Consider the following 66,463-nt stretch of genomic DNA (forward strand, 5'->3'; position numbering starts at 1 on the left):
GAGAGTTTTCTCAGATGTTTTGGCCTTATTTAGCAGCGATTCTGCTATTTTTAGAAATTTATGGAGTAGTCGATGGATTGCAATTGTTATTTTCATTGATCGAATGAAGGGTGGCTTGGGAGGGGTAATTGCGGGATGGGATTTGAATCTCGGGGGAATGTGCAATAAAACATAAGGAAAGGTGTTGATTACTTTGAATTATACTATTGACAATCTGCATAACCTGGGTACGAGCAATGAAATTTATCCGGAGAATCTATTGTCAGTGTCAATTGTATGAGAGCGAAACGGTACCATCTAGGAGCATCATTATGCCGGGGTGGGGTTATAATGATTCGTCTGCTCAGGAGGAGCAGACTCTCGAGATTTTTGGCAGTACATCATGTGAAACAAATTGTTAATCAGCCTGAGGAGGTCAGTCTATACTCCTCTGTATACAGTAAACAAATTGGCAAATGGAACAGATTTTAAGAACATAAAAATAATTAAGTACATAGAAATGTAATCTGAGAATTTAATATTAAATTGACAATGTAAATAAATCTTATGTACAGATTTCAAGATTAAATAATAATAAAAAAAATCTGAAGCATCTGGTAAATTATGTGATTAAGTAAAATTTGACAGAAACCCCTCGACTTATCAATTCTTCAAAATAAATAATTTTCAAGATTTTAATAGTATGAAACTGATTGTCATTCAGGGTCATTCGAATATTCTTAATTCCTTGAGGTTGATCGTCATTAAAAGTTCAACTAAGCACACACCGAACAATTGTCCAGAATTGTTGACATCACACGACTGTTGTTCTCCCGCATATTCAAATTTACTTGTGATATTAGTGAATTACTCGAGCAGAGATATAGGATGTGGCAGACAATTGACGGTCTACGCACGTGCTTTGGCTAGTTACTCAAAACGTTATTGACGTTCAAGTTTTTTTTATGACTATTATAAGAATTCTAAAACCGGCTCTTCAAACGGTTTGTTATTTTGCGCGCATCTACCAGGACTACAATTCAACTTAATGGCAGCTCAATCACGTCAGAAAAGTCGACTTTTCATTATTCCGTCATTACAATGACATCATTACAATCCTGTTTAATTTCATTTGCAAGTAATCTATAAATAACAGAATATTATAATTTTAAAAACATTGCACAGTTGAATTCGTATGTAATGTTGAAAGTAAAAAAGTATTATGTTCTTGGTGGTACCAAAAATAAGGAGACGTAATCTCATGATCAAATAAGGGATTTTGACCCTTCTGAGCCGGTAAGCCCTTCGTAATCTTTAACACCCCAGGGACAACAAAGAAAGTCCCCTACGTTATCCCTCCTTGTAACATCAAATAGAAATCTTATCATAAATTAATGCTGTGACAGCACCAGGATTTTTCACCGCTGGAGAATTGCGATTTTCCCAGTACTAATACTAGAATTTTCGTGGAAAATTTATCATCATGTGCTATTTCGATAAAACTTGAATGGAGGCATTAAAAATTATTTTTCAAAAGACACGACTTTTGTCCATTAAAGAAGATAGTGTGAAGAGGCCATGGCCGCTTAACAATTGTTACGTCGTACCCAGCGTAAATTCTAGTATATTTGTTATCGGTAAAACATCATAAAATCGTAATACAGTTCAGAAACGTCTTAATATTTAAATCTTTTAGTGCACATCCTGATAGAATCGCTAGTAAACTGTGACATTGGTATAAAAATGACGCTAAATCAAAATGAATATTCTGAGAAAAGTATAAAATTTATAATTCTTTATAAAAGCAGCTTCCTTACACGATTCTCCATAGCTCATTACGAGAATTCATTTAATTAGTATTTTCCTGTGTGGAAGTATTAAAGTTATACAGTTTAATCGATAGTGTTATAACACGTCTTTTTGAAATTCACAAAACAAGAAAAACCCGGAAAATTGCATGAGGAAAGTCCGCCGGGATAATTTGTGAGATCAAATGATGCTCGGACCGAAATGAGGAAAAGTTGACGCATAATAAAAAGTGCCGTCGGAGGGATCGAATGGCCGATGCTTATAACGTCTGGTACCGATACGTTTGTTGTCAGATCACAAACGCTATCGGAGTTCACGGCGACCGCCTCACATTTTGAAAGTATTAAGTTTCATTGATTTTGTTCAACAATGGTAGCATTATGATTCATTTTGACAATTTACTGCGTTTTTTGCATTGCCACCGGTCTGGGAAATCAAACGATCGATGATTTTTGTCGTGTGACAAGTGGTTTAAGTGTAATATTAGTTCATTGAAATTTCTATCTGAATTTTCCTAAGTTCCCGGTCATTATTTCGAAAAATCGTTCAGGATGACTTGCGACGAAGTGTGCGATGGTAGGTGGAGAGATTATAATTATGATAAAGTGAAGTGGAGTTTAAAAATGTGTCATCATGATTATTTTTTTCTTAGACGCACTGGCGAAGGAACGATCCATCGACACTGCGATTGAACTAGCAGGTTCGTGATTACAATTAATCGCAAGAAAATTCGGAAAACGCATGTCCCGAACTTTTCTGATTTTTTATTAAATTTCATTTTACACCGAGAGAAAAATTATTAAAAAATTACGTGCCTGTTCCATAGTCTCTCCGTTAAAACTGTATTCAGTAAAAATGACGGAGCGTTCGACACTTTTTCTGGAAAGTTGTAGACTTTTTCTGGAAAGTTCACCGAAAAAGTGGGACATTGAAGAAAATTGACTAATTAATAAAGGCGATCAATGATCTCTGGAAATTTGATGGTTGACCTTGGTTTTCAGGAACTGGAAAATTCACAAAAAAAGTCATAATCATCGGTGCATTGATGGTGCTGAATGCATCATTCGTGACAACGAGTATAAGTCTGATATTCCCTGCAGCTTCTTGTGACTTCAATTTGAGTACTCTGGATCAGGGAGTTATAACTGCAACCCCCCTTTTAGGTTCGATAAATATTCAATCTATTCCTCATCACACGTGTGTTTGCCTTTGATAAGTATTTTAAGCTTTACCAGCTGAATAGACACGAAAGAAATTCTCGCGCTCGCATCGATAGTTGTCGTTTACTTAAGATAATGTGGAATGATGTTATTCATGGATATATTGTATTCCCCTTTAGGGATGATTTTTGGTTCCTATTTCTACGGTTGCCTGGCCGATTTGAGTGGACGAAAAAGGGCCCTATTAGTAACTTTATTCTCCCAAGGATTATTTGAAGCTCTGTCTGCTGTAGTTTCAAACTACTGGGGATTCTTGTTCTTCAAATTTCTCACCGGATTCTCGTACGTTGAAGAATATTTTAACCCCTTCAAGCCAATAATTAATTATTTTTTTATAATATTATTTGTAATATTGTAATCTTCATTTGAACAGACTAATTGCTCAGAATGGAGTGGGGTATCCGTATGTCGGCGAATGTCTACCACCGAAACTCCGACGACAAGTGCTTTGCGCACTGGAAATCGCGTGGATAATTGGAATGATAATTTTGCCAGGTAAATGCCCTCATACAGAGAGGATTATTAAATGATAATTAGCCGAAATCCTTGATAATACAAAATATCATTCAGGAAAAAATTAGACAAAGCGAAATGTCATTCAGGAAAAAATTTCCCGAGTGTTACAGAATTTTTAGAGAATCGAAAAGAAAAAAATTCTTGAAATATTTTTTTACAGGTTTTGCTTGGGCAATCATTCCACTAGAATTCACTTATACAACTGATTATTTCTTCTTCCACTCGTGGAACCTCTTCGTACTCCTGTATTCACTTCTCGCACCGGCACTGGCACTATGGCTCTTGACGTTTCCTGAAACTCCAAAGTATCTTGCCGATTGTGGAGAAGATGCAAAACTCGCTGAGGCGCTTGGAGTTATGCATTCAGAAAATACGGGCCGACCATTCAAGGAATATCTTGTAAGTACATTCACAACCTGAAGAATCGCAAGTCCTAAAATGTGAAAAAATAAATAAATAAAAGCAATAACGAAAAAAAAAATTTGAAACCTTTTAGGAGGCCTTAACGAAGCACGACCTACGGGATCTTCGCACTCGCCTGGAATCTCCGAGCAGCCGAAAGCATGAGCTTTCAAAATCTGAGAGAACCGGAAAAATGTGCATGGAAATTGTGGCCAATACAGTAAAACTGCTGAGGCCTCCATTCCTCAAGCAAACTGCCCTAATTTGTGCACTTCAATTCTGCATCGGCTCAACGTATTTTTCCTTTGCCCTGTGGTTTGCAGAATTAATCCGACGATTGGAGAACTTTGAGGCCACGTTTCCAGGGGAACCCTCGTGGATCTGCAGTGTTGTTCCTAAAGATGTTCCTACAAATATAACGGTGAGCAATTTTCGCAAATTATCAAAAATCTTTTCTCTCCAAAATATTGGACGATATTTAATTTTTGCCTATTTTGCAGATTGAAACAGGGAAATGTTTACCAGAAATTCCCACGAATGTTTACATGCATACGCTAATCATCAGTCTAGCATGTTTACCTTCGAATATTCTAGTCCCACTTTGTATAGAAAAACTTGGCTATAAATTTTTCATAGGTATGTGACATTTAATTCTATTTCATCTATGCAATACTTGTCTATCTGGCCTGAGAATTTCGAAAAGTGAAATTTTCCGACTGTTATGAGAAAAAATTTCCACTAAAATAGACTAATTACTAAACTATAATGACGATCAATATTTAAAGCTGCAATTTCATCTTCCAGTGACATATAATGCCGGAGCATTCTTCATAACAGCTGGATTATTTTTCGTACAATCATCGATTCAAAATCTAATTCTATCAGCGTTTTATGAAGCTTTCACATCAGTTGGTTTAGCTCTAGTACTAGTAGTCATTACAGAATTATATCCCACGCAAATTAGGTAAGTTACTGAGCCATAATACTGTATTCAATTTTTTTAATTTGACTAAATGATGTAAATCGGATGAATTTCATGGTCATAGAGCAACAGCATCAGCATTTGGTATGTTGCTGGGAAGAATAGGTGGAGTCTTTGGGAATCTGCTGATTGGATATCTGATCGACAAATACTGTGGCTCCTTCATCGTCATAACCATGGGTCAACTCTTAGGTAATTCCACCCACAAAAAATTAATTAACTCGGATCGAACCCTGAATTGAATACTCAGTAATTTAATTAAATTCATTTCAGTTTGTGTAATCATCGGTTTTATCCTGCCAGTGAAGAGAGGAGAGAAGAAGACAGTGACTGAATTTTGCGAATCACCAGTGTATAGGATAGATGTCACACACCTCTAGAAGAAAAAAGTTTTTCACGTAGTTATTACCAATATAAAATGTCAAAATAGTTTCCACGACGCATTTACCATCGAACTAAAAAGTACAGGCCCTCGACAGGGCGGGATTTTTTATTTTTTATTTTTTATCTCAGGACATGGAGGGAGAGGAAGAGAGATATTTTAATTTTCTATTTAATATAATTTATATTAAACAATTATTTTATCTAATTAAAGAATTTCCCACACCTCAGTACTGTCGTCTAGTCAAAGATAAAAGGAAAGCAGTCACGGATTTTTATCACTTGAAAAATAAATTTAATACGAATGGCCATTATCCTGAGATATCAATCATAATACAAGATTCCCAATGCATCAAGAGACCGTGCTAAATTTCCTTTGTCCCGAAAGCCCTCAGTGTATTCCCAGGATACTCCTGCGAATACCTTCGTCTCTTGAGACATCCGATCCCACGAAAAAAATTCAAGATTATAAACAAGAATTATTTTACAATTAAACGAGATGCGCCGGACGACGATAAATAACACGGGCGTGTTTATATACGTGACGTAGGGAAACCCTGGGGTCATCGCGAGAGCAACCCGACACCGGGCTGCTGGTCATTCATAAAATCCTGCGGTTGCATCGATCAACTCGCTGCGTTATCCCCCCGCTATACCTCTGCAATGTAAGAATAAATAAATAAATGAATCAATGAATGAACAGGGGAATTTAGCTGATGAATATGTCAGAGAGGGAGACAATATCGTTTATTTCCATCATGCGCCTACAACTGCAAATGATTTTTCAGACAGGTAAACTTTCAGCGGAATGAGGCACGATATTTTGTTATCAATCAATTTTTTTTATTAAATCTTCACCTTAAGGGTGAAGAATAAAGAACACTCCACCCTTTTCGACAAAATTCTCGTTCATCTCATGATTTTGGTAAATTTACGATGCAGTTGACGTGAAAAAATATTAAATTTCAGTGTTTTGTTATTACATAATCATTCTGAACATGTTACAGCGTTTTTTTTAAATAAAGAAAAATCAAAAACTATCGAAAAAAACCCATTTTATGTTTTACACAGACTTCGCGTCACTAAAACGCCCCTTTTCCTCGCATTGTGATGATACGTCAACTTTTTTCGAATTTTCCTTCGGCTCTCCTGCATCGCAATTTTTAAAAAATCGCAAAAAGTGCGGCGAAGTTCACACACCAAAGCCAGCAGAGTGTTAACACTCCGTTGGTAATAAAATAATCAGTCCATAATTTTCCCTAGAATGTTGCCATTGTTCGAGAAAATGCGCGAAAAAAAAAGGAACTTAGTCCAGCACTACCGATAAAAAAAAAACTTCTGTACCATAATTTCTTATTGAGTTAGCGTATCGGCTCTCCCCATGTTGATTTTCCTTATTTTCCATTCATTATGTATACAAGCTGCACATAAAACTCAACCGCAGAACGTCGTGAGTAAATGCCGCGCCATTAGAAGCTGCAAAGAAATATTTCTACCAGCTGTACCGAGCATTACATCCATGTACATCTCCTCAAGTACCGCATGTGATCTCAGGTATTTTCCATCACTCCCACCATTACAAGCTTATTCTCTTCCATTCAAAATTCTGCACTAGTTGCCTGTGAAAGGATAAACCACACAGTACTCTGAAACATGGCTAGTTTGGAGGTGAAATTCTACCCAGGTAACTTGGAGAACAGTGTATTTCAATCTTGATGATGCCCATTGAGCCTTAGCATACGTGTTTGCGCGGTGATCACAGATATTGCCATCGAATCGGCAGCTATTAGACCGTGGATTTACCATGGAGATTGCTGTCTGAAGCGCAAGGGGTACCAGGTCTAATGCTGCCGCTTGAAAAAGAAGATGAGCATATCGTAGGTGTGATCAGAAGGCGTCGGGGAATGCATTTGATTTTCAAGTCAAAAGCCACGGGGAAAGAGGAGACATCCCATTACCCTGACTCAGTCATCTCCTGGGTGCGTGAGAAATGCTCTCTCACATCGACATCAGGAACGCAAGTTAATGAAATGGAAATTTTGAATTTTATTAATTGTATGCAAATGCCTTAAAATTTAAAAATACTTAATAACAAAAATGATTGAACTTTTGATGGAATTGAGTGCACCCTAACTTGGAACTAAAATCCATTTGTTAATAACTAATGCGTTACGCTAGTGTAGTGTCTGGCGATTTAGTTTGATATTTTATTGAGGACCTAACGAACTTGGAAAATTAAGCGAAACGTTTCAAATTGAAGGGTAAATTGCTATTGTATATTGATTCGTTCCAAAAGATTTCATGGACTTCTCCGTTCGGTTATAAACCTGGGAATGAACGACGGAATTGAAGTATTTAATGTTTTTTTGTTCTGGATAAAATCAGATGTCGGAAGAGAATCGCCTGATATCCCACAAAAGAGGCTAATTATATTTAGAAAGGAACGCGGCTCGTTTACTCCGGACAAACTGGTGCGATGAGGATGAGATGGAACAACTGCTGTCGTGGATAGGAAGCAGGGGAAAAATCGAAAGATAATTGAGAAAAAAAATTAGCTATCGGGGGACAAAGGCCGCACCTCATGGGCATCGTGAGGATGGCGCTGAATCACGGAATAATACCGTGAATGAGCTGGAGAAGATACGCGTGACGAGCCACCGGGTGTTGAGACACCTCAGGACAATGCAGTTTTGTCTCATTCAGTCTTGTATCCCAATGGGGTCTGTTAGCTACGGTTGAGTACAAGAGTGGAAAAAAAATCAGCTGAATTTTCAAGAGCGTCGAACACGTTCGTAGGTTTTTTTCGATAATTTTTGCAGAATTTTTCACCCTGTGCCTCTGGAGAATTTCAGCAGGCACTTCCACAGTGAGAGATATCAACTCTCCAGTGCAGCGTGAGGATGAAAACAGCGAGAGAAAGCATTGATGATATGATGTATAAGGATGATCATAAAGTAACAAGATCAGAATGTCTTGGAAATGAGGAGGTGAGAGGGGACTACCGTTAATTTGAGGGATATATACGATGGTAGTAGTTGCTCTGGGGATAATGACAGGGGGCCAGTGAGGCATAATTTCACGCCACTGAAATTTAGAGTCTTCGCACGGCATTAGAGTCTGAAAAGTGGATGAAGCCTTACTTTATTTTTGCAGAGGGATGCTCCCTCATTAGCGAAATAAGATATCACCATTTATCATGGGAATCAAGCAGAATTTTCCATGAAAATTATTATTTACCAGTTGTGAAATTTCATCAGTAACTCGATCGATTAATTCTCGAATTTGATTGACGGTAATTGAGAAATATTGAGGTATTTAATTACAAAAACCGTTCTCATTTCTCAGAATTTTTTTTCTGATCTCGCTTCACTGTCTCCCGTGAATGGGTAACGCTCGTTTCAGAATCGGTGAAACAACTTTGCTCCAGGAGCAGACGTTGTATACGTGCCTGCCTGACTAATTTTCATTTTTTTTTCTACAAAATACCCAATGGAACGTTATATTAATTAATCAAACATTGGTGGACCACCAGTGGTCAGTGTTCCTGTCGCACAATTTTGAGATAATATACATACAGTATGTATATGTATTGGAGAACCCATTGTCGAGTGATTTTTGCACATCCCCAAAACCGGACACGACCGTTGCGTCCGATTGAGTATCAAACAAAAACCGGATGGAACGCAACGCTCCGGTTGTAAACGACTTTTTGCGGATGAGGTTCTGGTAGTCCACCGACTTCTCGCACGTTTGAATATTCAACAGTCTGGTGTGCTCGTAAAGGGATCAGCATCAATACAACCCGACAATTAATATTGATTTTATGAAGGCCCCTCTCCAAAGTCTCTCCTCGTTTTTTCATCGATCATTGGGAGGATTATTACAGGACCGTTGCCCTTGATCGAAGACGATACCACCGGCGCCCCTTCATTACCTGAAATAATTTTAATTATTTATTTAGTTTGTACATTTTTTTTGTAATGTTTCAAAATAATTGTGTGATAATTTCGTACTTTATTCGGCAACGAAGCGCTGAAAAATTCGCAATCTGTCTCGTATTTTTCTCGTTGAAATAAAATTGCGAAGACCTCGAACAGAATTGCTATCCAAGATTACTTGATTCCTCTGATAGTTTATACCCAACGTCTCTTCCCCCACAGAGATAACGATTCACATTGAGGTAAAATTTCACCTAATGAGTATTTGTAAAGCTATCGAGCCCTGTATCCCATCATAAGGGATCCATGCATAATTCCAGCAGTGATATTTCATACCATTTATTCCCCCAGTGGAATTAACATTTATTGCCACAGGCAAAAAAAAAACAAAGGAAAGAGCAAATTGAGACTGGCAGTAATTTTGAAAAACTATGAAGAGGAGAAAAAAAACTGAAAAAAGGACAAAGAAGATGGGGGAAACCAGATGCCGCGGACTCGGCGGGACGCCAGGCGCCCTGGGAGAGTGAAGACGTTCGAGTAATTGGCCCTGTGCGCCCAGATTCGATTTCGACTCACGGTATTTCACATGGCACAAGAAGGGAACGCACGAGTAGCTGGGGATTTGCCAAGAGGCCCACGAAAACCCGAAAACAAGAGAAAGGGAGAATAAAATGGACGGTCTTTCGAATTGCGCGAGAAACCAAACCCACAGAGACCTCCTGATCTTTTCGCCTCACCTTCTCCTTTCATTTGCGTTCTATAACCATTTTGGGGATCGAGAAGTCGATCTCTGTCTTGTGGATGGGGCTGTTACCTGGACTTTCTCGAGGCTGTTGTGTGTGGCGGCAACAGGGCTACTGATTACAGACTCTGAAGCTGGAAGCACATCCAACTCCAGTCTCTTTTACCACATCTCAAAACGACGCCGTCTTAATAAGCCGAATTCAGATATACCGTTTTCTTTTGTGATTTTGACACTCAGTTTGGAAGAAAAAAAAAAAACGTGAACGAGAGAGTGCAGAAGTGCAGACCACTTTTGCAAAGAAATATTCCTCGAGGATTCGCATGCAAGGAATGATTATTCTCACAATATCAAAGGAAAAAAAATTATTCTGTTTAGCATTAACGATTTTCGATACTCTAATTGTCATTGAAGGGGAAATTTTGTTGAAGCATGAGAATTACGCTGAGAAAAAAAATTATTTTTATTTATTTTATCGATATCGCATGTCTCCACTCGAGTCGTTACTCAACAGCCTTCATAAGGTTTGAATTATGTCAATTATATCGGTCTAAAACATGATCATGTTATTAGTTAGGGAAAAATCTATTTCCAATTTAAAAATACAAAAAAAGGGATCGCTTATCAATCGAGACGAGCCCATTTTTATGGCCTAAAATATTCTTCTCTTGGTCGATGATATTTCATTAAAAAAATCACTGAATTCCTATTAATTCAACATATCGCTATATCAAGATGTAAATAATAACTTAATTGCATCAATGACGGAGCAATTGAAGCGTGAATATGCCGTCGGGTGAGCTAAATTGCAAGGGACCTAATTTCCTTTACAAATAATCCGTAATTAACGTTACTACCTGCTAATTGAGTAGAATCTACAACGTGAATAGAAATGTCACAATAAAATACTGTTATTTGCTCGTTATTCAGTGAAAACTGTTCATTGAATACATTACATAAAGCTGGGTGATATCATGTGAGTCCCGAGTCGCTTTATTTATGTACATACGGTGCCGGCCAGCCACTTCCACTTGCCCTGAGAAAGGAATGCTCTCTGATAATAATAACGAATTAACTCGACGAGAACACTCTTGAGTTCTTCAATAAAATACAGGTGTCCGCTAATAAAACTTTCCTTGCCTTTTATCCTGTTTACTGGCGATTAATGTTGGTCTGCACCACTTCAATACACCTCGCTTATAAACAAAATACGATCTATGTGTACATAGACAGTAAATTCTTATTTTAAATCTGAGAACCGGATAATTTTTTCCTAATTTTTTTTTTGTCTGTGAAAACTTGCGGCACCTTCACTCAAATTTTTCCAGTTCCTTTCGTAATCGGTGAGTACAGTAAATTAATGACAATCATTTTCAATTAAATTGACTAGAAATATAATTTGATGATAGTCAGGAGTCATGAGTCTGCAATAAACGAGTGCAGTTTGCGCGTGAAATCCTCACTTGAAGGAAATTATCAGTTTTCCCCTTAGGAGCTGAGCTTAACGAACTCAAATAACAAGAATACACTTCACAAGCTCAAATTTTGTGATGCCTGGAGTCCAGATGCGTCGTCTCGAATACCCCGAGTCTGTTCTATAATTTTATAGCATTCACTTTTATCCGGCCCCTAATTAATGGCCCATAAATTACGGGCGACGAGTCGTTAATGGCATGTACAAACTCGCAGGACGGTCTGCGCGTGCGCTCAAGTACGCGCAGCTTATTCTCTTCTTTTAAACCCTTTTCTTCATTCTTTTCATTTACTTTTTATTTCTTATATGCATCCGCGGCATTGTAAGACTGGCGATGTTGGAGCTCGGAAAACGTGTGTGCGATACAATCTTTTTGTATGATCTGACTTTACCGCTCTAAAGGCTCTTGTTTTCGTTTTTTTTTGTACTGAGAGTTTTTTAATTTGGAATTATTTTGCTGAACAGAAATTTTGACATTTTAATCTCTAATGGACCGCAGTAAACATTACAATGAGCCATCTGACTTAACCCATAGATTCAAAATATATCCTAAACATTTTAGAATTTTGTTTCCATTTCTTCGTCAAACTACTGCGGAATCGAGAAAAATTTCGGACGAAATATCTCCCGGACTTGAATTAGTTTATTCTTAATCAATTTTTATTATTACAATAAAAATATTGTCGTTTAAATTCCCATCAAAAACACGAAACCACTACACTGCCGAAACAAGGTTTAATTATTTTTTTTTATTCTATGTAAATGATTATATACCCTATATGTAGAGTATTACAATGCAGTGAAACATTGTCAGTCACGCACGTTCATACATTCACATATTGTACATATTCTCTCACTGCGAAGTTTTTTTCCGTCTGTTGATCCACTTACATTAAACACAATTGATTTTAACGCCACTTCGATGGAATTTAGGAGTACTCACATGTATATAAAGTTGAATCTGAAACAAAAATTAGAAAATATGATTAATTGAAAGAACCCCACAAAGACAATAAATATTATTACGCTATAGATGATTGTTACGGTTGAAGGTATAAAAATAATAATAATAATAGCAATGGTAATAATCGTGACAATAATGTTGTTTAATAATAAAAAATTTTTATATAAATAGCTTTATTGTATCTTACCGGCATAGGGACTGAGGCAACGACGATATTATTGGTCCATATCCTTGTGAACAGTCATATAATTCAAAAAGTGGCGCCGCCACTAGCTTGTAATTCTTAGGAACTGCAAAAAATGCTGCAAAAAGAGAATGATTATTACATTTTCATTAGTACTTAACAGACAATGAGACAATCACTATTTATTTCAAAGTTATTGATTGTATTTTTACGAGAGCAATTACCTTTCTCCTGCAACTGAACTAGGAATAATCTTTTGTGCTCCTTTGGTTTTGTGATGTGGGGTGGAACGTAGGGATATTGGGGTGGTTCAAAATTCGGTCTCCACCAATTACCAATTGTGTCCTCAATAACCCATTCTTGTTTTACACCATCTTGACGCCCCAAAGCTTCAGTTAAAAGTCGTTTTAAGCCTTCCACCTCATCTTCGCTCGTGTTCAACTCACCTCCAGGTCTGTAATTTTTCAGTGATTTATTTTTCAAAGAAATATAACTCTTCCAGGATTTGTTGATATACTTTCTCTTGATATGCCCAAAAAAATAAATTTCCCTGAGTGTATCAGGAAAGGGAGAATAGCACTCACAATTTGAAAAATGTCGTGCCCAGTTGAAGCAAAAGAACATGAGGTAATCCATGCTCGTGGACGAGTAGTACACCTTCTACACTGCGCCGCATGCCGATTTTATCGAATTCATCTCTCATTCGTTGGAACCTGGCCGGAACTGATGGATCTTTTTCAAAGAGCGGTTCCTTTGTTCCGAATATATAATTCGTCAGTGGGTATCTGCAAAGACCGTGAAAAATATCATCATTATGGTTCAATAAATAAGCAGCCATTTCATCCTTCAATTTACATTTTCATATGACCTAGCAATTGAAAAAATTGTCAAATATGTGATTGTGTCATTGAAGCATTTGTTTTTTCACAATTGAATTTGTGCATTAGTTGGATTCCCAGTCGATCCTGATGAAGTTTTGATTTTGACAATTACGATGCTCTACGAGATGAGGATGCCGTACATAACCTTCAATGAACACCAATAACCAATCATTACTCATAAATTTCTTATTTTCTGAAGGAATACCATATACTATGATTACCATAATCATCTTCTAGAGCAATATCATTGTCACAAGAGGAATCTACTGAGGATTACCTTGAATGCTTCTATTTTAACAGTACGATGTTCACAAAATGAGTTATTTTCTGAAATAAATGGATATTCGACAAAAATCATTTCATTTCCCAGTGTCATTAGAAATTCGACTATAGTTTGACAAATATTGATCCCTGGGGTGAAACAAATGGTGGATAATAACAATAAACTGACTGGGGTGAGCCTAAGGTGTTATCACCAACCTGCTGAGCATCGAATGAAATTTAAATAAGACAAATGAATAAATCAATATTCGAAATTTTCAATTTTGAAGAAATAGGAGTTGAATTACTCACAGGTTCACTGTTCTATTGATGGTGACGGATGGATTGACCACTGGTTTCCCTTCGAAGGAGCTATTACTTGCTCGCCTGGGCCAGCCACTACCTTTTACCTGAGTCGTTGTCATCGCCATTTTTTTTCCAGTATTTATATCAATGATTTGCGTAAAAATATTATTTAAAAATCCAATACCTTCAAAAAAACACTCGACGTTGTGCAAAATAATCGCACCGAAGCACAACTAGCGTCTGCCTACGAAAAAAATTGTTTAGCGAGGACACTCTCCTGCTCGCAGCTGCCGCGACAGTGGCGCCCCCACTATTATGTTGAGCGAGGCTAATTTGAATTTCGTTTTGTTAATTTTTATTTTCTATTCCTTGAAATGAGTTCAATCAAATAATCTCTGAATTTCTATTTTAAAAATAAAATGGAGAAGATGAGTGACGAACAGGGCTCGAGGTCTTTAATTTAATTTTGTCATTGTCACCTTGACGTCAAAATTAAAATCACATTAATCGCAAATCATATTAAATTTAGTAAGTAATCGGACCCTGTCATTTCACAAATCTGAATTTTTTTATTGTAAATAAATAAAATCGTTCGAGAAGGAAAGATGAAACTCTACTGTACCGACTCTAACGCATCATTTTTATTCACTGGTGGCTCTGCTAGTGTACCATAGTCATTGCCCACATCCCCTATGTATTCCGTTTCTAATAACCGCTTTGTGTAAACAAAAGTCCTGGGAAATCTCTTAAAAAATTTTTTTTTATTAAAAAAAACGACTGTGACTTTTTTTTGTTCTGTTCTTCCTTTAAAAAAAATAACTGGTGTCAGTGTGCAGTTGGATAAAACTTCACGGCGAATCCGCATGAAAAATGTAATTGTTGTTTAACCGCTAGGAAAAACTGTCTAGCAACCGACAAAAACAATATATATTTTCCTCAGTCATATGGATATCTGAAAATCATCGTGATTTATTCAATAAAACAAGAAAATAACAAAAAATACGAAAGTGTAGTTCGTTGTGATCGGTCGCCATTTAAAAACTGCGCGACAAACCGTAACCGGGGTTCTCACAGCCAATGGCAAGGATTCTCTCCCCCTCCTGTGTACTCCCTCCTTTGGCAAAGCAATCACTTCGCCATTACGCCATTTTCGTGAGGCTCGTCGTCGGGGTGTCGTCAATTTTACATCTGCTAAAATACAGAGGTCTTTCATACTTGGACGTAATTATTTTATCGAATATTTCACTCGATTTTCACGTGGAAATAAAAAAAACTATGCTACAGAGATATTTTTCTCGTTTGACTGTGTGAGAAGAGGAGGGAAGTTTCGTTTCATTTATTTCATTCTTCACAAGCCGTTCATTGGGAGTTCAAGGGCTTCACTCCACTTGGTGCGCTTTTCGGTGACTGGTAAGTTGATAATTTATTACTTAAAGAGATGAAAATAATATACAAATTGTATTGAATCAACTCATTTAAGACTTAATTGCAATGGATTCCATATAATAGTGTAGTATTTTTCATGATCAATGTATTATTTTTGGAGATCACTGAACGATAACATCAAATAGACAAAAATTGTGTGTTGCAGGGTTATAGGCTGAATCGCGTTGTTTAGGTGCCTCTGACCCCGATCAAGAACAACAACGTTTTGAAAGCGAATTAAAAAGGAAAAAATAAAAATTTTGCAAAATATATATGTAATCATATATAGATATATGCCAGGTATTTTGACGCGATCCTATGAACAATGTCCGTGTGATTTTACAATGGAACAACAGCTTTTTCAACGTCGCCTTTCTGCCTGGATTAATCATCAAAGCAACGGATCTTCGATAAATTGAATATATCGTCGATTATCTTCTTGCATTAACGCACATTTTAGAACATCACGCTCGAAGACTGGAAATCCTTTGTCGAGTTCCTGCTAAGGTAATTCTATTCATAAAATTAGTAATGTTTGCGAGGGATAGTAATTTTACATATTTCACTGATGAGTCTAACGTTTACCGATGGGAGACGCTCTCTTAGTCTTAAAGACTTGGGTTAAACTATGGGGACTTTTCTAATGGGTTTTTAATGAGAATCTTACCTGATTGAAATCAGACCTTTCATACACCAGAAGGTAAGTAGCTTATCCCAAGATTGGCCACTGACCATAGTCGAATTTCCCCAGTATTAGACATCAAAAGGGAAGAATTGAATTTTATTGGAAGGTACTGCGTTCATTAATCCTCCCCCCTGCCCCTTTAATCTGGAAATGGAAATAATGCTTTCAGGCTATGTTCACTCCCAACGTTCACGAGCACTGACCAAGACTCGGTCTATATATATTTGAAAATAAATTGAGATACATCAAATGTTAGTTGTACTTGTTCGGTTACACTAGTCCAAAGTATACCCATTATAAGTATTTCCATCGTAGAGGTAAGTTCACGCTGCTGTGGAAATGAAAATCCAGAGAAGCACGATACTAAGCGTTAAAATAGTAAAATTAATATAGATACTCCACTTGACTTGTTGCAAAATATCAACAAAACTCTCCCATCAATCCTGATAAATCACTCCGGTAGTCATGCTGTCCCTGTTAGCAGTCAAACTGGACAGCAGTTCCTCACTGATGAATGCATCTCATCGTATCCACACGTGGCAACTGTTTTTTTGATGATTTCGATTTTTTTTTTGAGACCAAACAAAATTGATTGATCGTATTAATGAAGCGGCTATATTAACGGAACTTTTTCATAATTTCTGCGATCTCGTTTACTCTCCCTTCTCTTTGATAAATCGTGCGATAATTGACATTAATTGTTGAAACTCCCTGAAAACAATTCTTAAGCCTCCGATTGTGAAGGAGATTGCTGAGGAGGCTGTCAGTGTTTTAACTCTGAATGAATTGATATTGTATGCAGTTGGAATTGAGTTTCGTCATCGTGCCGAAGCAGACTTAGTTTTTCTACTGCTGGCTTTTCATTGCTCATCCTGCATCAATTTATTTGAGAGCCGCACGGCTGCACTGATGTATTCTCCTCGTCTATCAGCGTTGGGTCAACATCTGGTGTCTGTGGTCGATTTTACTAGACACCAGAAGGATGGAAAATAATTTATTTGTGCGCTATTGTTTAGACGTTGGTGCACCAGACAATGGTCGAGCCGAGGGCTGTCGTTTTTCGGTGTATAGTCACGTGATAAAATGATGAAGTGGTTTGTCCATTTTCAGAATTTATTGGGATCGTTTTTCATTGGGATTTGGCGAATTTCCAATGGGTGACTGAATGCACGTCGAGGAATTCTTCGGGCGCGGATTCAGGAGATTTTTGCACAGATAACAGGGACCGGGTTTCCTTTAACTTACAACAATTTCACCTAAAATTTTCAACATAACTTGCGTCCCAACACTTGATGACGATGATTCAATGCCAATATCATAGTTTGTTTAACACTTTGATCTTAAACTCGATGCTACATGCCAATATCCATCCAACAGTTCATGGAGAACTGCAAAAAATCTTTAATCTATTTCTAAATATCACATATCACATGTTTTGCTTACAAATAATTAATTAATTCTATGCAGTTCAAACGTCGGTTTTTAGTATAAAAATTCTAATTGATCAACATTGAAAATATTTTTGGAGGACATTTTTGTTGGAAACTGGAACGTGGTCCTTGTTGGAATCAGAATCACCTTGGGTTTTCTTAATGGGCTTTATAGTTACTTTAAAATAAGATGAGAATTTTTTTTCAATTATTTGAGCATGGTTATTTAAGGATTCTGGAGTGGAGCTTTTAGCATAAGCAGTGGAACCATAATTAATTCCGGAAAAATCGAGTGTATTTGTACACGACTTCTTAAGACATTTTTAATTACCCATGAATTATCCTAGGCGAGCTTCAAAGGCTGTTTCAACTACGGAAATTTGCTTTGAGCGCCCGATGATGGTTACGATGTCGTAAATTAATCACAAAGAGTATTCAAATCTTACGTCACTTTTCTGGACATTAGTTCCCCTCCCTAGAAACCGACATAAGCGCGGACCTGGTCTCTTTGCATATTATGTTGCAAAATTCCCAAATTTTAAAAAATATTTATTCCAGAAGCCGAAAATACGAAATATTATGGCATATTTTTTTATAACAGCACAAGCATTCTCTCTAATTAGTTCACGTATTTGGATGCCCTTTAATTACAGTCTTCATTTTCCAATTTTAATTACAATTTTTCAATACTAATTTTTTTAACTGGTTTATCACAAAATTATATATTAATCAAAACAGTAGTGAGACGATGAATAATTTTTGACTTTTGACCTGCTACTGATGCATTTTTTTTTTCATGACTATACGAAATTGAGTTTCCTTTCCACTTTACGCATTCTGCCCATCTGCTTCTTATCGCCTGCCTCGCAGAACACGAAACGGAAGTGAAATTTTATTGTTGAATATTAAATGAACGTGACAACAGAGTGTAAAACAGATGGAAATAAGTGTAAGGAAGTTTCCAAAGAGAAACATTTTTCCAAAATGCATTAGACTCCGACGTTTTTCTGCCAAATCATCTTTTAAACGGATGTTGCCCGAGGCCTCCCTCCACCGTCTGCAGACTTTGAAAATTCATCTTCATACACTCGGCAGTTTATTCTTGATGAATTTTTGGGGATTTTTATTTTTTATTTTGTATCGTTCACGAGTTCATTAAAAAATCATAGCCTTCACCTAGATAATAAATAAATAAAACTAATTGGAATGTCATAGTGGAGAGTGATCGTCTGACAAAATGAAAAGTCAATGATAACGACTTTTTGATAGATTGACAGATGTTCAATGTCATTCCAATTACCTTATATGTTTATAATAATTGTTAAAACTTAAATGTTGACAAATTTTAATCGTCAGCATAGTTGAATGAATAAACGGAATTCCTGATAAAATATCAAATGAAGGAATGGCAGCTTCCACACGTTCCAGAATATTAGACCCAGAAAGGGATAGAATTCAAATAAATTATTCAGACACCAAAGAAGATTTATTAAACAACAAAATTGCTTAAATTTAATCACCCATAAGAAAACAGACCCTGATTCACGGGAGGATTCCTTTGGTATCTGTGATTTATTTTATACTAAGTTTATCTATATAGTTTTCAAGGCTGGTGACATTTGACCTCGTTACAATCTCGTAATTCATTCAGGAAACGAGACGTTCTAATGATCCCTGCTTTCCGAGTCGATTGCTGCAATCAAGGACAATGTACCAAACGTATTGATGTGCTCGAATATTCGCAAATATTCATTCTCCTCCCTAGTATTAAGACCCCTCTAATTAAGTTTCGAAAGCTACAAAACAATCAAAATCAATATCCACTATTTCTACTAAGAAAAATTAAAAATCCCAAGCATATTAACAACTGTTATTACCTCCCTTCGGTTACAGATTATACCCAATTTCTCCTACACTATTCCAAAATGAGTGTAATAATCAGACTTCAAAACTTGGCATGGTCAGCAAATGCCCTTGACATCCGTCAGTTCTTCCGTGGGCTGAGCATTCCCGAGGGTGGTGTCCACATAGTCGGCGGCGAGTTGGGCGATGCTTTCATAGCTTTCAGGTAAACAATTCATCTTGCTGCAGATATCGCTCCCTAGTCGTTCAATATTCTCAGAAAACTTATTATCACTCTTCGTTGGTTTTTTCCCCCACTCAACTCTTCCCCTCTCTTTTCTTTCTTATCAAAAGCAAACAAAAAAAAAAACATGAAATTATTGGCCCACAGCACCGATGAGGATGCCCGTCAGGCAATGATGAACGACGGTGGAAAAATCAAAGAGATGAAGATTAAACTTTTGCTAAGTTCTCGTACCGAGATGCAGAAGGTGATCGAAGCGGCGCGTCAGCAGACATTATCTCTCCAATCATTTATGCAAACACCAGTGCCAGCAGTGCCCCAACAATCCAGTGTTACTCTTGCTAATTCCCAGCAGCTCCAGCAGAAGCCATCGCTGGCGGTTGAAACGAAACGCGACAAAGAACGCGAAAATGAGAGTGAGTCGAACAAAGATCGTAAAGATCGTAGAGATCGATCGAGATCGCGGGACAGATCACGATCTCGTGATCGTGATCGTGACAGAGACAGGCGTGATCGTGGTAGAGACAGACGTAGACGAGACAGAAGTCGATCGCGTGATCGTCGCGATCGTGGCAGACGACGTAGAGATCCATCTCGTTCGCGAGATCGTACACGTTCACGGGATAGAGACAACAAGCGTAGTTCACACAGCGATAGACGCAAAGATAATCAGGACGATGATAATGGGGAGGTGGTTATTGTTGGATCATTTCCCAAGGATAAACAGAGTGGGAGCAAAGGCTCGGGGAAAAAGGGAAATACATCTGGGGGAAATGCTATGGAGAATGGCATTTGGGAGGTCCCTCCCCAGAGTCAAATGCCTTTGATTTTAGCACCGGGTATACTCGGTGCAGGTATTGCTGCAATTCCAGAGACAGATAGATCTATGAATTTTCCAGCAGTTGGACCAGCGTCACTCATTCAATCTAATCAATTTCAAGCACTCAATGGTATTAATGGGAGTGGGCTCCAATCATCTGCGATTAATTCACTGGCTCTTAATTCATTGCCGCCGTCCCTGGGACTATCCAGTATTAATTCGTTGAAACGTGACAATCAGTGGCCGAATGATCGACCACCACGTTTGAGTGACATAAGATTTCCCATGAGATCCGCACCCTTTGATAATTTTTCAAACTTTGGGAATAACAATTTCCGAGGCAATTCGAGGGGGAATTCACATTTGTTGAGTAAAATGCAGGAGTTGGATGGCAGGAGAAATCCTCATGCCTTTCAGACAAGTTCATCACCTTACGATAATTTTTCTGGAAACTCTGACAGACAAAAGTCGAGAAATGGTGGTAACGGGGGGAGATTCGATAAATCAATCGGTCACTGTATAGAAGTTCGTAATATGCCATTGAATACCACTTACGGAGATGTTAGACATGCATTTCAGGGTATCTACATTCGCAAAGATGGTTTAAAGCTCATCAATGATACTCAAGGTAATCGAGTAGGAATAGCTTACATCAGATTTCTCAAACCCGAGGGTAAAGAGCTAGCTCTCAGTGTTCCACGATTTATCCGTGGATCGGAAGTCGAGGTGTGTTCACTCGATGAAAGTCTCTTCGATAAGGCCGTCGATTCCTACGTTCCAGAGCGTGAAAAAAGCGAGGAGAATACCGAGAGCAGTTGCAATGATTCACGAAACTCCTGTATTTTACTTGCCGATCTTCCCTCATTTACCAAAGACGCCGACATTGCCAAGGAATTTGAAGAATGTAAAATAAACGATCTATTCGTAACGTCGAAGAAAGACTCGAGTGGTACAGCCCAGTACATGGCATATGTACAATTCTCGAGAGGTGAGGATGCTAAAGCTGCGTTAGCAAGCCCATTGAAAATAGGACAAAAATCTATCACAGCGATGTCGATAAGCGATGATAAATATGCTCAAGCCAAACGCACCCACGAACAGGAAACACTTGGTGAAGCCAGTACACCCGATTGCATTATCATGAGGGGATTACCTTTCCAGGTGATTGAACGCGATATTCAAGACTTTTTTTCAGATATTGGAATTGTACCACGTAGAATTCATATGATGTTGAACAATCATGGCGCACCAGCGGGCGAGTGTTTTTGTGAATTTGAGAGTGCAGAGGAGGCAGTTAGGGCGACTGGTAAGAGTGGATTACCAATGGGAAAAAATTTCCCCACCATTGAGCTCGTTGCGAGAAATAAAATGCTGGATATGTTGGCGAATGTCGACACACAATTTGGGGATACACAGCAGCCGTTTCCCTTGCCCCTTCAGGATCGTCCGAGATTTTCGCCGATGGGAAATCATCCACCCAGGTTTGGAAACGGAGGATTTGGCCTACCCAGGGGACCACCTGGTATCATGTCACTTCCCAGACACATGCCCATGAACAGACCAGGCCCATGTCCACCTGGCTCATCACTGGATTACGTCGAGGGCTTTGGAAAACCTGGTTGCGTTCTCTCCCTCGAGAATGTACCCTTCAAGGCTGATATCAACGAGATCATTGAGTTCTTCAGGGACTTCGATGTCAAGAGGGAAAATGTCATTAGACGATACAATGACAAGGGAATGCCCACTGGCGATGCCAGAGTGGCTTTTTCATCATCTGGTGAGGCACAACGAGCCTTGAGGGAGCTCAGACACTGCAAAGTGAGGGATAGGACAATCTACATGAAACTGGCGTGAGGGGATTCAATCGACGATCTGTGAAACAACAAATTCATTTGCAATACTATATTATACTGAAATAGTGTGTATAAATTCATCTTGATAATTACGGACTGGGTGAGGGTGTCCCATTATCTGCGACGAAGGTCTTTTGATATTTGATTTATAATCAGTCAGTGTTGACGTACTGACATAACTGAAAGAACTGGTAATTAGGGTAGCACGTTTCAACAGATTGAGGTGATTGCGTCGGTAGCTTCTAGAGTTCTTTACATTGGCAGTGTAATTAAATATTTGTATATAGAGTTTAGATGCCAATGGGGAAATGAACTACTATTTGTTTCATTTCTTTTAATTTGTTTTATGATGATGGTCCAATTTGAGAGAGTGACATCGGTACGAAAGGGTTTCAATTTCAATCACAGCTCGTGTCATTATTAGTCATATCTGGTAGATATATGGAATTATACGAATGAAATGATGGCGGAGGGATAGATAATAGGGCGACGTATTAAATAATCAACTAGTTTATCTTGATTAATTTTTCCATTGTGTAACATTTATTTCTGCATCATTTTTTTTCGATATATATGTATTATACTTAGGCATAAGTATTTGTGAATTATTGAACAAGCGCGACTCGCAGGTAGAATTAAGTTATTCATTAATTGTAAAGAAATATGGTAATTTAATAATTGACTTATTTTGTTATTTTCTACACCTGTTATTATAGTAACAGAAAGTTACCCCTTTAATTGAGCGAGAATATAACGAAAAAGCTATCACTATGACTTGTAATCGATCGTTTGGCTGAGAGAGTAGATGCAATAGATGAATGTATCTGGACTAATGCAAGAACGCCTTGGTTACTTGAATAAAGTTTATATTTGAGAGATTAATCGTTGACTTCAATAGCCGGAGCCTCGGCTCGGTTCCACCCGTACCCTCAGTAAACAAATAAATCATTTGGAGTTTATTTCGCCCTTTGGTATTGTCCAAAGCTCGAGGTTAACGACTTTTGGGAAATTGGAGCAGTAACGCACACATTTCACTTTCAAGGAATGTGAAGCTCCCAAAACAAGCACGAACCGATGCCAAAATTTATTGCAATATTTATCGTTACTCAGGGCTATTTAGGTATGTCAGATTCGTACGATGAACCAGACATTGCCGGGAGTCGAATAAAAAAATATTGCGATAGAACATCGTGCGGGGTTCAACAACATTTAACATTTTTATCTCGAAATAGTGTTCGCCTATCTAATATAGATTTCGTAAAGGCTGCAGCCGGAGATGCTGGACACGCGTTCTAATTTCTCAACAATTTTCATTTTTTTTTTAATAATCAGAATGCGCTCCAACGGAAATGTCAGTATATTTTATAGTTTAGTGCAGACCAGAGTGTAGATTCTGTCATTTTCAATGACCAAACTTATAAGTTGAATATTTGGTGTCAGTAAAATTACGTTTTACACGTTTTTTTATATTTGTTGTTTATCGATAAAGATTGTCCTAGGGATTGGAACCAGTGAATCGAGACCTCGTTATTGACGAGTTTAACATGCAGTGCCCTATATTTATTTTGATATGACGAGATTCAATCCTTATCAATGGGCATTTTCTTCACTTCTAATCATTGTTACGTAATTTGTTTTACTATGGGACACATAGAAAATGCTTTCTTTGTCTATTGACCATTCAGCAAATTATTCATACCATAATTACTGTAATATACTACGGAAGCTTGTCTTACCCACTATCACTCGATTACAGGAATATATCTCGACGATTATACTCTACAGGGATAGAGGACCTCATTGATTCCCCACACAAAGATCTGAACAATTTCATTTGCTTTCATTTTCGATAGACTCTTGTTGGTTTTATTTTTTTCCTCTTAACTCTTAATCTTGTGACTCGATGGCGTAAGACTGAAGCTATTGATAAAAGGAAATATCTGCATCTTTATTCCCCACATCTCAGACCCTCGTCTACTACTATATAGTCTTCATAAATAAATGATAAATTTATTGACGAAGATTACTAATTAAATTGAAACGAAGAAAAAAAAAATTAATCAATGATACAGATGAGAGAAGGAGAGGTCAGAGGCATTGACTCATTGGTTATTTTTGGAGCATTGGACTTTTGCGAAGCCGAGAAGGAATCCCTTTGGGTGGTCGAGACTGTACACAAATATGTTTAACGACGAATCCGGGATGGAGGTGGACGTCGCGTCCCCGCCGCCCTCCTCTGATCAACCGTGTTCAATGCCTGGAACCAGCTGGAACGACCTGAGAGGAAAAAAAAGGTTGATTACGAAATTCAGGGTCTTTGTTGATGCAGGCACATGTGTCCATGTTTTAACACACATAACTAACTGTGAGAATGCCTTTTGTAACTGAAATTACCCGTCTGTCTATGGCCCAATGGCGCCAGTACTTTTCAACTATTCGTTTTACATTCATTCGGTTTTATGGGTTTTCTCAATTGATCGAATTACCACATTCATATTCATGGGGAGTCGTCTCATTCTCATAGATCCGAGTTAAATATTATTTCACTTCAAATGGTGCAGGAGTCTTATGGGGGACTAAATTCAGAGGAGAAGGAATTCTGAGAGGAACAGTAATTTTTCAATAAAATTTTCCGTCTGTTCTTGCATTATTAAAATGTAAATTCGAACTTGAAAAATTTAAAGATAAAATCCTTGCCAATGAGGCTCGAACAAAAGGTCTAATACTCAAAAACAAAATTGGAAAAGCCTTTCACTGGCAAAAAAATCGCTGAAGTCCTCGGAGAGGCCCAATATCTTACACAAGATCTAGGAGATGTAACTAGAGTATTTACTAGACGAATTAAAATGTACAATGATGTGTAACTAGTCGCCTGAGGCGAAAAGAGACCGAAGAGGATAGACTCGGTAAAAAAAATCAGGATAAAGAGGCAAGAAGGCGACTCCAAGGCGCGCATTCTCCATCAGGATCTCCTCCGGCTATTTTTGCTGGGCTTTCTACGGAGAATGGATAGGGGCGTGAAGTAGGAAATGCAACAACGAGTGGATTAGTGTCATTATGTGGCAGCAAATTGGATATATATATTTTTTTCACCCCTTTTTGTTGTTTATCAGGATTCAAATAGTTCAGCAAACACAGTCCTTCATCTTGATTCACTATAGCATGACATACTTTCATCTCACTCATGACCGTAGCACGAGACCATGAGTTCTTCATCGGCTCTCATTCTCTGAGCACCACTCCCGCTTCCAATGCTGGTCGTCTCCTTTTATTTGATTTTGTCTCACTTGTTGAAGCTGCACGCACTCATACCAGTCCACTGAGAACCCATTGGCTCAGTCGCTGAAGGTACCCCTGGCCAGTTAACTCGTACACCCGCGCTCCGCTTGAACTCGGCTCGCTGAGATCATCAAATATTTTAGACTAAACTGTATGACCTTTTGTGGGGTTCAGAACAAGATAAAAAAGCGAATGTCAGGAGTCGTGGTGTTAATGGATTAGACAGAGGGCAATTAATCGAACATGAGAATCTCCAGAGGATTACTCCTGTTGGCGGCTTTGGTTCCTGCATTGTCTTCGCCTCAGGGAAGACCCGATAACATCTCCAAAGACTGTCCCAGAAAATGCTGGTGTTATCAAACTGCTGTACGATGCATGTTCCAGGGGATCACCAGAGTACCGAGGGTGTCAGGAAATTCTACCATTTTGTAAGTAAAATGATGAATTTCTTTTGTTGTTGTCGAGTCAGGTTCACGTTGACTTTTACCACTGGCCCATTCTCCGTGAATATCTGGAGATCTAGGAGGGGTAGCCTTTGGAATTCGAATCATATCATTAGATTTTTATTGAACATTTTGCTTTAGAAGAAATATGTTTCCACGTGTTTATGTTTTAACATGTTTTATCAATTTTTTCCTTCATGATTGTCAAGAATTTTCCCCATGATAAATTAAGTAAACTAGGTAGAAATGATAATACCCGTGTAGAAGGACCATTCACTGTGACCCGACCCCCAACATTTATCTTTTGACACGGTTCCGCACTAACCCGATCGCCCACTATAATTTCCCGTAAGTAGCATGCAGTGAATCCTCTTCAAAACGTTCTATCAACGTTTTATCATCCTGACGGGAAAAACGCACCAATCAATTGAATTATTATTATACGACTAATTAGATGTTATTAGTCATTCTTTTAATGCGAACGAATGGAACTCTTTTTTACAAGTCGAGAAATCACTATAAATATGTACATTTCATTTACGCTTATTCTTTTTCGTAAACTATTTGAAACTCACACGGTAATTTGAAACTCACGTGGAATTTGAAAAGTTAAATAACAGAATGGCTCTGGTCATTCACACCCTCTCACTCGAGTTTACATTTCCCGAGACTATTTTAGTAAATTATTTACGCCTCTTCTTCTTCGCTGAAGAGTCGTAGTTTTCTCAGCCACGAGTCTCATCATCGGAGAAAAATTATTAAATTGTTCACCCACTCATAATGAATGAAAATTGTCTCATTACTACGCAACACAAAACGCAATTTATCATTCGGATTGATTTTTAATGAATTTTAATTTAACAAAATTAGGCAAAACTAAGCCTGAGTGTCAAATAAAAATCGAATTCAGTGTTTGAATTTTTTCTCACGATAATAATTCCTTTCCAGAGACCTGAGATTCAACGATATCATTGATATACCACCTGGTACATTCCATGGACTAAAAAATCTCGATACAATTCTATTGAATGATAACAAAGTCCGGCATTTAAAGGCGAATGCCTTCGTTGGCCTCTCGAACTTGACTATTCTATACTTGTACAAGAATCGAATAACTTCAGTAGCTGTTGGAGCATTTGCACACTTGCCAAACTTGAGACAGCTCTATCTCCATGAGAATCGTCTGACGGAGATCGAACCGCGAACGTTCAGCGATCTACCAAAGTTGGAGAGACTATTTTTGCAGAACAACAGACTCCACAGAATACCGGCGGATGCCTTTGAAAATGTTGGGCCAATGACGCGCCTGAGATTGGACAGCAATGCACTGGTATGTGACTGTGATCTTCTTTGGCTTGTTGAACGACTTCGCCAAGGGCCATCGGAGACGAGTGCAGTTTGTCAAGCTCCAGTGGAGATGGAAGGTCGATCACTCACCTCTATGTCCACTGAGGATTTCCATTGCCGTATGTTTCATTTGTTTTCATGCATATGATCGAGTAATTAGCAATAGTAGACTCGCTGGGTCAATTAAAGTTCCGAAATTATGAATTAATCTAGTCCATTTTTCTAGCAAATTATTAATAAAATTATTTCGCAGTGACAAATTGTCCTCCTGGCCCAACGATTGTAGCTCGCGAATAATATAAAAATTATCGACTAGGATTTTTCATTCCACCAAGACGAACTAATTCCACCCCTCACACATTTCTATTTTACATTCATCAGATGTTCCAAAGATAATGGAAGGCCCAGAAGACATCCACTTGGCAATCGGTGAAACAGCTTCCTTCACCTGCAAAGTAGTTGGCGATCCAAAACCAAAAATAAAATGGATGCGCAATTCCGACGAAGTAAATCCAGATGGCTCACGCTACATCATAAAAGAGGACGGTACTCTGGTTATTTCGGATATTTCTGAGAACGATGTTGGAGAGTACGAGTGCATTGCTGAGAGCAAAATGGGTTCAACAGTATCCCGAAAGGCCCGAGCGATCATCACCGCAACTCCCTCAATCCGTTTCACAGAAATTCCCAACTCCCAGTCAGTGACCGCCGGTGAGGACATCGTATTCACATGCAGGGCCGAGGCTCGTCCCTTTCCGCTGATCGAGTGGTGGAGAAATGGTCAGCGAATCCGAGGAGACGATAGGATGTTCCTGGAGGACGAAGGTACAACCTTGCGAATCATCTCCACAACCATCAGTGACTCCGCTCGTTATATCTGCCAAGCAAGGAATATTCAGGGCTTCGCCGAGGTCAGCGCAGACCTGAAAGTCGTCTCCAGAGATACCAGCCCTCCGAGATTGATTTACGAGCCACCAGAGGACTTGGAAACAGAGGTAGCCGCCACCGTTGAGCTTCCCTGTCGCGCAGAAGGTGAACCAAAGCCCGTGATCCATTGGAAAAAAGACGGAAGTGCTTTGGAACCCAACCCCAGGTACAGAATCTCACGTGGAGGGAGTTTGTACATCCAAAACGTTACAGCGAGTGATTCCGGAAGGTACGAATGCAACGCTGCCAATAACAACGGTCGAGCCACTGCCCAAAGTCTGTTAAAAATCAAGCAAAGCCTGGTGACGTCAAGCAGCATCGTTCAGCGAGCTTTTCAGGACGCAACAGACAGTATTGACAGAGCTGTAAATCAAACACTAGCAAGACTATTTGGGGTCGGCGGTGCACCTCCGACCGGCCACACCGATCCCTTCAGAATCGCCAGGTTTCCGAATAAAATCGCCAGGGCCAATGCCAGACCTGCCGAGATTTTCGAACGAACTCTAGTCAATATTCGACGATTTGTTAATCGAGGGATGAAGGCCAACGTTTCAGGGCCATTCAATTATAGCGATATTTTGACGCACGAACAAGTCAGGGAGATTGAAAAGCTGTCGGACTGCACTGGCCACAGGCAGAAACCAAAATGTAATAATTTGTGCTTTCACAGTAAATATAGAACAGCCGACGGCACTTGTAATAATTTGAAACACACAACCTGGGGATCCTCTTACACGGGATTTCGGAGGATTCTTCAACCGATTTATGAGAATGGCTTTTCTCAGCCGATTGGGTGGGACAAAACAAAGCTATACTTTGGATTCCTAAAGCCCCCAGCGAGATTAATATCCACAAAAATTATTTCAACTAATAAAATCACTTCGGACGACAAATTAACTCACATGTTGATGCAGTGGGGTCAGTTTTTGGATCATGACCTTGATCACGCTCTCCCCGCAGTCTCCAGTGAATCCTGGGACGGGATTGACTGCAAAAAGTCATGTGAAAATGCAGCTCCATGTTTTCCAATGGAAGTACCTCCTGGAGACCCCAGAATTACCAACAGACGTTGCATTGACTTTGTGAGATCTAGTGCTGTTTGTGGGTCGGGAATGACAAGTATTCTCTGGGGGCACGGAATGACCCCGAGGGAACAGATGAATCAGTTGACAAGTTTTATCGATGCTTCTCAGGTCTATGGATACGATGATAACGTGGCCAGGGATCTTAGGGACCTCCAGAATGATCGGGGATTGTTGAGAGAAGGGGCTGCAGTTCCAGGACGAAAAGCAATGTTACCCTATATGTCTGGACAGTTTGTGGACTGTCGAAGAAATCCTCAGGAAAGCTCTATCAACTGCTTTGTCACTGGAGACTTTCGTGCTAATGAACAGGTGGGACTGCTGGCAATGCACACAATTTGGCTGAGGGAGCACAATCGTATTGTCAGGAGTTTAGGAGAGTTCAATCCTCATTGGTCTGGAGAAAAGTTGTATCAGGAAGCCAGGAAAATTGTTGGAGCTGAAATGCAACACATCACATATCAGCAATGGATGCCCATGGTTTTTGGAAAAACTCTCGAGGAGTTGATTGGAGCTTACACTGGTTATGATCCCGATTTGGATCCCCGAATTTCAAACGTCTTTGCAACTGCTGCTTTGCGATTCGGACATTCGCTCATTCAACCGCGTTTGGAGAGATTGAACGAGACATTTGGAAGCATTCCTCAGGGACCTCTCAGTCTACGTGACGCTTTCTTCTCCCCTTGGAGACTTGTTGATGAAGGTGGTGTTGATCCTCTCCTTCGTGGAATGTTCGCTACTGCTGCGAAACTCAAATTACCAGAGCAGAATCTCAACTCTGAGCTCACTGAGGAGCTCTTCAGAACAGCTCATGCAGTTGCTCTGGATTTAGCAGCCATGAACATTCAGAGGGCTAGGGAGCACGGAATCCCAGGGTATCTGGAGTGGAGAAAGTACTGCGGTATGTCGAGTGTTGATGACTTTGAAGATCTCGCTGGGGAAATTAGTAATTCACGAGTGAGAAGAAAATTGAAGGAGCTCTATGGACATCCTGGAAATATGGACGTTTGGGTCGGTGGAATTTTGGAGGATCAACTGCCCAACGCCAAAGTTGGTCCATTGTTCAACTGCCTGCTGTTGGAACAGTTTCGCAGGTCTAGAGATGCGGACAGATTTTGGTACGAGAATCCCTCAGTCTTCAAACCAGAACAACTGCAACAGCTTAAACAGATCAGTCTAGCCAGAATCCTTTGCGACAACGGCGATAACATCACTAGAGTCCAACGGGATGTCTTCCAACTCCCTGAGGGGGACAATAGTCTCATCAGTTGCGATGAAATTCCATCGATTGATCTCCGATTCTGGTCCGACTGCTGTGAAAACTGTGAAGGTCCTTCTGACAATGGCATTCCAAGGTTTAGAAGGGAAGCGGAGAAGTATATGGAGCATATGAACACGAGAAACATGAGAGATCTTGAACGACAAGTCCAGGATCTTCAACGGGAATCCCAAAAGCTTAAAGATCAAGCCAAGGAAATGGCACTGCGTTTCCAAATTTTGCAAGCCCAATTAAGCTCCAAAATTATTTCGAATTTTTAAGAATTTTAATACTGATGGCTTGCATTAAAACACCTGTGCATTTTATATTCTAATTTTTACATAAATTTTTGTACATAAACTTTTATTTTCTTCCGTAATAATTCGCACCTGTATCGTTAATGTATATACTAAAAATAATTCAAGTTTATTAATTAGCGATGTGTTGATAGTCTAGCATTAATTGTCATGGTATCTTGTTTGAAAATACTTTTCAATAATTCCTAAACATTGATAATCACCGGACAGGTAAGTGAAAGATCAGTGAAAGTTTTGGAAGATAAAAAAGAACGCGCGTGGTCCATTGACAGCGTACAACCAGAACTTTTATTAATGTCAATGGAGCGTTAGTTATTCTGTAGACCCATTTGTGGATTTTTTTTCTCGGTATTTTAACATTATTTAGTTGAAAAAAATGCAGAACTTCAAAGAAAATGCAGACAATATTTTAAAAATAGTAAAAATATTTTAAAAGTTGATTTTATCAACTAAACATCCTTCTTCATATCTTCGTATCTTCATTCCAATTAGCAAGCACGTAACCAGAATAGATTTTTATTCATAAAAACGAACATACATCAACATCCTTACCTTTATTCTAATGTCAATAAGTGCTCAGAATCATTACAATCCAACGGGAAAACCTTTGGAGTCAAGGAGATGCTCACGAGGATTTTCGAGGTAAGTCGGACCGTCACCTACGCGAGTATAAATTATGTATTTTAATTGACCTGGCTGACTTTTCTCTCTATTAATTTTCAAAATGAGTTCGTTCGAGGGAGGAAGACTTTGCGGTGGATTTCCCCTTTTATACTCGCTATTTTTCGTAGATTCCGTTGGAAAATAATAATCCAATAGTCCTAATACTTCGGGAACGTTCTTTTCTGGTAAATAGAGAACAGTGTTCGGGCCGGCATCGTTTGTATATCCCACCTGCAACATGATCGAATTTTCTCAATTATTACACGAAAGTAAATATGAAGTACCCGATAAAACGAGTCAACAACGGAGTCTCATTTTTTTTGTTCGAAGCTAATTATGTTCTCATATCACTTCAGTAGAAAAATTATATTCCATACCTTCATACTGTTAGATGCCTCATTGTAAGCATGGATGAGGTCAATTACACTGAACGAAACGTTGTTGAGGTAGAAACAGGGGGGAGATGTGTCTAGACAAATGGCGTGCATCTGGTTGGAGTCCTTTATCATCAACTCCGCAAATTTTTCAAAGTTTTTACTCAATATTGCTCGCTGCATTTCTTCTACTCGTTTAGGAACACAGTGCTCAGCTCGATATTTGAGAAGTTCTGATGTCAAAACAGCGTTTTTCATGCCGATAGCACTCGATGTTTTTTTTCTTTCATCGTTCACCTAAATGAGGAGAAGAATATTTTTTCATTCATTTCATTTTTTCATGAAAAATTAATATGAATCTGTCACTGGAATCACCGCTGGCGATATCATCTCTAGGATAATTATTGAAGCTAACGAACACCTACTGGAACGAACGTGACAGAAAAATATTAAATTTTTACGTACAACTAGAATCAAAATTCTCATTTCCAGCCAATGAGACGGAGGGGCAATTTGCTTGGCGATGCTGTCACTTCCGTTGGGGTCAATGCCTGCATACCAACGTACAAAACCACCGTACACACTCCTGCATGCCGACCCGGATCCAGACCGAGCAATTGTACTAATGTCTCCTTCAACTTTGTACAATTTGGCAAGTGCAGCACTTAAGCATGCATAACCAGCAGCACTCGATGCCAGACCCGCTGCTGTTGGAAAATTATTCTTCGAACATATGTGGAGCTTCCAGTTCTCGGTCTCAGGCGATAGTTGAGAGCGTTTTCTAACTACAAAAGTGATGTAATTCATTTAGAGCTTTGATGAAATACAAGACATTGAATAGTCTTATATCTGTCGTACTTTCTCGTAAACAATTCTGCAGTCGGGGATTATTGATTGACTCCTCCCTTCCATTGAGCCAAATTCGATCTGCATCGAAGTCCGGGCTCGCCATTACGGAGGTCTTTGCACATAACTGGAATATATATTTTTTTAATTTGTATTGTTAAAAAAAAATACTGCGAACAATGAAAATTTGTAGGGATATGTAATAGAACCGAGCGATCAAGATACAGGAGGTCAGGTTCACAATAAAATAGGCCGAGTCTCATTAACATTTTACTGAAAGAAATGAATCCATTCAAGAGAGGTTTCCTGATAAATTCTTTTCAACTTCTCTACTCCGGGAATGGTATTTCTAAAATTATTTGGTACTGACCTCATGAGTGTCCAATGACGCACTGATGGAGTCATTGACAGGAAGAATGAGCTCGTCATCGCGCTTTCCCCCTGCAAATTAAATGCAATTTACTATAAGCAAAACATCGATGAGGACAAATTAAAAAAAATTATGAATATGAATTATGAAATATGAATTATTCATCAAGTAAATACAGTTATTTGAACTGAATAACACAGTTCTTGGAGTCAAGGTATAGGTATTCTCCATGAGAAAAGAAAAATTCTATTTTTTAAATCTAATGTAATCTCCAGTCCCTAATTTTTCTATCATGAATCCATTGAACGATATTTTCTATTTTCAAAGGAATCCATAGAGTTTTGAGGGAAAACATTGTTTAATTAATCAAGAAAATATTAAATTCTCTTCTGGTCACCATAAAAAAATCTAGAGAAAGAGCGTTTATACAGAACCAACATCTCTTATGAAATTTATATTCATTTGAAAATTAGCATCTGAATGATAATTGCTTCAACTAAAATTCTTTTGACAGATTAAATCTCTTCTGTCAGTCGTGCATTGGTGCGCGCGCATGCCATCTTTCATCATTCAAATTTTAGGGAAAAACAATTATTTATTTATAATTTAAAAACCGGAAAAGGTCGAAGGATCAATAATCAACAATACAAAAATGTAGGGCACGACTGGGCCTCGAATCCACTCAAAAATTAGTCAATGAATAGTTAAGAAAATAAACCAAAGTTTACATACAGTATTTGATGACAGCGATATTAACAGGCGCAATGCACGTAACAATATTCATTATTAAAATCTCGAATTAAATACACAAAAACGTGAGAAAAACCACTAACGCTCAGCAACGAGTGCCCGATAGTCTTTACGGATCATGATAACTAACGGTTTCGAAAAAATCCTACCTTCCACGTCGCCATTGCTTTCACCGGGTTACGAACAGCTGATTGGCGAAGTCGCCCTCCACCCCCCCTGGTGTAGATTCGTGAAATGTTGCGCTGCGTTACCGACGCCCTGTAACTGCAGCTCGGCTGATAAATTCGCATGTGACTTACCGACAAGTGATTACTTGATAGAATTAGTTCCTTGTTTTTTGCAAGATGAACTAATTAACTCACGAATTAGCTCAATGAACTAATTAACTCATGAATTAGCTCAATGAACTGATACAAGGAACGATGAATATACGAATAGACTCAATACCTATTTGGTGTTGTCATAAACAATGGAGATGATTTTATTGTCACTGATCAGAAATACGAATATTTTAGCTGTTTTTCATGTGAATTGTCCCACTTATTGTTATAAACAATCAACTTATTCAATTCAATGGCTCCCATGATGGCCAGACATCTTTCTGAGGGGAACTAACCAAGTTGTTCAGAAAAAGTCCCACGGAGAACGTTCCAGAAGCGTCTGGAACGATCTAAAAGGTCTAAATCATTCCAGAACCTTCCTTGAGATCAATGGAACAATATTATCATCACTGCGTCCAAAAATATCTCCCCCGAAGAACATTCTGGTAAATTTGAATTACACATAAATTGCGATGATGAGCACAAAACGTAAGCAAATAAACCTCATCTAGAACATTCTGTGGAACCATAACATTGAGGGGACTAATTGAAAATCTCCAACAATATTCTCTTAAAAATCCTCCAAAAATACTTCTGAATGTATTATTTTAAATTTAAATATTAATTTATTTCAAATACATTCCAATGTCAAATTAACATTAAAAGTAATCTAGAGAAATGCAATTTTACTGGTGCCAACAATTATAATTCTATGTCATAACATATATATTAAGAGAGGATGGAGGGAAGGAAAAGAAAATGTAAAAACCCGCGAGGATATACACATGAACAATTAAATAAAATAATATATTAATTTCTTTCTAGAACGCTCTGGATCCATCGTCGCCTTCTCCTCCGAAATTCAACCGATCGAACGTTCTACACACTCGTCCCGTTCTAGAATGTCTTGGAACTCCGCCACAACGTGAATTAAAATACCCCACAACATTATGGTTTTAATTAAATAAATGTCAAAGAACTATTTTTTCATTCCCAAAAGGATGATTAGCATTTTTGTCAAAAAAATAATAAGGAAAGTCATTAAAAAACAAAAATTGCACCGCCCGGAATTTTCTCGATTGTTGTGGAGTCGTCCGGAATGCCCTCGCGTAGTGGGGAGAGTCGAGTGGGGAGTATATAAGCCGGCCGCCGTCCCTACCCAGGCACCAGTTATTGAACAAAAGTCAAACGAGTTACACGAGTGAGAGGAGTTAAAAAACAAACAACACAATGCCAGCAATCGGTATTGATTTGGGTACCACATATTCCTGTGTGGGTGTGTGGCAACAAGGAAAAGTGGAGATAATCGCCAACGACCAGGGCAACAGGACAACACCATCATATGTTGCCTTCACTGACACCGAGAGGTTGATCGGCGATGCAGCCAAAAACCAAGTGGCGATGAATCCAGCCAACACTGTGTTCGACGCTAAGAGGTTAATTGGCCGAAAATTCGACGACCCCAAGATCCAGGCAGACATCAAACACTGGCCATTCAATGTCATCAGTGATGGAGGAAAGCCAAAGATTGAGGTTGAGTTCCGTGGTGAGAGGAAGAGGTTCAATCCCGAGGAGATCAGTTCCATGGTCTTGACAAAGATGAAGGAGACAGCTGAGGCATATCTCGGTGACAAGGTACGTGATGCAGTCATCACAGTTCCAGCATATTTCAACGACTCACAGCGTCAGGCCACCAAGGATGCTGGTGCTATTGCTGGACTCAACGTACTCAGGATCATCAATGAACCTACAGCAGCGGCACTCGCCTACGGTTTGGATAAGAACTTGAAAGGTGAAAAGAATGTCCTCATATTTGATCTCGGTGGTGGTACCTTCGATGTCTCCATCCTAACCATCGACGAGGGTTCACTATTCGAAGTCAAGTCAACGGCCGGTGACACACACCTGGGTGGCGAAGATTTCGACTCACGCCTTGTGGATCACCTGTGCAAGGAGTTCGAGAGGAAATACAGAAAGAATCTCAAGACCAACCCGAGAGCATTGAGGAGACTACGAACAGCAGCTGAACGAGCCAAACGTACATTGTCATCGAGTACAGAGGCTACAATCGAGATTGATGCGCTCTTCGAGGGTATCGACTTTTACACCAAAATCTCGAGGGCCAGGTTCGAGGAGCTGTGTGCTGATCTCTTCAGGTCTACACTTGAGCCAGTGGAGAAGGCACTTGCTGATGCCAAAATGGATAAATCATCGATCCACGATGTTGTTCTCGTTGGGGGCTCCACCAGGATCCCCAAGGTTCAGTCAATGCTGCAGAACTTCTTCTGTGGTAAGCAGCTGAATCTCTCCATCAATCCTGACGAGGCAGTGGCTTATGGTGCAGCAGTGCAAGCAGCTATTCTAACCGGCGAAGGGGGTAAGAGCTCGACTCTTCAGGATGTACTTCTTGTCGATGTCGCACCCTTGTCACTGGGTATCGAGACAGCAGGGGGTATGATGACCAACATTATCGAGCGCAATGCTCGCATCCCGTGCAAGCAGTCTCAGACGTTCACCACGTACGCTGACAATCAACCTGGTGTTACCATTCAGGTCTACGAGGGTGAACGTGCCATGACCAAGGATAACAACTTGCTTGGTCGATTCGAGCTCAGTGGTATTGCTCCAGCACCGAGAGGTGTACCCAAGATCGATGTCACCTTTGACCTCGATGCCAACGGTATTCTTCATGTCACAGCCAAGGACACAGCCAGCGGTCGCAGCAATGATGTCCGAATTACCAACGACAAGGGCAGACTCTCACGAGAGGAAATCGATCGCATGCTGGCTGAGGCTGACAGATATCGTGATCAAGATCAACAACAAAGGGATAAGATAGCGGCTCGCAATCAACTCGAGTCCTATGTTTTCTCGGTTAAACAGGCCGTCGAGGACAGCGGAGCACGTCTGAGCCAGGACGATAAAGACAACGTCAAGAGACTCTGCGATGATACCATCCAGTGGCTGGATAACAACACCCTGGCTGAGAAAGAGGAGTACGGTCACAAACTGGAGGAGATCCAGAAGCAGTGTTCACCCATCATGATGAAGATTCATCAAGGTGCAGGTGGACAATCAATGCCTCAGGATTGTGGAAGCCAGTTTAGACAGGGAGATAACAACTACTCTGGACCTACTGTTGAAGAAGTCGATTGAAAGCTGGACTTTCTGAGGATTTCATTGATTGAATTGCAACGTTGGAGACTGAGACCTACACATATACCTGACAGATTTATTTATTTTCATTCCATTGCTGTATGAACTGGTAGATTTTCATCACTAAACGAATCAGATGATCCATTTTTTTTGAGTATTTTTTTTGCAGTTGAGTAAAAGCTGTTTCATTCGTCGAGCCATTGAAAATTGAAATTTGGTTATTACAGAGTACAATTTTTGTGACGCGAGGTGTGAAAATTTTAGTTGACTATAATGAAAATTATTGTAAAAAGGTGGATTATCTGGTGATTTTCCCCTTGTGATAGATGAAAATAAACTCGTTATTTTTTTTTTATAACAAAAAATTGTCTTCTCATTTTACCTCAAACCCTCCCAATCCTCCTGACTCCAAGAGAAAAAAAATATATAATAGATTGGAAAAAGGATTAACAATTTTACAAACAAGAAAAATGGGGGAAAGAAGTTAAGAAATATTGGATAGAAAAATATGTAAGAAATATTTGCATTAAAAAAAAGAGAAATTGAATCAATATTTTTCTTCTCTTTACGAAAATCAAATGAATAAATTTATTCACTCCACACCAGAGTTCATCGACGTCGTGTGCGAAGTAAGAACAGCCACACCGATTCGACTCCTCGAATACACACATTCGAGATCCGCTAGTTACGTATAGCGTATGTACATCTATGTCAGTGTAAAAGGTGTGTTATTTGTGTGTTTCGTCATCGTGGTTGTCAAAACGTCTGTTAAAGAATTTAATTTATAGAGATAATCAATCGTTAAACAAAATGTTAGGGCACCCTCCGGCGTGTGTTATTGATGTAGGAACAGGGTAAGTTTGTTTTTATTACGTTTAATCGATTAATTTCATGGCAATGAGATGGTGGGCTTGAAAAGTGAGGCTAGGAAGTGACTAACACCCCTGCAGCGATAAGTAAAAGCCGATTCGTTACTATTCGGTTGCAAGGAATCCTGCAAAATAGCCAATTATCCGACTGTGTGAACAAATGATGGAAAATCTTTCAGGTATACAAAATTAGGATTCGCTGGTAATCGTGATCCACAGTTGACCATTCCATCGGCGATAGCCATCAAGGAAACCGCCAAAGTCGGTGATAACTCGGCCAGGCGTGTGACCAAGGGCGTGGAGGATCTCGATTTTTATATCGGATATGAAGCATTTAATTCACCTGGTTATTCCATCAAAGTGAGTGGAAGTACCTCTTAATGATCATATTGTAATTATGAATATTTCCAATTTTGTTCTGCTTGATCTTTGCGAATGAAAGACTGGAAAGTTTCGTCGTCTTGTGATAGCCAAACTTCCGGAAAAGTTAAATAATTATCAGACATTGAAGTAATTTCAGTTCGTTCAGCTCTTCTCCATAGTTTTATTATGAATTTGTACTGATAATGGAAGTGATAATTGCAACCGAGAAATTTTCGTGCAGGAAAAGAGATTACGAAATGAAATTTTGCAACAGCTCATTTTGCTGATAATGCCACAATCGATAAGGCTTTTCGCAGCCTCGCGATGACGAACGATAATGATAAGCTAGGGATCTAATAAATATACTCTATGTCAAAAGCTTTGGAGAATATTTTTTAACAATAGATGGGTTTGTTCGTATTCATTTTGGTGTAATCGATTTTTGTAAAATTTAATTTCAATGAGGCTAATTCAAACTTCATGATCGAAAATGCCTGATCATAGTGAACATGTGGTCTGTACGAAACTGTAAAAGATGTCTGAAGATCATTGATTGATTTGCTTAAAGAAAATTTTACTGGAATTTATTATTGACGATGTAACAATTTCTCCAGTATCCTGTTAGACATGGACTCGTTGAAGACTGGGACTTGATGGAGAGATTTCTTCAGCAATGCATTTTCAAGTATCTAAAAGCAGAGCCTGAAGACCATCATTTTCTCCTCACAGAGCCTCCCCTGAACACACCAGAGAATCGAGAATACCTCGCCGAAATAATGTTCGAGTCCTTCAACGTTCCGGGACTGTACATCGCTGTCCAGGCTGTCCTGGCACTGGCTGCCTCCTGGACAGCTAAAACCGTAGAGAATCGAGTGCTGACTGGTGTGGTAGTCGACAGCGGGGATGGCGTTACTCACGTAATTCCAGTGGCTGAGGGTTTCGTCATAGGGAGCTGTATAAAGCACATTCCAATTGCTGGAAGAGATATAACTTACTTCATACAGAGTCTCTTGAGGGAACGAGAAGTGGGTATACCACCAGAACAATCACTCGAGACTGCCAAAGCAATTAAGGAGAAGCACTGCTACATTTGTCCTGACATTGCCAAAGAGTTTTCTAAGTACGATGCCGATCCAACGAAGATAAAACAGTACACGGGAATCAATAATATTACGCAACAACCGTTCAATGTTGACGTGGGGTATGAGCGCTTTTTAGGTCCTGAAATATTCTTCCATCCTGAGGTAATTTCTCGTTATTTTTCCTCGAGTGTCTAAACAATATTTCCGAAGCTAAGGGAGAGCGAAATTTTGATCATTAGATTTTCTGAAATTCTGAAATACTTGATGATATTCTCAGTTTGCGAATCCTGATTTCACAACTCCCCTGGTTGAAATTGTGGACGATGTCATCCAAAGCTGCCCCATCGACGTGAGAAGACCATTATACAAAAACATTGTTCTCTCTGGCGGATCAACGATGTTCAAAGACTTCGGGCGGAGATTACAGCGGGATATGAAAAAAATGGTTGATACGCGACTGAAATTGAGTGAAAAATTGAGCGGTGGTCGCATAACGGTAACTAAATAAATTATTCTTCATTAAATTCTGCGAGATTAGTCCAATTTCATTGGGATTAATTCATGTGCAAGTTTTTATATGAATTTATTTTCAGCCAACTGCCATAGACGTTCGTGTAATTTCTCATCCTAAGCAGCGTTGTGCTGTTTGGTTCGGTGGTGCTTTGTTAGCCAATGAACCTGAATTCTATCAGGTGTGCCATACGAAAAAGGATTATCAAGAGTACGGGCCTGGTATCTGTCGTTTCAATCCAGCTTTTCGCAGTCTCTTGTAAATTTTCAAGTATTCAGAATGGAAAAAACCCTACGAACAAGTGAAATTTTAGCTAATCAATTTCCATAATTTTTCCACTTTTTTTACGTATATTTTTTATGAATTTTTATGCAATCCGTTGCTCACCAACACTGAGTATTATGTCATGTATGGAATATCATTCAACTGATGCTATTTGAGACGAGTGAAAGTTTTTTCAACGCACATCAAAACTTAAAATTACTCGTTTTTTGTTAAATTTGAATTCAATTGGGAGGAAAGAAACTAAGATTAATTAATAGTAAGAGTGAGTAATGACGACAAATATTCATGAATTCAGGTCAATATAAAAAATTTCCATTTCCGAATTTAACGTATAATTGTAAATAGATGTTTCTTGGGTTTTTGGTAAATAGTTATGTTGTGTTCTGATCTTTTGTCATTGAAAGCGTTCAATGTCTGGTATTTTATGTCGTATAATGAGGATAACATGCAATGTCAATAAAGGTTTTCATAATTTATCGAAAAATTGAAATTGTCATTCTCTTCTCGACTTTTCATAAAAATCATTTTGTATTATTGTGTTCAAAATGTTAATGGAATTGTACAACCAGAATTGAAAAAGAAAAAAACATAAATAGTCCTACGCACATTACAGTTTGTGTAGAGTTATTGTTTTGCCAAACATTCGTTGTTCATAAATAAGGAATGAAAAATTGGTGAACTATTGAAATTCTCATTTGTCTAGAGCTGAATACATTTGTGGTTAAATTGGAGCACGTAATGTATTATGATTCCCAACAAAACTTATTTTTTTTTAAAGGAATTACCTGGAAATTATTTGGATTTTTGATGGCCATCAAACTGCAAGGACTTTTGCAGATCAAAGATCAATCAAGTGTAGTTTTCCATGATTGTTTGATTTATTCTCAAAAACTACAATAACCATTTACATCCTCGTATGTTCATTATTTACACAACATGATTGATATCGCTCTTATTCCCTGAAAATATTATGCATCAAATTAAAAAATCTAAAAATATTTAAAAATGAAATTTAAAAAATTCCAAATTTCTTTCTATTATGCTTTCATCATGGGACGTCCTGATCAATAATTATCTATAATAAAAAAGCAAATTAATCAAACTCTTGTCGAGGATCTCTTTCGGCTTCCTGATTCACCTGAGCTTCAGGATTAGCAACATGTCTCTCCAGATCACTGAATAATGAAGAAACAAATAAAGTAAATAAATTGGTATTTCCATTGCTCGTTCCAGCCGGACCAGTCAGCCTCCTGGTTTCAGCCCTGGTGTAAATGTCAATGGAATCCTGAGGTGGATAGGGATCATGCGAGAAGACATGAGCTTGCACCTGATGAAGGTTCTGAATAATAGGCACTTCCTTTAGATCTAAAAGCGCGATGTGCCTCAAGATATTCCTTGGAGGTTGTCCCTGATACCTCATGCTTCTTTTGCTCTCACAGAAGTTGGCATACTCATCCCCAGCATCGATTGCATCCATAACAGCAGTGACATTACTCTCCAACCAAGGTAGAACATCTGTATCTTTCCAGAGATGAAAAACACGAGCGACGTAAAGAGTCTGGAGTTTTTCCAAAGCAGCACTGGTCGAGCTTTTTGCTCGGCTTCCAAAATAATCATGACCCAAAACTCTCGTGTCAGTGGATACTCCGCATTTGTCGAGCAAATTGAGAAGGACTCCTGGAAACATGAAGAGGGCCTCCTGCAGCATTTTATCCGCACGTTTATCACCAATACGATAATAAGCTAGGGCTAGGCTGTAGGCAATATTAGGCAGTTGGGTAAGATTCCTCTCGGCGTTCCAAAGATTACAAAAGTCAATGAACCATTCGTACTCCCTTGCTCTCAAGGCGTAAAGATCGATGCAGAGAACCACTGCTGTTGGATCACCAACGGGATCCAGGGACAGAAGTACTTTGGCAAGTTCTAGGCTAGTTCTGTAACAAGCTCGACCCCCAATGAACGTAAGGTACTTGAACAAAGCGAGAAAGAGGGATCGATTCGTCTGCATTTTATAATTTAATCTGCACTTGCCAGTTGTCAGGTTGAAAAGTGGGTGAAAAGCACATTCCAAACAGTGCACTGCTCTTTGAACCAATTCGGCAGCCATCTGCAGATCCTCGTTGAACTTGCAGACATCAGAGAATTGTAGAAGGGAATCTACGTGACAGGGATTTGCATTGATAATATTAACGATAACTTCGGGATTTGGATTCTCCACTGCCAGGAGAAATTTCTCCTGAACCTGTCTGTATGCCGGACTGTGAACAAACATGAAGTATTGAAAACCATTGGTCGATTCCGTTCTTTCGTCAAGGGTCATTGAGAGGCCAGCTGTGCTCATTGGGAACCATTCGGAGATCGTTGTCAGCCATGTTTTACGAAGGTGACTCGTTCTACCTCGTCCTTTAGACTTATTCTGGTCGCCTGGCAAAATTTTACTGCCACAGAGTCGTTTTAATTCGTTCTGGGGGTTCAGATACTTATACTCAATCGCCATGATATTATCTCTTGTCTTTTCCACCGGCTTGTGATCAGATTTGCTGAAACCTGCGACAGGCTCTCCAAGGAGCTTGTTAACTTCACGTACACTTCGCTCGATTTCGTCTGCCTCGTCTTGGGAGTCCTCTCCTCTTGGAGGCTCCTCGGATTTTGATTTATCTTTCTTCTTCTTCTTCCTCTTTTTTTTTGGTTTCACTGGACTCGGCGTCGGCGACTCTGGCGTGGGATCTGAATTGAGATTCTCTCCATCTTCTTCTTTAGCGTCACTATCGGAGTCGCCATTCAGCTGAAAAAAAAAATATTATCATTATCATGAGATCTCTAGGGTGAAGTAGTTGAAATAGTGTTCAACAGTAAATATTAGCAGAACTTGACTGAAAAGTGGATTGGAAAATTTTCTATTTTGTCTCGTCCTATCTGAAGAATTTTCCACGTGCGATGATGAATAAAAATGTGAGCATTACGTTCTAGACCTTTCTATTGCTTTTATATTGGCAAGGGATGATTTTCAGCTAAGAAAAATTAATCGAAAGCTTCCGTCGATATATGATACACTACTCATAACAATAATAATTGCATTAATGCGTAAATATGTGATATGCTAATTGGAATGATTTCATCTTAAGCAACTGATATAATATTTACCAAATTGAACATATTGAAGTGTTTCGGTTGTTTATCGCTAACGATTGGAAGTTCATTGTCTCTTCCGTCTTCGTCATTGTCCTTGGAAGTTACAGCCTCCCCGTAGACTTTACGCAAATATCGGGTGGACATTTTGACAGTAAATACTCAACTACACTTGATAACTATCATATTTCTGGAGTTGAGTAATTCAAAGGTTAGAGCTGGTAGATAATGATCTCCAATTGTTGCCACCACTCATGATTTGAGGGCGTTTTGTGGCCACTGTGAGTACTACTGTTGTCACGTGGCCAAGGACATTCTGGTGAGTCAGACAAGGACAGCATTTATTCGGCCATCTTTGTTGAATACATGTGACAAACGGAGTCTCCCCCCCCCCCACTGTCATCTGTTTTAAAAAATTCGTCTGCTCCTCTTCCATTTTTAACTTCTTCTGTTTCCATTCTCTATCAGGTGTCAAAGAGAGCAAAGTTTTTACTCTCCAGCTGTGCAGTGCTCCGTTCTAACCGAATGTTACCGATTCCATTATTTTTAAACAAAGAGGTCGAGAGAGAATAAATCGAATACAAAAATGTCGCGACATCGAGATGTGAGAGCTATGAAATACTCCGATGGTGAGTAAATCAATTGTATTTAATGCACATAGAGAGGTTAGGGGGAAAATAGTGCTCACATCTTTGGAGCATGCATTGTTAGGACAACGTTATTTACATAATTTAATTTATAGGATTTTTTTAATAATAATGAGTCAATTACCCGTGAATTTGGTTTCCATTTATTTCTTTCGATAGAAATATTAGAATGAATGCCAAAACTAAGTTGACAATGGGAGACTAAATAATTTATCGGATTAATATTGTGCAATATCATACAATAATAATAGTAACATGAATAATATTCATATTGTTAGTGATGGACGTATTTTCTGACGTTTTTTAGAGTATGATGGTTATGATGACGTTTATGGCCATTCTGTGGAAGATGATTACTGCATATCCCCGAGCGGTAAGTGTCTAGTAATAAGTTACATATATTTTATAACAAAATGCTTAATTAAAGACGTTCTCAAATTGATTTGTGCATTATTATCCACACAATGAGTGCACTCTTTTTCGAAAGGTCAAGGGAATTGCGTCAGAACCTGCTAAAAGGGATATCATACTAATTATCTCGTTTGGAGTATTGCCGAAAATTAAATACGAGTGTGACATTTATTTCACAGCCGAACAATTTATGTTTGATCGTAACAAACAACAGAATATCGCTTCGTTTTTCACCGAACCGGATATTGAAGAAGACAACGAAGAGGAGGAGGAAGCCTGTGGAACTCCAAAAAAGCCGGAACTCTCTGAAATCGATACTGCTAAACTTGTATCATGCATTGAAGTCATTAGAAATGTTATTGGTGATTCAGTATCTGAAGCAGAGCTTACAGAGAAAATCATGAAGGCTGGCTTCAATGCTGAAGTCGCTCTCGATGAAATTCTGAAGTCTACACCCCAGAAAAAGGAATTTCGTGAGTGTTTAGTGGATTATCGATATTCATATGAGGCATTCTCTCGGAAGTGAGTCATAGAGTGATCGTCTTCCTCTTCAAAATGTTTTTTTTTATTGGAGACATAAAAATTGATTTTCGATTTTGTTCAGAGTTTTCCGGCTGGTAGTTTGTCAATTCTGATCTTTTTTTGTTTCAATATTTCAATAATTTTAGCTCTTCAATCGTAGAAAAATTGAGATCTATATCGACGAGGGTGAAGATTAACAGTTGGCTCGTTGAATGTAGAATACCTCACATTCATAACGATGCGGTGATTACTGCTTAATTATTTCAATTGATTTTAGCAGCAGCAATGGCGAAGGACCGGGTGGACTCGCAAACAGGTAAGATTTTTTCACCAGAATCAATGTTTCTGTTGGAGTGGGAAAACTTGATGTGTCGATATCATTCGACTGATAAATATATCATTCCAATCAGATAAACTTTATTCCAAGTAAATCTTTAAATCAATTTAAACAGCCCATTATTCATATCGACGAAACTAACAGATAAATTGAACGTAATAAAATGTAATTATCTAGCATTTCGATAAAAAAAGTTGTCTTGAGATTTTACTGAACATTTAAGGGACATTATCTGGGAGTTTTACCACTTCAATAGAAAATTCAATTTCTTTAATTTGTATTTTTGATTAATTAGAATTTATTATTTTTGTGTTTCATGTTTATTTGATCGTGTAAGGTAAGGTTCCTCAGGAGTGCCTTTGCATTTTAAGAATCCCCTTGGCCCTCAACAAAGAATCTCTCTCGTGCCGGCCAAAACTTCTCCGTTTAACAATCCATTCAGTGTCAAAAATGCGGAGAGCCCTCTTAAATTCGGGACAACGAAATGTTCAGACGTTTCATCTGAGCTAAAATTCTCATCCCTATCTGCCCTTATAGCTAATCATTCCCAGAAGCACGCAAGCTCTAGTCTGGGAGGAAATAAAAAACCCTTTGGAACTTTGGCAGATTTAACTCAAAGTCATTTACAAGATTCGCGGCACCGTCCCGGCCGAGCTTCCAATTTTGTTATTCCAAAGCTTTCGTTAAAGCCCAACGATTCGATTCCTAAGATTTCTTCGCTCAATGCCAAACTCGGGGTGGAGAAAAAGACAGGTGTTTGTGAAAGTGTTGAAATCGTGTCACAAGAGCTAGTTCATATGGAGATATGTTCGGAAAGTGGGACTCCAGGAGAAAAAGTCATTAATCCCGAACATTCGACAGATAAGTCAACCGAAAAGACTAATGAATTTTTAATTGATTTGACGTCAGCGTTAAGGGAGACAAAAAATTTATCATTGAGTGAGAAAAAGAACTGTAAACAATCGAACAAGCACAATCTTGAAGATCTTTTCATAACGACAGGAAAATCTTGGCCGTCATCAATGGCCGTGGAGAGTTTTGATGCGTTAAAAGAGTGTGAAATTAATTTGAGTAGACTTCAGTTTACAAGATTATCGCATTCAAGTCAATCAGTCTCTTTGTTTGGTAAAATCTTGTGCAGAAAGTGGCGATCGAGAAAGCCATCCGTCAAGTCTCAGCACAAATGTCGAAGCAATCTTAAAATTTTTGATTTCTCCTCTCCATCTCCTGATAGTTTAGTTTTGGCTGGTTTACGAAGGAATTGATACACTCGCAGGTATATCTGGCCATCGGGTAAATCATTGTAGCTAAACTCGATCAATGGTGATCGGGCACTTTAACCCTTTCGCTACGGACGCATTCTCCGGCGCGCTTCTCTCGCTGAGTGAGCCGCGGCGCCAAAAGTGTGCATTTGCGGAACAACTGCAATCGTATAGCGAGCGTTAGGGGTTGGGTGACTATAGTCACCGCTCGTACATAGCGAGCGTCAAATGTTGGGTGACTCAAGTCACCGCTCGTGCATAGCGAGCGTCAGGTGTTGGGTGACTATAGTCACTGCTCGTAGCGAAAGGGTTAATCATGATTCTTTTTCACACCGCAAATTTATTGCGTTTATGCAACTATTGTATGAATTTTATTTTTATTTTATAATAATTCAATAAATTTTTTGTTACTGGAGAATTGAAAACATTCTTTGGAACGTTTTTTTCTCTTGAAAAATGTGAGGTTTAAATTTTGTAAATGTTAGGTCAGGGATGTCCAAGTGGTGATATTTGAATTTGAATGTTCATGTTAAATCGTTGGAAAATCTTTTTCGGTTCAAAAACCTTGAGAACTTGGTTTTGCAGAAAGATTAAAGCAATAGTAATTATGTGATAAATGTAATGTTCAAATTTTTCGGGAGCAATTTATTTGTAAAAGCTTCTTTAAAATCCTTAACGACTGCAGCATGACGTGGCAGATGAATGGCGACCAAATCTATTCCGAGTCTACCCCCTATTTATTAAGGTCTTCCCAGTATCTAGATTCCATATTAACAGCAGAGTAACAAATTAGGTGTCAAGGCATTGAAGCCAGTGGTGCAAGTATCAGTCTCATCAGCTATAAAAGTGGTGCCAGCGACCACTAAAACCGTGATAAAAGGCTTTAACCTGGGTGGAGAGAGTCATGAATTCCTTTCACCTAGAAATGAAACACCAAGATCCCAAAGTCCCGCATCATTGCCACATTCACCTGATCCTCGACGCAAGGATGACAGCAGTAAACGAGGCCAGGTTTCGACATCAACAACTCCAAGGTGTCAGTCGCCAATGGGAGTGGGATCTGGACGTGCAACTCCTGATACAGAGATACGAGGAAAGACACATGAAGACAAGAGGGATGTTACGTCGATTTACAAGAAAAATCGAGGGGATTCTAAGGAACAGTTGCATCTTGTTGTTGTGGGCCACGTGGACGCAGGAAAGAGTACTCTTCTGGGACGATTGCTTTGCGATCTTGGACAGGTGTCCTCTAAACTGATTCACAAGTATCAGCAGGAGAGCAAGAAAATTGGAAAGCAGAGCTTTGCTTATGCTTGGGTTCTTGACGAGACTGGGGAGGAACGAGAGAGGGGAATCACTATGGACATTGGCTACTCCAAATTTGAGACTGACACTAAATCGGTGACACTCCTTGATGCTCCTGGACATAAAGATTTCATTCCTAATATGATTACTGGAGCTACGCAGGCTGATGTTGCACTCCTGGTGGTTGATGCAACGAGGGGGGAGTTTGAGACTGGATTTGAGAGCGGAGGACAGACGCGGGAGCATGCCTTGCTGCTACGTTCGTTAGGTAATTATTCAAGGACGATATAATAAGAAAAGACTAGTCGGAAAATCCCAGACAGAGAGAGAGAGAGTGTGTGGAGTAAAATGAAAACAAATTTAGACAATTCAGTAGCAGTCCGGTGCACAGGATTGACCTAGTTCTCTTCTCTTTTATGAATAGAATGATCATTAATTTGTTTTACTCGGGATGTTTGCTGTTCACAGGTGTTTCAGAATTGGCAGTAGTAGTCAATAAATTGGATACAGTTGACTGGTCAAAAGATAGGTTCAACGAAATTGTTGATAAAATGAGTGTATTTTTGAAACAAGCTGGATACAAAGACAGAGTTACATTCGTGCCCTGCAGTGGACTATCTGGAGAAAATATTGTCGTATCCCCGAAAGCAGAAGACCTCGCCAGTTGGTGAGTGAAAGGAAATTTTCAGTAGAAATATTTGATTGATCTGTAATACCATTTTCAGGTACACAGGCCCAACACTTCTGTCAGTGATTGACAATTTCAAATGCCCTGAACGACCAGTGAACAAACCCTTCCGTTTCTCCGTTAACGATATTTTCAAAGGCACAGGATCGAATTTCTGTGTCTCAGGACATGTGGAGAATGGAATGGTCGCGGTTGGCGATAAAGTTCTTGTGTCACCTCACAATGAGATTGCTGTAGTTAAAGGTTGAATGTTTATTTTTATGACACAAAACCAAGTCCTTTCCTTAGCTGATTCTTTTCATTTATGATTGAACTTATTGGGCATTTTCTGCTGAATCTGACCTCCTTTACTAATATTCCTGAACTTATCTGTACGAATTCATGAATTTTAGGCATGCAAATCGATGAACTATCCACAACCAACGCCTTCGCAGGTGACCACGTATCTGTTACCCTGACTGGAATAGATCAACAGAACGTAGCTATTGGAGATGTTCTTTGTTCTTCATCGAGGCCAGTCGCAGTTACAACGTGTTTTCAAATTCACGTAGTTATTTTCACTGTCACTATTCCCATTACCAAGGGTCTTCCAGTGGTTCTCCACGTGCAATCTCTCGTGCAGCCTGCCGTTATCACAAAACTAATTTCACAATTGCACAAAAGTAGTGGTGAAGTGACGAAAAAAAAGCCCAGATGTTTACCAAAAAATTCAAGTGCTATCATTGAAATTAAAACTAACCAACCAATATGTTTGGAGTTATACAGAGATGTTAAACAACTTGGGAGAGTTATGCTGAGGGTAGCTGGAACGACAATTGCTGCTGGACTCGTGACAAAAATTAAGTGAAGATTTTTAAGTCAATACATTGTAATTTTTCCTTTGGCAATCAAAATATATTCTTCATACTTTACCAATAATTTGTGTCTCGAACATTTGTAAAATAGTTACATCAATATTCTAATCATAAATACAAAAAATTTTCAAAGTTTACCACCAGTTTTATCTCTTTCTATCAAATTATATATTTATTTCTAAGAAATGCGAATTGGAAAGTTTTCTCCATCTGGTCAGGTGGAAATGATATCTCTTGTGGTTCTTACATTTAGGTAAATAAATGGCCAGTGATTCACCGAAAAATTTAACTGGTGCAAGAGATATCTTACTTCAGCCTCCTCTACAACTACTGCATCCACCAGGCATGTTCATAGTACCCTTGGTATTGATGCCTCCAAATTTCTTGGAGGGAGGAGGTGGTGGACTGTAATAATCATGAGTATTATTAGACTTCACAAAGTGGTGGACACATCTCATACAAAACTGTACACAATTTTAGTTCAGAAGACTACATCAAAAAACGACTGATGAAATAGTGGAAATATTTTCGATAGGGTAAGACCCACGATGAATATAATTTTTTTATAACTTTGAATGGAATATGTCTGGCAGAAGTCTTACCCAGATCCTCCGGAACCTGGCCTGTAGTTCCTGGTGTATCCTGTGCCATATTTAGTCGTGTTGGGGCTGATTAATGTATTGAAACTGAACATAACCCACAAAAAATCAGCAACAATTAGCAACAATATATTTATCTGATCACAAGAGACTGATTAAATATTCCTGTGGGTGACTTACAACATGGCAATGGCCCAGAATATTCCAGTGAAGAATCCAAAAATGCGAGTTATACTCCATGGCTGAATTTCACGAATACTTCCGTCTGAATAAATTTCACAACAATCATAGAAGCGTCAGTAGCAGCTGATTGTCAAGAACCAAACACAATAGAGTATCTTACCTCCAGAAATGTAAGTCATCTTGGAAAACTAATGGTCGAGGACACGTATTCACGAATAATTTTACTTGTCAAACGCCACTAGTCCTGGGTAATAAAACACGTAATCACAGAGAAATAAACAGCGTAGGTGATGATTCTTTTGACGCAAACAATTCATTTTTCATGCTCGATCGAGAGGCGAAACCTCATCCTCCTCAAGGTGAGTGAATCTACTTACCGCAGTCGCTAAAACAGTGGAAAGAAACAAATTTAAATTATCGAAACTTTTATATTTTTCATCCCATCGTTTACAGCAGTAGGGATCAATAATTGAAAGGATTTTCTAGGGGAGGATTAGATTAATTATGGAATAACTGATACAGATAGAATTCTCACAGTTCAACTGCAAAATTCCTTGTCCAGAAATAAATTATTAGTGACGTATCATTTAATTTTAATAACTGGATAAATTGATGAGCAACAAATTCCTCAATCCAAAAGTATGGATTTTCTAAAAGTCAATTGTACAAAATATATTTCTCGTCAAATATTTGCAATATGATACATAATGGCGGAATCACTGTCATCTTTTTTCCTTAAATTGTTTGTCTTTTCCCTCCTCAACAGACTCTTCACTTTTGCTTTTCTTTTTCTGTTGATAACTGAGACTGGCCTTATCGAAATCCATCGTCATAACTCCTAGATCTCCACTGTATCTATTTTTGGCAATTTGCAGGTACTTTTTACCCCTGAGACTCGTCAGTCTTTTGTCCTGAATGATGAGGATATTATCAGCTTCCTGGCTGGCTTTAGCCCCTCCGAATATCGAAGCTGTGGTCAAATCCTCTTCCACACGTTCTTTCCTCGGATGAATGACTAAAGTAACGTGACAATTATTTTTTGTAGCAAATGATCGAAAGGCCGAGACGATAACGTCCTGCCTCCAATACCTGTCGAGGTGCTTAGTGGCTTCTGACATTCCCATCATAAACTGAACATTATCAATGATGACATGTGCTATGTCGTGAACATACGTTGCATGCTCCACCGCTTCCATCACAACTGCTAAGCTCTGCTGGCCGTGGAATGTCATAAAATATATTGGGAGCTTCTCAAATTCGTCTGCATAAGTATTAAAATCCTGGAGATTCTCCGCCAGTGATACTCCAGCCATTTGCTGGAGCATTGTTCTCGCCAGCCTTGTGTTTCTGATTTCAAAACTACCCCAAAGGGTATTAACACCCTGCATTGCAAGGTCCAGGGAATATTCACTGATGAAAGTTGTTTTTCCTGAGCCTGAAAAAATTAATTTATTCAATCATTAGAGATGTGTTTCAACGCTTCCTAAATGAATAAGCGTAGAAGCAGTTTAAAAATTACCTTTACAAATACATCACAATTACCTCGTTTGACACTTCACCATAAAATTTATGTAGAACAAAAAACGTATTTACCTGTTGGGCCAGTCAGAACCGTGAACTCTCCTCTTCTATGTCCCTTCAAGATTCTATTTAATGTCGGATATCTGCTCCACTTGACCCCCTCGACCTTATCGATATTCTGCAGATCGCTCAAAATGTCCTCCCTCAATGCGTGAAACGTTGTGATACTCTTATGCCAGATGGGCTGTGCCTCATGAAGGATATTCTTCAAATTATATCCCCTGACTGCAGCCACCTTCGGCCTGGGCTGATGGTTCGTTGGTCTCACAAAAAAACACCTCTTCTCGTTCAATTTCTTTGCAAAATGCCTCGCTGAGTCCCAGCTCGTAGGATCATTGTCAAACCAGAGTATTAATTTTTTAAAAGGCTCAAGGATCGGTAGAATGTGAAGTGGCAGATGCTGGAGCCCGTAAGGAAGGCAGACCACAGTGTTGGCTGATTTTTCGGCTATTAAAGCCAGTAAATCTTCTACCGAGGGAACGACGACTGCTGTTCCATCAGTTTTTGTCTTCTTCTCTTTATAAATTATCAAACCATTGGCACCAATACTCGGCACAGTTTTCTCGTTGACGATGGGACTAAATGATAGGCATTTGTATCCAGCGATTTTATTTCCAATTGTCATCAAAGGGAAATAAAATGATGATTCAGTATCCTTGTAATGACAGCCTAGTTGGTCCATCTGACCTTGTGTTACTTTTGGAAATGCGTAATTCGTGATTAACTCGTTATAACTATTTTCTGACAGCTCAGAAATCTTTTGACAGGATTCCATTGAATTGATCCATTTTTCTGTGAAATCTTCTTCAATATGAAGAGTTTGTTTTATCGCTGCCAAATCAACGTTCTTTGCAGATTTTTGCGGTCCTATTATCCGGGACAAAACGTCCCAGAGACCTGTATATCTACATTTTGGACAGACGAATAATCCTGGAAAATATAATACAATAAAGTTGATTTACAATGGCCGGACTGGATTTAAAATATTTAAAATTTGATCAATTAAGCTATTATTAAAGTAAAATTATCATTGTAAAATTACTCTCATGATTTAGCATCTTCTCTCACCTGTTGTCTTATTTATGTACAATTTGGTATCATGGTGTTTATAACTATCACAAATGGGACAGTTGATAACAATGCAAGCATGTCCCTCTTGAAAATTGACATTGTACTGTCGCAAAGTCGTTTTTATACGCCCAGACGAGGCTGGTGATAATCCAGGAGTCACTTCATTATGAAAACAACGAAACTTAGTCCGGCATTTCCACTGGAAAACCCGCTGATATGTAAAACAGCACCGGAGAACAGACTTTAACAGCATAATTTATCTCATTATGAAATTAAAGCAAATCATCAACTGTCGTTGCACCACAACATTTTACAACGAACTTATTTTTCATCACTTTTTAGCAAACAAAGAATGGGCGGTTAAATTTGTGTTGACCTACGTTCTCCACGTGGGTACTCAAAATAAATAATTAGGGCATAGCTCAAAGAGGATTAACTGAAGTAGAGGCTCAGTTGTGGGGGTTTGAGTGACCCCAGTGGCATCGTAGTACCTCACCCCGGAGGAGGCAGGGCGCCACCCGCAATTCTGAACCCGCAATTGACCTCTGTATGTCAAAGGATCCACTAATCAATAATTATATCAATTAATTATCGAACTACAAACGATTCTCTATCAATAGGGAGTGGTACTATTAAAAACCGCTTGTTACTAATTGGCCGGTGAAACTCATGTTCGATATTTATTTATTGAATGACAAATGAGCAACTAACAAACCATTTTAAGCACAGTACAAACGGGTACAAGCTTAATACAAACGTTAGAATTTGTTCATTTTGCGAAAAGCAATCACCTGTTGGATATCTTCATCTGAATCATAGGAGTGGGGTGACTTCCAATGACACAAGACCATTCGCTTGTGACCGGCGCAATACAATCGTATTAAATAGTCTGTCCCCCCTGCTCCTAATCCCATTCACATTCACTTTTCCCACCTCTGCAATTCAGGAAAGATTCGTCAGTTTGTCTTTACCCAATTGGCAGTTTCACCATAATGTAGAATATCTTCACAGCCGACAGAGTTGTAAAGGGGAAGGCAATCAGTTTGTCATTAAGTAGAACTCGAACTGTAGTGAGCAGACAGTAGAGTCAGTGATTCCCACATTTTTTTGGTAACAACAGTTGTCATACAGGGATTTTTGTGAACGATTCTGTTTAGAAAGTGTTGCTGTCAATTAATGAGTATTAAGCTGTCAGAGAACGATTAAAATGAGCTCCAGCACGCCAACAGACGGGTAAGGGTTATGACAAAAGCGAACTATCACGACGAATGAGTTCATTTTATCACTTATTTTTCTTTGTTTTTTTTCGTTTCAACGTTCTTCAACATTTTGAGTTGCTTTTGTTTTTATTTTCCCTTTCGTTCACAACCGATCGTCCTCCTCGTAATCGTTTTTACGTAGTAAATTCTAGGAAATTCATGAAATTTCAGAAATATTCTAGAACGGTGACAGGAGAGACTATGAGATCATACGAAAATTTGATGGCCCTATCAATCGATAAATTCCCAAAATTTGTGTCTATAACAATTGAATCACGTACTGGAAAAATCATATTTCTGATTGCTCGTGTGGATTATGGGGAAGTTTGACATTGTCAACAAGCGGTCTCCATGGTACCGTACGGGTCTGTATGGGTTCCATGATCTATTCTAGATCTTGTGGTGTTTTGTTGCCCTCACAATTGAACGCTTGAATTTAACAAATTGCCCTAAGAATACAAGCACAGAAAATTATGTCGCTCGGATTATTTCCTCTAAAAAGATCGTTTAACCCAGCACGTCCCTGAGACCGAGCAAAATGCTAGCGACAGAATTTAAATTGCGAGGAAGCGATCCATTACCACAGCCATCAGAATATCCTCTTAATGAATTTTTAAAAATTGATTTTAGAACCTCTGATAGCAGTGGATGGACAACATGTGTTCTCTCAGAAGAGACAAATTCTGATTCTTCAGATTACGCTACCACACATATCGCAGACAAGTTATCTGCAAGCTCCGAGATACAAGAGAAGATCCCTCACCTGATGCTGGACGAATTTTTATTCCATGTTTTGCGCTGGAAACCACGATGGCTTACTGGTGACCAGAGCAATGAAGAATCTTCTGATCAATTTCAATCATCGAGGCCTACCTCATTATCTTATGAAACAATTGAGGATTATTGCAAAGTCATGCTTCCGCTTTTACTGCTGGAATTTTGGCAGGTATTAAAGAAGGACAGGGACGATCAAGAGAATGAGAGGAAGGACACGGGAAATGAGATGGGAAAGGGAAAGAGGAAGGGAAAGGAAGAGATGTCACGGACTATAACTGCCACCCTTGAGGATGAGATATTGGGGAGTGCACCGAACGGTGATTATCCATTTTTAATACTTAGTTTGTCTGCATCTCCAACCGCCACAACAAACTATCCAGTGCGAGGGGATCTCGTGAAATTTCTAAATAATAGAGAAGAAATTTTTGGCTACATTCAAGACTGTAAGAAGGTTAAGACGGTGCAAAGTTCTTGGTCTTCATTCGTTGAGCTACAATACTCGATGAAAACTCAAAAGTTAAAGTATAATTGGTCTTCCTATGACACCTTAAAGTTGACGACTGTCTACCCAATGGGAGCTTATCTGAGGTTTGTGAGGGCTATGGATGATCTGTCCATGTCACCGCTCTTTCAGCCGGTGATGACACCAAAGGTTGAGGATTATGAGTTGCCACAGGCTGATGTTTCCAGCACATTTCCACTCATAAGTGGGCACACACTGAATTTTCGCCAACAGGAAATTGTTGCAAGGATCGTGAAAACTGTCCGTCAAAATAAGCCAAAGATAGCTTTAATTCAAGGGCCTCCAGGAACGGGAAAGTCCAAGGTTATTCTTAATATCATTTGTGAAGTTCTGAAGAGGAAGAATACCAAACTTTTGCTATGTGCCCCATCCAACAGAGCTATTGATGAAGTTGTGGGGAATCTGATTACTGTGCAGAAGGAACGAGAAGGTAAGAGATATTTCGTATAGATGTGGTATTCCACTTAATTTTTCAATGAACTTTACGACAGTCCATCGCCTGATAATTCAACACTTGGGCAGGAATCCTTTATTTTCTCTTCCTAAGTTAGAAAAATACAATTGTGAGGTTTTGAAGAAGTTTACTGAAGGAGTAGAAAATTTCTTCGAGGGTACAGATTTTTATGAGTCATTGAATAATGATAAAAAATGGGAACGGTATCTTTTTTCCTTTCAGTCTTATCAATCGTTTGGAAGAAAATCATAAAAAAAGCAAGCGGATATCCGCTGTCATTTTGGATTATTGACACATAATTTATAGGGGAAATGTTGATAAAACTTATCTGTTCAAAAATACTGCGAACAAGACGAAATATTTAAGATTGGTCATAGAATAAAAAAAAATAGGGAAGAGATTGTTCATAACTTTCGCTGATGTGATACAAATAATTCGGTATGCGGATGTGATCTCTTACCGGTGTCGACTTAAAAAATATTATCATTTGAGCATTGAAAGTATTCTCAAAATGTTTACATCTGCATGGAATGAATGGCTATTATACTAACAATCGTTGTCTATCACTTGGTTAAGGTCAACAATAACCTTTCAGGAATTATGGATGCTTTCACAATCGTCAGAATCGGTCGTGACGAGAAAATGGGTGCTGAAGTGCAAGAAGTATCATTGTCATTCCGCAGTAAAATGGTTCATTTCAACCCTCGCATGCGAAACATGATAGAAGCCCAAATATTGAAGGATGCTGATGTAATTGCTACGACTTTGTCCTCGTGTTATACATTTCAAATGGAAAATATCTTTGGGTAATGCATCCAAAAATTCATGCGTAATTTTCAAATTTTATTTTTTAATCGATAACAATTGTTGAGGGCCGATTCGTGTCGATATTTTCCTAATTATCAGTTACGGGAGAACATGTTCCCGTTGCAAGATTTGCTGAGCTACAAAAAGTGGTTCTTGACATTTACGTAGATGGTTATGAATGTGATTTTTTTCTAAAAAAAACAAATCATATGATTACGTTCGAAATGTTTTTCTGAAGAAATAAATCAGCTGTGAAACTTACATTTTCCCTCTGCGAGTGTATTCTCGAATGCATAGATGAGAAATTAAAAAAATTATCATTTTTTTTTTGGTCATTGGGGTTCCGCTTGATATTTCTTTAGCATTGAATATGAAAGTCGAATGAAAAATATTGGATACCTATTTTTTCTTTGAGAAAATAATTTAATTCTGACGTGAGAATGCACTTCTTTATTTAATGAGCTCAGCTTCCTATTTTTTTTCCGTAAATATTTGCCTGAATTTTCCCCTCACCTTTAGTCCTCAAAATTAGTTTCCCGGAAATATCAATTAATTAATTAATTAATTAACCGATTTCCAGAGTGGATGGTTTGAATATACCAGTGTGCATCGTCGATGAGGCAGCCCAAGCGACAGAACTAGGTACCTTGATACCTCTCATGCTGGGCGTGAGCACTCTCATTCTCGTAGGGGATCCAAAACAATTACCCCCAACTGTATTATGCGAAAGGGCAAAAATTAACGGGCTCGTCGACTCCCTCTTTTATCGTGCCAAGAAGAACTTCGACAACCAACAGGGTGATCCCATTCTGATGCTCAACACTCAGTACAGAATGGTGGAGGAGATTGTCCAGTGGCCGAACAATTTCTTCTACCAGGGAGCTCTAAGGACAGGATCAAACGTTTTTCCATTGCCCTTCACCAACTATAAAATTATTCATCACCTCTCCCCGCAGGATGGTAACGATTCGAACTTGGGAGAAGCGAAATTAGTAGTGGATATAACTTTTGGAATGGTGGTTGAACTGGTTAAGAATTCTGCGAATACAAATGTCAGTATTGGCATCATAACTCCGTATCGAAAGCAGAGAAAGGTCATTCTGAGTCTATTGAAGGACCGTTGTGATGCCCATGCACCCAAGAAAAAAAATATTATAATAGCTAAGGCCAGAGATGTAGATGATAATGATAACGAGACCTTAATTGACATACTAAAGGATTTATATCTAACTGATAACATTGAATTTGATGATTGGGAGGACAGGCTGTCCCCGGAGCCCACCGACAAAACAAATGTTTTACAAATCTCCAATCAGGATGGAAAGGACCCAGAGGAAAAAGACAATAAGGAGAATGAAGGGAAGAGTGTTGAAGATAGTGGAAAGGCGGAAGAAAAAGATGAACCGGCTGAGAAGAACCTGGTGGAAGTTGATGAAGATCCCAGTCCCCTGTACTTAAAGTTAAAATCAATTCAAGTAAATACCGTAGACAGCTTTCAAGGGCAGGAACGTGATATTATTATTATGTCTTATGTTAGGAGCAAAGGCATTGGATTCCTTAACGATCCTAATCGATTGTGTGTCGCTCTAACGAGAGCCAAACATACATTAATTCTTTGTGGTAATTTCAAGACTTTCACATACTATCCCATGTGGAACAGTCTTCTGACAGATGCTGAAGATCGCTCCGCGTATGTTAGACTGACCTGTGATGCCAGCCCTGAGAGTATTATGGAACATGTGATAGTTGGCGAGGATCAGAGGATATAGCACAAGTTGTTTTTTATACCAAAGTTTCTTTTTATTTTCTTGTTTATGTATTTCTTATTAAACACGATAGACTCGAGTTTCATAATTCAATGATGTTGAGATAAAGATTATATGAAATGTCATTAATATTTATCAATATTTTTATATACAAAAGAGAGAAAAGTTGACAAAGAGAAGGATGAGATTTATTGTTTGAAGTTTTTTGTCGTGAGTTGTGAAAAAATAAAATTTGATGTTTCTACCATGAAAAATAGTCGAGGCCCAGTTTTATTCATTAGTTTAGGGCCCAACGAGGCGCTCCGGAGTGAGGAAACGAATTGAACATAATTTTCTGACACTTCGATGACTTAAGAGTGGCAGATTTTGATACGAAACTGTTGATTTAGCAGCGAACTTTGCTGCAACTTGACAGCCACTAAAGTTTATGATGAATGTAGCAGCAGTTTTTCAGTATAACGTGTTATCATTTCCTTTTTATTGAAGATGAAAAAAGGAATTAATTAACAGGGAACATTAGTGGCAATATATCGGATAAAATGTTCCATAAATTATCAGACACCTGTCATACATGCTGACAACGTCAACAATTCATTTGGGGATAATTTGAGAAGAATTTCCATCGATAATGACCTTTACGGAATTAGCAACCCTCTCGGTTTGCAGATTTTTTCGAAAAACAATCGAGGAATTCATTATTTATGGAGTAATATCCTCTCCTCACCACTCAACTGTGGAAATAATTGTAGAACAGTAACCACAAGAAGAGGGAGTCAAGGTAAAGGTAGGCGTGATCACCAGTGGGCATGACGGTGGTGAGATGCCTCCGTCTTGCGTGGTCTCCCCTACTGAAACACTCAACGACGTGAAAGTACCCGGTCTCAGTGGTTCTCAAGTCAGGTAAACAAATCTGGTTTTCATTCAAAAAGTTTTCGGCTGTTCGCACGAATACCAGATTCTCCGCGTTATTCTGATGTAAACTAATGAATTCAATATTGAAATCGATTCCCATTATTGACTGAGATTAGGGCGGTGATGTAATCGTGCCAGTCATTGGAGAAAAAAAAATCGAAAGTGCTGAGAATCGGCACTTCTTTGAAGCGCAAACGGATACACATAAGGAGGAGGGATCTGGTGGGGTTCGTCTCCTGTTTCCCAAGCAATTCAAGTCTCAGTTGTCACCGTGACGGCCACCGAGACTCAGTCATCAGTGTTCACTCTATCTAAAGTCATCAATACTGATTAATTAAATAGTAGATCACTTTTAGTATTTAATAAATTGTTATAACAAAGAGGTGTCAGGAGAGTTAATGATTTTGAATTCGAAGTAAGTTTTTCCCTCGATCATTTAATTAATTTAAATGGCAATTAATCAATTGATTAACATATTTTCCTTATACTTTTATTGATTTCAATGAAACTTTTTAGACTTTTTTGGCAATTTTGACAATTGTACAAAGACATATCTATCAGGGGATATGTGAGTACTTCTTGAGCATACCTTCTCGTATCACTTGATCACCAGATTAGTACCCGTTCCTTAATTCTCCCCGGAAAACATGAATATCAATGCTCACTCGGGAATTCGAATGCTCCTCACATCTCTCTTGCATATTAAAATGTCCACCCATGATAAATCTCATCTATCGTTTTTCTCATCGACTAAAAACTTGATCTTTCAGCGTCATTCCCGTCGTTGTCGCATTAGTGCCATTGAGTTTACTGAACCGCTCACGCGTTGCGTTTTAGTACCTATTGCATTTACTTTCACATAATTGGCATTCACCCTCCCAAGTCCAAGCGTCGGATAGATGACTAGTTTGTGTGCTAATACACATGGAATTGTGTAATATGAATGAACAGGTCAAACGCATTTTATTGCCGGTCTCACCGCTTTGTACAATGCGAATGTGACAATGTGACCTATCTATTTAAACACAGTGTTAGACAGGGAAATGAGTCGTTATATCTTCAATTACACATCCTTCTCCGTATTCGGACCATTTCGCCGTTTCAAAGTGACTAATGAACGAGTCGAAACTCCATTATTTTGGGAAACAATAAATTTTCGCGGAGGAATTCAGTGGCGGAGTGGTAAAACGAGATGAATCACTTTTGATTGTCCACCGGTTTTTAATGAATATCTCGGAATCGAGGGGAGATAGACAATTTTTTATTATGACCTTTTTTGTGGGGCTAATGGAGTACTAGAAGACATGTTATTACAAAAATATCGCTATCTCTCTTGCATGCGGAGATATTGTTCAACAACTCGATTCAGAGTCCCTCTTCGTAAATTGCGAAAGAAATGAATTTAAACTGGACTAAATAATTGATCAATTTGTTCCGCCAAAAAATCCGGGGTTTTCCGGTCAATTCACTGGTTTTTCAGATATTTTGGAACGAAAAAAAAAATAAAAAACAGAGTAATCGTCAAATGTGAAGACTCAACATAATTTTCCCCATGTCACGATTTTTTCTCCTCACATACGTATTATTTATCTGATTGATTCAGATGCAATTAAATTGAAGCGTCACCGGAAGTTTTAGAGAATGCCGGAGGAGATGCGCGCGCATCCCGGCGCCGGTTTGAATGGTTTTTCTCAGGTGCAACAGGACGATGAGGCTCAGTCTGGTCAGTGCAACGGTAGGACTCGACCCGTCAGTTTCTACGATAATTACAAGGTGATGTGACATTTGGTTTACCTCAATTCCGGTGAATGTGTGTACGCTAATGAGAGACGGAAAAAATTTTTATGAGAGAATTGTGTGACGTAGGACGTGTCAGCAATGCCACCGTGCGTAACATCCGCTGCGAGTGTGGGTAACTTGAATCAGGTGCGAGAGAACGGGGCCACTACCACGACAACACTAGTTACAAGTGCAACGAGTGCTGGTAATGTGTCTAAGATTCAGGGGAATAATCGAGCAACAGGTGAGGGACGATCATAGAAACCGGAATAGCAAGAGTTTTCCTTCCATTTCCACAATTTTTTTTAACATCTGAAAAACATTTACGATCCAACCGAATTGCTACCGCCTTTATTTATTTATTATTTTCACGTTTTGGTCCCTTCCCTATAGCCCTTTGTGACATATTATGATAGTAGATTGACTATAGACAGTTCATCACTATAGCAGTCATTTTACCGACTGTTACCGTCTTTATTTTTTGTCTCTCCTTAATGAGTCATATAGTTTCATCACCGGAATTTTTGAAATAGTTTTGAAAAGCCGAGGAAACATGGGTCTCTGGCTATGGAATCTCACACAAAGATAAACGTTCATTAAAAATTACGGAACTCACAGTTCACTGATTACGGAATCGACTGGAAAAATTCACGTGGCGGTTTCGTAATTTTTTCTATTCTATTCTGTTCAAGTAAAAATGATGTGAAATATTCGTGAAATTTCCTGTAAGCTGTAGTGTTTATAATTTTGCTCGTGTTGTTTTCCGCAAACATCCGCTTTTAATTTTTCTCAGTAAAATGTTTACAAAAAAAATGGAAAATAAAATTTTCTCGTCGAACTTTTCCTGGTTGGCGATAACCGAACAATTATTCGTGACCTAGATATTTAAACTCGAGCCTAACATCTTTTTTACAATCTGAAATTAATGATTTTGTTAGGTATAACTTTTTTGAGAACGTGTTTTATTTTCCCTGTGAACAATCGAAAAATAATAAAATAATAAAAAATAAGAAATTAACGAGAGCCATCATTTCGATGGGGATTTAATTAGCGGTCATAGATTACTAAAGTAATTTTGAAAACCTAGGCCAGTTTGAATTAAAACTAATCAATTTATAGTCTTCATATCATTATTGGGAATTTCTCTAAATTCTCGGATGAATCAGACTAGAATTCCGTAGTCACTGATGAGCTTAGAGAATCGATAAATATTTATTCGTGGCTATCAGCAGGTCACATTGCCTGGATGGAGCCCGATCATACAAGAGACAATAAGGATCTCGACAAAGCGCCGACGATGACTAATTGTTTGTCGACGACTGTTCCTGTCAACCTGGCGGCATCACAAATTGCCGGAAGACACACACCGACAAGAAGTTCACTGAGACACAGCCGTATGATTGTCATGCATCGAAATGGAAATGGTGAGAGCTCCTTAATTTATGAACGAAATCTGGCGATTTAATTCAGAGATCCGGTGGGCGTTACGGCTTCTCCATTATTCGAAAGGTTGGGGAGATGGCACAAGGTCACCCAGTCGGCTCTTGTCCATCTCGTTGCGATGAATGAGTGATTCTCAACGTGAGATAGCTAAGTTGCATGTGCAACAGGTGAACCCCGAGGCGCAACACTGATTGTGAGAGATACCTGTGACAGTGGAAATCTCGTTACGGAGCAATTGTTATTTTTAATTAAATTACGATGAGACGACGAGAGAATTAAGTAGGAGTTTATGATCAGATTTTGGGGAGAGCTCTTTGGGCTGAAGAAAAATTATATTTTAGATTTTGTCTAGACCTTTTAAGTTGCTCGTGCCAATTTGCATTGATGTAGCGTAACGCTTTCCTCACGAACAACGACCGCCGAAGTGTTAATGATGCTTCTTAATTATCTTCACGTCACTCTTCAACTGTTAACAAATGACGATAATAGCTGTTTATTAACGGCAACAAAATCGTTCTATCAAGGTAGCGAATCTCTCGCTCTCTCTCTCTGTAAACTCAAGGAAGTCGTAAAATTGATGTAACGGTAATAGAAGGAATTCGTTTAATGGCTGGTTCTTATAACTCGGAAGGTTTATTGAAAGATTTCGAGGTTTTTAGATGTCATCACCAGAGTTTTAAGAAGAGTTTGATAACGTTTCAAAGAATTATAAAAATTTGCGAAGAATAGTGAATATTTATCAGGACATTTAATTTATTTTGTATCTAACAGGAATAAATTCCTAATAAGCTACGAAAACGGGGTGTGACATTAACTCACGACTATGTCAGACAATAATTGAAAATTTTCAATCACTCTAACTAATTGATGGAGTGTTGATGGACGCAGGGATCTTCTGAATTCGAAATGAAGTGAATGTTCATGGGAGTTTCGAGGTCAAATTGTCAATTGACGTAAACGGTTTATATTTTTTCTATTTTATATAGTTGTAAGGAAGTCAAGACCACCTCTCCTCAGGCATCGAAAATTAGCTCGAACCCTGGCAGCGGCGCAGACTATTTTGGGTATTGCTGTGACCTCCTTAGCCCTCTGGTTACTTCTATGGTCACCAAACCTACCTCTAAGCGACAATCCATATTGGAGTGGAATGCCAGTGAGTTTGAATTCCTTATTTTAAAGAAGCACCTCTTCTCAGTATGAGAATTATAAGATGTGACACATAAAAGTAACCATAATTCAAGAAATCGGCGTTATGAACGCCGTGGAATTGTAAAAAAAAATTGTCCATCGATAAAACACCGATCATTTGTACGCTATAAAAATCGAATTCAATTTACGAGCGAATGACTCAGGTCAACCATTGACCGATTTTACGTGGTACAGCTCGTATAAGAAAAATCTAGAAGTGTCATAAACATTTATTGCGTAGTACTGAACTGTATTAAATATCGACAAAGATATTTCGTGAATATTTATGAGAAAATATTCATCTGTTATCTCAACCATTTGCTACCAAATTATTGATGACAACAATTCTATTCCAGTTATTACTCTCCGGGAGCTTCGGAATATGCCTTCTGTTCTGTTTCAAGAAGGAATATCCTGGAATGAGCCCAGGGCTGTGTCTCTCCGTAACCAAGACTATCAGTGTTCTCTTATCAGTACTAGCGACATTAACCTGTGTACTTGCCTGCAGTGCTGCAATTATTCACCTGGTAAAGCTCAGTGGCCTCGAGTGTACTCCAGCACGTGTGAGAAACGCCACGTGTGCCTGCCGTCCAAAAAGCGAGATAGCGAGTCCAGCTGAGCCTGTACTAAAATACGTAGACCTCAACTGTCCTGAGGTCGAAGGTATTCTCACAATTCTGCTAATTCTATCAGCCTGCTGCAACGGTTTGGGAGCCGTCATTGCCGGTTGGTATTTGTATCTCCACTGGAGCACCCGAGAGAAGAGGCCAGAGTACATCAAAGTGAGAACAGGGAATGCTAGTGCTCTTGATCCTAGACCTATTTACAATCCAAACTTACATAATCGATGACACAATACACTCAAGGAATAATTTAAGGACTGCGTGAGCTCAGTATTTTAGATATTAAAAGTGTAAATGAGATCAGGATGATTTGTACATTGACGGATGGAGTCGATTGACTTTGGTAGATTTACGGATTTCTAAATAATTTCTGTAATGAATGATACAACTCGCAATGACCTCTTACCTGCGATTTGTGAGGACAATAGAAACTCTTTAGACATGGGGCCACTCAAAGTCGGTTGAAGAAAGCAAAAAAGTTATAACTTCGAAAAGAGCTGTGAAAACAATTTTAGAAACCCTGAGAGATATATTTGCGAATAAAGTTGTAAGAGTGGGAGGATCAACCGACTCATTTGATCTGAAATAGTTCACAAGGATCAGAATTGCTGAGTTAATGTTGAGTGAACAATTTTTACTTGTAATTTTATTTTTTTTATTCAATTTGAACCATCACATCCTTCAATCAATTAAAATATGAATCTCTAACATTTATTGTTGTATATTTTTATCAAGCTAAAATCCAATGTAATACTTGTTGCGTCTTTAGATCCCTCAGCCAATCACAGACAATCTTTTTTGATAAAAAAACAATCTTTGGTGTTCTCAATGAACTTCAATTGAGCTCTGTATAAAATCCATACAGAATTTGAATACGTGAAAAACACCTCTCTCCAGGCAAAAACATGATTGTATTGTAAAAATATATATATATATGTGTATATAATATACTCTAAAAAATTTCTAATAAAATAAGTGGCAATAAATTCACTTATGAGGTACAAGAATTACTTGAACGGTAGAGGAATGGAATATTATGGATCCATTAAGTTGACAGCTGATGGAAAAAGATCCATCTGGTGTTCACCAAATAACATTGCAGCCAGCCATCTGTATTGATCTACTACAGATGCACCAGCTAGAGTGTAGCCGAAGAATGGACAGTCTTTAGTTCTCATTCGTTCTTCGTTCTTCACTATAAACGTAATTGACCATCTGTGGAAAGATAATGTTGACAGAGAGATTTGCCAAAAGACTGGGTCATTTCTTTGATTCTTGTGACATTTTCAAAAGCAACAATGCTAAATAGCGTTTCAAACATTGTATATAATTACCCGGTTTGCGGATTTCTCTTAGGTTCATGTCCCAAGTACCATATGATATCCTCAATCTTCCACTCATGAAGTTTGACAGCACAAGCCTTGTCCTTATAACAGTGCAATTTCGCCTGGCTGAACTCGAACGTGTGACTCTTGAAATATTTTGACTTGGTGTCAGCGAACTTGAGCTCACCAGATACCGTCATGGGTGGCTTTATCTGCAACAACACAACATCATTCCTGTGAGTAAAATTTCAATGAAATTCAGGGAAGGCAGGAGAGGAGGAGGAGGGGGAGGAGGAGAATTATGATTGAATGGAGTTCGTGTGTAGTGAGCTCAATGCAACTGAAATTGACTTGACCTGGGAAGGCCAATTACATTACATCCTGTTTTTTACAGTCCGAAATACACTGAAATGGGTTTGCTACTAAATTCATCGTTAT

At 38.7% G+C, this 66,463-nt stretch overlaps 14 protein-coding genes across 28 annotated transcripts in view; 8 read left to right on the forward strand and 6 right to left on the reverse strand.

The window, feature by feature from the left end:
• Positions 1-1,627: 1,627 nt before the first annotated feature.
• LOC135167287 (synaptic vesicle glycoprotein 2C-like) lies at positions 1,628-5,519 on the forward strand. The gene is made up of 11 exons (XM_064130324.1): positions 1,628-2,364; positions 2,441-2,488; positions 2,790-2,951; positions 3,128-3,290; positions 3,382-3,503; positions 3,685-3,923; positions 4,021-4,347; positions 4,427-4,562; positions 4,731-4,890; positions 4,973-5,100; positions 5,182-5,519. The coding sequence occupies exons 1-11, from the start codon at positions 2,340-2,342 to the stop codon at positions 5,286-5,288; spliced, it is 1,617 nt and encodes a 538-aa protein (XP_063986394.1). The 5' UTR covers positions 1,628-2,339; the 3' UTR covers positions 5,289-5,519.
• Positions 5,520-12,068: 6,549 nt separating this feature from the next.
• Cpsf5 (Cleavage and polyadenylation specific factor 5) lies at positions 12,069-14,298 on the reverse strand. 2 transcript variants are annotated; one of them, XM_064130335.1, is made up of 5 exons: positions 14,046-14,298; positions 13,176-13,376; positions 12,816-13,045; positions 12,595-12,709; positions 12,069-12,404 (listed from the first exon to the last, which is right to left on the reverse strand). In XM_064130335.1, exons 1-5 carry the CDS (start codon positions 14,162-14,164, stop codon positions 12,383-12,385), a joined length of 687 nt encoding a protein of 228 aa, XP_063986405.1. In that variant the 5' UTR covers positions 14,165-14,298; the 3' UTR covers positions 12,069-12,382. The 2 variants fall into 2 exon arrangements, with proteins under 2 accessions (XP_063986405.1, XP_063986406.1); XM_064130336.1 differs by lacking the exon at positions 14,046-14,298 and adding an exon at positions 13,447-13,617.
• Positions 14,299-14,729: 431 nt separating this feature from the next.
• Positions 14,730-23,220, forward strand: LOC135167279 (uncharacterized). The gene is made up of 4 exons (XM_064130306.1): positions 14,730-15,449; positions 15,631-15,971; positions 19,473-19,647; positions 19,813-23,220. Exons 3-4 carry the CDS (start codon positions 19,505-19,507, stop codon positions 22,337-22,339), a joined length of 2,670 nt encoding a protein of 889 aa, XP_063986376.1. The 5' UTR covers positions 14,730-15,449; positions 15,631-15,971; positions 19,473-19,504; the 3' UTR covers positions 22,340-23,220.
• On the reverse strand, positions 22,849-34,309 carry LOC135167289 (diphosphomevalonate decarboxylase). 4 transcript variants are annotated; one of them, XR_010299832.1, is made up of 8 exons: positions 33,977-34,137; positions 33,245-33,315; positions 32,887-33,001; positions 32,494-32,813; positions 32,032-32,325; positions 31,544-31,885; positions 25,432-26,150; positions 22,849-24,615 (listed from the first exon to the last, which is right to left on the reverse strand). XR_010299832.1 is itself a non-coding variant. In XM_064130328.1 (7 exons), the coding sequence occupies exons 1-6, from the start codon at positions 34,026-34,028 to the stop codon at positions 31,577-31,579; spliced, it is 1,161 nt and encodes a 386-aa protein (XP_063986398.1). In that variant the 5' UTR covers positions 34,029-34,137; the 3' UTR covers positions 22,849-24,615; positions 31,544-31,576. The 4 variants fall into 4 exon arrangements, 3 of the variants coding, with proteins under 3 accessions (XP_063986398.1, XP_063986399.1, XP_063986397.1); XM_064130328.1 differs by lacking the exon at positions 25,432-26,150; XM_064130329.1 differs by lacking the exons at positions 22,849-24,615; positions 25,432-26,150; positions 33,977-34,137 and adding an exon at positions 34,144-34,309 and having other exon boundaries at positions 31,451-31,885.
• On the forward strand, positions 25,850-31,114 carry LOC135167277 (peroxidasin homolog). The gene is made up of 3 exons (XM_064130304.1): positions 25,850-26,045; positions 27,009-27,526; positions 27,789-31,114. Exons 1-3 carry the CDS (start codon positions 25,861-25,863, stop codon positions 30,953-30,955), a joined length of 3,870 nt encoding a protein of 1,289 aa, XP_063986374.1. The 5' UTR covers positions 25,850-25,860; the 3' UTR covers positions 30,956-31,114.
• A 1,155-nt stretch (positions 34,310-35,464) lies between the features above and the next one.
• LOC135167282 (heat shock protein 68-like) lies at positions 35,465-37,835 on the forward strand. Its single transcript, XM_064130315.1, has one exon. It carries the CDS (start codon positions 35,545-35,547, stop codon positions 37,468-37,470), a length of 1,926 nt encoding a protein of 641 aa, XP_063986385.1. The 5' UTR covers positions 35,465-35,544; the 3' UTR covers positions 37,471-37,835.
• A 321-nt stretch (positions 37,836-38,156) lies between these two features.
• On the forward strand, positions 38,157-41,064 carry Arp3 (Actin-related protein 3). The gene is made up of 5 exons (XM_064130326.1): positions 38,157-38,324; positions 38,519-38,699; positions 39,317-39,946; positions 40,062-40,280; positions 40,378-41,064. Exons 1-5 carry the CDS (start codon positions 38,281-38,283, stop codon positions 40,555-40,557), a joined length of 1,254 nt encoding a protein of 417 aa, XP_063986396.1. The 5' UTR covers positions 38,157-38,280; the 3' UTR covers positions 40,558-41,064.
• Positions 41,065-41,436: 372 nt separating this feature from the next.
• LOC135167285 (ribosome quality control complex subunit TCF25) lies at positions 41,437-43,983 on the reverse strand. The gene is made up of 2 exons (XM_064130320.1): positions 43,725-43,983; positions 41,437-43,365 (listed from the first exon to the last, which is right to left on the reverse strand). The coding sequence occupies exons 1-2, from the start codon at positions 43,854-43,856 to the stop codon at positions 41,674-41,676; spliced, it is 1,824 nt and encodes a 607-aa protein (XP_063986390.1). The 5' UTR covers positions 43,857-43,983; the 3' UTR covers positions 41,437-41,673.
• A 115-nt stretch (positions 43,984-44,098) lies between these two features.
• Positions 44,099-49,872, forward strand: LOC135167281 (protein HBS1). 2 transcript variants are annotated; one of them, XM_064130313.1, is made up of 8 exons: positions 44,099-44,338; positions 44,664-44,729; positions 44,947-45,240; positions 45,567-45,605; positions 47,682-48,461; positions 48,662-48,860; positions 48,919-49,124; positions 49,274-49,872. In XM_064130313.1, exons 1-8 carry the CDS (start codon positions 44,296-44,298, stop codon positions 49,726-49,728), a joined length of 2,082 nt encoding a protein of 693 aa, XP_063986383.1. In that variant the 5' UTR covers positions 44,099-44,295; the 3' UTR covers positions 49,729-49,872. The 2 variants fall into 2 exon arrangements, with proteins under 2 accessions (XP_063986383.1, XP_063986384.1); XM_064130314.1 differs by having other exon boundaries at positions 45,570-45,605.
• On the reverse strand, positions 49,754-50,820 carry LOC135167296 (selenoprotein K-like). The gene is made up of 4 exons (XM_064130341.1): positions 50,678-50,820; positions 50,515-50,599; positions 50,338-50,421; positions 49,754-50,140 (listed from the first exon to the last, which is right to left on the reverse strand). The coding sequence occupies exons 1-4, from the start codon at positions 50,694-50,696 to the stop codon at positions 50,047-50,049; spliced, it is 282 nt and encodes a 93-aa protein (XP_063986411.1). The 5' UTR covers positions 50,697-50,820; the 3' UTR covers positions 49,754-50,046.
• On the forward strand, positions 50,736-59,009 carry LOC135167280 (regulator of nonsense transcripts 1). 5 transcript variants are annotated; one of them, XM_064130311.1, is made up of 5 exons: positions 54,155-54,402; positions 55,059-55,522; positions 55,646-56,158; positions 56,778-56,988; positions 57,570-59,009. In XM_064130311.1, the coding sequence occupies exons 1-5, from the start codon at positions 54,377-54,379 to the stop codon at positions 58,756-58,758; spliced, it is 2,403 nt and encodes an 800-aa protein (XP_063986381.1). In that variant the 5' UTR covers positions 54,155-54,376; the 3' UTR covers positions 58,759-59,009. The 5 variants fall into 5 exon arrangements, with proteins under 5 accessions (XP_063986382.1, XP_063986381.1, XP_063986378.1 ...); XM_064130309.1 differs by adding an exon at positions 54,600-54,793 and having other exon boundaries at positions 54,157-54,402; positions 55,059-56,158; XM_064130310.1 differs by adding an exon at positions 54,611-54,793 and having other exon boundaries at positions 54,157-54,402; positions 55,059-56,158.
• LOC135167284 (mitochondrial DNA helicase) lies at positions 50,996-53,943 on the reverse strand. Of its 2 annotated transcripts, XM_064130319.1 has the most exons (4): positions 53,167-53,943; positions 52,111-53,028; positions 51,607-51,952; positions 51,317-51,532 (listed from the first exon to the last, which is right to left on the reverse strand). In XM_064130319.1, the coding sequence occupies exons 1-4, from the start codon at positions 53,420-53,422 to the stop codon at positions 51,466-51,468; spliced, it is 1,587 nt and encodes a 528-aa protein (XP_063986389.1). In that variant the 5' UTR covers positions 53,423-53,943; the 3' UTR covers positions 51,317-51,465. The 2 variants fall into 2 exon arrangements, with proteins under 2 accessions (XP_063986388.1, XP_063986389.1); XM_064130318.1 differs by having other exon boundaries at positions 50,996-51,952.
• Positions 59,010-61,305: 2,296 nt separating the features above from the next.
• LOC135167290 (sarcospan) lies at positions 61,306-65,690 on the forward strand. 5 transcript variants are annotated; one of them, XM_064130330.1, is made up of 5 exons: positions 61,306-61,440; positions 61,534-61,690; positions 62,676-62,870; positions 63,876-64,042; positions 64,434-65,690. In XM_064130330.1, the coding sequence occupies exons 1-5, from the start codon at positions 61,309-61,311 to the stop codon at positions 64,926-64,928; spliced, it is 1,146 nt and encodes a 381-aa protein (XP_063986400.1). In that variant the 5' UTR covers positions 61,306-61,308; the 3' UTR covers positions 64,929-65,690. The 5 variants fall into 5 exon arrangements, with proteins under 5 accessions (XP_063986400.1, XP_063986401.1, XP_063986402.1 ...); XM_064130331.1 differs by having other exon boundaries at positions 62,679-62,870; XM_064130332.1 differs by having other exon boundaries at positions 61,534-61,651.
• Positions 65,327-66,463, reverse strand: part of LOC135167278 (arf-GAP with Rho-GAP domain, ANK repeat and PH domain-containing protein 1) — a 7,442-nt gene continuing 6,305 nt past the window's right edge. The window contains exons 7-8 of the mRNA XM_064130305.1: positions 66,035-66,237; positions 65,327-65,915 (exon numbers count right to left, since the gene is read on the reverse strand). Coding sequence (XP_063986375.1) covers positions 65,735-65,915; positions 66,035-66,237 — 384 coding nt within the window. The 3' untranslated portion in view covers positions 65,327-65,734. The remainder of the gene's footprint in view (positions 65,916-66,034; positions 66,238-66,463) is intronic.

This window comes from Diachasmimorpha longicaudata, chromosome 11 (assembly GCF_034640455.1).
Source record: "Diachasmimorpha longicaudata isolate KC_UGA_2023 chromosome 11, iyDiaLong2, whole genome shotgun sequence".
Classification (NCBI taxonomy): domain Eukaryota; kingdom Metazoa; phylum Arthropoda; class Insecta; order Hymenoptera; family Braconidae; genus Diachasmimorpha; species Diachasmimorpha longicaudata.

Coding starts and splice junctions, on each gene's coding strand:
- LOC135167287 (XM_064130324.1), top strand. CDS start 2,340: ATGACTTGCGACGAAGTGTGCGATG. Junction 2,489..2,789: donor CACTGCGATTGAACTAGCAG/GTTCGTGATTAC, acceptor CTTGGTTTTCAG/GAACTGGAAAATTCACAAAA. Junction 3,924..4,020: donor GACCATTCAAGGAATATCTT/GTAAGTACATTC, acceptor GAAACCTTTTAG/GAGGCCTTAACGAAGCACGA.
- Cpsf5 (XM_064130335.1), bottom strand. CDS start 14,164: ATGGCGATGACAACGACTCAGGTAAAAGGTAGTGGCTGGCCCAGGCGA. Junction 13,046..13,175: donor GGCACGACATTTTTCAAATT/GTGAGTGCTATT, acceptor GAAAAATTACAG/ACCTGGAGGTGAGTTGAACA. Junction 12,405..12,594: donor TTGCCTCAGTCCCTATGCCG/GTAAGATACAAT, acceptor TTTTTGTTTCAG/ATTCAACTTTATATACATGT.
- LOC135167279 (XM_064130306.1), top strand. CDS start 19,505: ATGAGTGTAATAATCAGACTTCAAAACTTGGCATGGTCAGCAAATGCC. Junction 19,648..19,812: donor GATGCTTTCATAGCTTTCAG/GTAAACAATTCA, acceptor ATTGGCCCACAG/CACCGATGAGGATGCCCGTC.
- LOC135167277 (XM_064130304.1), top strand. CDS start 25,861: ATGAGAATCTCCAGAGGATTACTCCTGTTGGCGGCTTTGGTTCCTGCA. Junction 26,046..27,008: donor TCAGGAAATTCTACCATTTT/GTAAGTAAAATG, acceptor ATTCCTTTCCAG/AGACCTGAGATTCAACGATA. Junction 27,527..27,788: donor CACTGAGGATTTCCATTGCC/GTATGTTTCATT, acceptor TACATTCATCAG/ATGTTCCAAAGATAATGGAA.
- LOC135167289 (XM_064130328.1), bottom strand. CDS start 34,028: ATGAATATTGTTACGTGCATTGCGCCTGTTAATATCGCTGTCATCAAA. Junction 33,002..33,244: donor CGTCATTGGACACTCATGAG/GTCAGTACCAAA, acceptor TATATATTCCAG/TTATGTGCAAAGACCTCCGT. Junction 31,886..32,031: donor AGGCATCTAACAGTATGAAG/GTATGGAATATA, acceptor ATCATGTTGCAG/GTGGGATATACAAACGATGC.
- LOC135167282 (XM_064130315.1), top strand. CDS start 35,545: ATGCCAGCAATCGGTATTGATTTGGGTACCACATATTCCTGTGTGGGT.
- Arp3 (XM_064130326.1), top strand. CDS start 38,281: ATGTTAGGGCACCCTCCGGCGTGTGTTATTGATGTAGGAACAGG. Junction 38,325..38,518: donor GTTATTGATGTAGGAACAGG/GTAAGTTTGTTT, acceptor AAAATCTTTCAG/GTATACAAAATTAGGATTCG. Junction 39,947..40,061: donor AAATATTCTTCCATCCTGAG/GTAATTTCTCGT, acceptor TGATATTCTCAG/TTTGCGAATCCTGATTTCAC.
- LOC135167285 (XM_064130320.1), bottom strand. CDS start 43,856: ATGTCCACCCGATATTTGCGTAAAGTCTACGGGGAGGCTGTAACTTCC. Junction 43,366..43,724: donor ACTTCAATATGTTCAATTTG/GTAAATATTATA, acceptor TTTTTTTTTCAG/CTGAATGGCGACTCCGATAG.
- LOC135167281 (XM_064130313.1), top strand. CDS start 44,296: ATGTCGCGACATCGAGATGTGAGAGCTATGAAATACTCCGATG. Junction 44,339..44,663: donor AGCTATGAAATACTCCGATG/GTGAGTAAATCA, acceptor GACGTTTTTTAG/AGTATGATGGTTATGATGAC. Junction 48,462..48,661: donor CTTGCTGCTACGTTCGTTAG/GTAATTATTCAA, acceptor TGCTGTTCACAG/GTGTTTCAGAATTGGCAGTA.
- LOC135167296 (XM_064130341.1), bottom strand. Junction 50,422..50,514: donor TTCTGGGCCATTGCCATGTT/GTAAGTCACCCA, acceptor GGTTATGTTCAG/TTTCAATACATTAATCAGCC. Junction 50,141..50,337: donor CCAGGTTCCGGAGGATCTGG/GTAAGACTTCTG, acceptor TGATTATTACAG/TCCACCACCTCCTCCCTCCA.
- LOC135167284 (XM_064130318.1), bottom strand. CDS start 53,422: ATGCTGTTAAAGTCTGTTCTCCGGTGCTGTTTTACATATCAGCGGGTT. Junction 53,029..53,166: donor GTACATAAATAAGACAACAG/GTGAGAGAAGAT, acceptor TATATTTTCCAG/GATTATTCGTCTGTCCAAAA. Junction 51,953..52,110: donor GGTTCTGACTGGCCCAACAG/GTAAATACGTTT, acceptor TAATTTTTTCAG/GCTCAGGAAAAACAACTTTC.
- LOC135167280 (XM_064130308.1), top strand. CDS start 54,377: ATGAGCTCCAGCACGCCAACAGACGG. Junction 56,159..56,777: donor TGTGCAGAAGGAACGAGAAG/GTAAGAGATATT, acceptor ATAACCTTTCAG/GAATTATGGATGCTTTCACA. Junction 56,989..57,569: donor CAAATGGAAAATATCTTTGG/GTAATGCATCCA, acceptor ACCGATTTCCAG/AGTGGATGGTTTGAATATAC.
- LOC135167290 (XM_064130330.1), top strand. CDS start 61,309: ATGCCGGAGGAGATGCGCGCGCATCCCGGCGCCGGTTTGAATGGTTTT. Junction 61,441..61,533: donor GTTTCTACGATAATTACAAG/GTGATGTGACAT, acceptor TGTGTGACGTAG/GACGTGTCAGCAATGCCACC. Junction 62,871..63,875: donor CATGCATCGAAATGGAAATG/GTGAGAGCTCCT, acceptor TATTTTATATAG/TTGTAAGGAAGTCAAGACCA.